The sequence below is a fragment of the Dasypus novemcinctus genome, chromosome 24 (assembly GCF_030445035.2).
Source record: "Dasypus novemcinctus isolate mDasNov1 chromosome 24, mDasNov1.1.hap2, whole genome shotgun sequence".
Lineage (NCBI taxonomy): Eukaryota > Metazoa > Chordata > Mammalia > Cingulata > Dasypodidae > Dasypus > Dasypus novemcinctus.
This window is the reverse complement of record NC_080696.1, coordinates 66,323,331-66,390,248: the sequence shown is the minus strand read 5'-3', so window position 1 is coordinate 66,390,248 and position 66,918 is coordinate 66,323,331. Positions and strand designations below refer to the sequence as shown.

At 61.3% G+C, this 66,918-nt stretch overlaps 4 protein-coding genes across 5 annotated transcripts in view; 1 reads left to right on the top strand and 3 right to left on the bottom strand.

The window, feature by feature from the left end:
* TCFL5 (transcription factor like 5) overlaps positions 1-1,700 on the top strand; it is a 14,334-nt gene extending 12,634 nt beyond the window's left edge. The window contains exon 6 of the mRNA XM_004483988.2: positions 946-1,700. Coding sequence (XP_004484045.2) covers positions 946-1,068 — 123 coding nt within the window. The 3' untranslated portion in view covers positions 1,069-1,700. The remainder of the gene's footprint in view (positions 1-945) is intronic.
* COL9A3 (collagen type IX alpha 3 chain) lies at positions 1,698-22,187 on the bottom strand. The gene is made up of 33 exons (XM_058287387.1): positions 22,114-22,187; positions 20,414-20,683; positions 20,061-20,129; positions 19,228-19,263; positions 18,614-18,686; positions 18,007-18,060; positions 17,659-17,694; positions 17,374-17,397; positions 17,139-17,192; positions 16,601-16,654; positions 15,939-15,980; positions 15,099-15,155; positions 14,599-14,652; positions 14,214-14,267; positions 14,029-14,082; positions 13,561-13,614; positions 13,078-13,131; positions 12,417-12,470; positions 12,100-12,153; positions 11,929-11,982; positions 11,494-11,538; positions 11,338-11,391; positions 11,178-11,231; positions 10,919-10,972; positions 10,752-10,823; positions 9,033-9,068; positions 8,478-8,522; positions 7,358-7,390; positions 7,041-7,187; positions 6,854-6,908; positions 6,262-6,444; positions 3,339-3,416; positions 1,698-2,467 (listed from the first exon to the last, which is right to left on the bottom strand). Exons 1-33 carry the CDS (start codon positions 22,185-22,187, stop codon positions 2,277-2,279), a joined length of 2,322 nt encoding a protein of 773 aa, XP_058143370.1. The 3' UTR covers positions 1,698-2,276.
* Positions 22,188-28,732: 6,545 nt separating this feature from the next.
* OGFR (opioid growth factor receptor) lies at positions 28,733-35,896 on the bottom strand. Of its 2 annotated transcripts, none has more exons than XM_058287297.2 (7): positions 35,808-35,896; positions 33,406-33,474; positions 32,730-32,808; positions 31,784-31,862; positions 31,056-31,122; positions 30,296-30,444; positions 28,733-29,842 (listed from the first exon to the last, which is right to left on the bottom strand). In XM_058287297.2, exons 2-7 carry the CDS (start codon positions 33,430-33,432, stop codon positions 28,984-28,986), a joined length of 1,260 nt encoding a protein of 419 aa, XP_058143280.1. In that variant the 5' UTR covers positions 33,433-33,474; positions 35,808-35,896; the 3' UTR covers positions 28,733-28,983. The 2 variants fall into 2 exon arrangements, with proteins under 2 accessions (XP_058143280.1, XP_058143279.1); XM_058287296.2 differs by lacking the exon at positions 35,808-35,896 and adding an exon at positions 35,234-35,472.
* Positions 35,897-40,828: 4,932 nt separating this feature from the next.
* Positions 40,829-45,756, bottom strand: MRGBP (MRG domain binding protein). The gene is made up of 5 exons (XM_058287298.2): positions 45,577-45,756; positions 45,269-45,390; positions 43,131-43,212; positions 42,770-42,844; positions 40,829-41,819 (listed from the first exon to the last, which is right to left on the bottom strand). The coding sequence occupies exons 1-5, from the start codon at positions 45,719-45,721 to the stop codon at positions 41,632-41,634; spliced, it is 612 nt and encodes a 203-aa protein (XP_058143281.1). The 5' UTR covers positions 45,722-45,756; the 3' UTR covers positions 40,829-41,631.
* Between the last annotated feature and the right edge of the window lie 21,162 nt (positions 45,757-66,918).

The following is a 66,918-nucleotide window of genomic DNA, read 5'->3' as shown; positions in this document are numbered from 1 at the left end:
TGACTGTACTTTAAAAGAAACTCATGGGCATTTTCAAATATGCACAGAAACGGTCTCTGAAGCTGAGCCCCGAGTCCCTGCCGTCAGCTTCAGCCGTGATTGTGACTTGTCTGTCCCACCTCCTAAAGGCGTGAATTTAAAGCAGCTCCATTGATTCGTGAATGCATCTCCACGGAGAAGAAGGGCTGTCCCACAGCATAACCGTACCACGTTCATTCCCAGTTAAAAGTGGAACTCCCCCTCGATACCCGCCTTACACTTAGGTTTCTCCATTTGGCTCACAAATGTCTTTTTACAGGGATCCAAAACTTGCACTTGTTTGGTAGCTCTAAATATCTTCTAATGTATAATAGTTCTCCCTTTTGTCCCATTTATTTATTGAAGAAACTACATTGTTTGTCCCGTAGGATTTCCCACATTCCACACTCTAGGTTTGCATTTCCATGGTAGTGTTCGGCTTGATCTTGTTTTCTAGAAGCTGGTGACCTGGAGCCTTGGCGAGATTCAGATTCGCTTTTTGGCAAGACTGTGCGTCGAGTGGGGCTCAGGGCATCACGGGGCTCCCTTTTTGAAAGGTTAACACCGACCTCTGGGCTGGGGGGTTTCCCCAACCCAGCTGTTAAAACTGAGGCCTTTTTAAAACCACATAAACATGGTTGCTTTTTTTTTTTTTAATGTTTTCAGCAATTTGAGAATTTACTGGAAAAACTAAAACATTTGAAAACATGTAATGTGTATTTGCTGTTTGAGAAAGCATTGGGATCTTTGTTTTTGTCACCTCTGCCCCCGTTTCCGGGTGTGCCATCGTTTTGCCAGTGAGGGGCACTGTGGCATTCTGAGGTATTTTACAGGCTTTTAATTTCGGCTTTTGTTACGTTGAAGGGAGCAGCTTCTTAGACTGGAATGTCTGAATTCAGTATGTTAATGATCATTTTTTGGCTTTAGGAATTTGAGAGTGTATTCTGTGGTAAAACTGGCCGAAGGCTAAAGCTGACCAGACCAGACTCTTTGGTGGCGTGTCCTGCACAGGAGAGTCTACAGAGCAGCCCAGCCATGGACATCAAGTGACTTGACTGGACGGTGCTGAGGCCGCAGCGGCGCCGTCGCGACCCACAGCCCCCAGTGCGTCCCGGCCGCTCTGCAGGCTCACCCAGGGTGACATTGCTTCAGCGGACGGGGCTCCAGGAGGGACTCTGGCAGCACATTTTGTAAAGTATTTATCTAGAGCAAAGTATGTGTCCATTAGTGTCCCCTCAGACCATTTGGGGATGCAGCCATCTTGACAACAATTAGTAAGTAATTTTCCAATTATCTGTCTGATTCCATCATGTTTTCTTAACATGATAACTTAAAAAATTAACATCCTTTGTAATTTGTTTACTTTTTACTTATTTTATTTACATTTTAAACATGCCCTCTTAGCAATTGGACCAAGTTAAATTGTTCTTAACTAAAAGTAGTTTGGAAATTTTATTTAATTGCAGTTTTATCACTCCCCCGTGTAACCATTTGCAGTCCTGTGGTACTGTGTTGCAAAATGCAGTACTATTTTAAACTTTTTTTGCTAGAAATTTCGAGAGACTTCCTTTAAAGCTACTTTGTCCATAAATGAAATATTGTCACAATAGATTACTTAAATGCCCACATTTTCATATTGAGTCATTGCTTTATGTGTAATAAACAGTAGTGTTTGGAACTGAGGTTTTCAAATGAGTGGCTTTATTTATAACAACAGATAATACCAGTAAACTTTAGTGCAACACAAAGTCACCTTCAATAAATACTGCTCCCCAGCCGTAGCTGTGAGTGTGGACGCAGAAAGGGCAGGCCCGCCTGAGCTCAGAGCAGAGGGCCCTGGGCGGTCAGCGCGTCCTCACCCGCGCCAGGCGCTCACCTGGGGGATGCTCTTTCATGGGGTTGCTCTGCAGGCTACACGGGGCTGTGCGAGCAGCTGCTCCACACTTGATCGCGCGCAGGTGCCCACGCTGACCACGCCCACACCGCCGCCTCGAGGCTGGGCATGCCCCACAGGGGACCTGCGCGCGAGGGGCGGTATTTCAGGTGAGCGGCCGCAGCAGTGCGTGGAGACACAGGACGCGTGTGGCTGACAGCTGGTGACGGACCCACTCGACACAAGTCCAGTCGCTGCCGTGGAAGATAGGGACAGGCCGGGAGGCGCTGCCCCTGGAGAGCAGGCGGCGTCCGCGCCCTCGTGGAGCCTTGCCTGCCCCAGGGCTGCGCACCAGGGGCCCCCGCGTTGGCTTCCTGGGCTGCGGTCACGAGCGCCGGGCACCGGATTTCTCCCCGGCCCCTCCTAGCACGGCACCCTGGCAGGCCGCTGTGTCGCAGATCCCGGGCGTCCCCTGGGCACCGGGCGCACCGGGAATGCCGGGGTCGCCGGGGAGCCCGGGGTCACCGTGGGCACCGTCCCGGCCGTCCTTGCTGGTGCCTGGCACGCCCTGGGGGCCTGGAAGCAGAGGCAGAGGCGCAGGTGAGTCGGTGCGCGGTGTGGCCCCGCGTGCTCCACTCAGAAGGGACCCAGGGCAGGCCGAGCCTGAGTGGGCAAGAGTGCCGGCTGCAGAGGGGCGCACGGCCGCGGGCAGGGGTCGGGGGCTCGTCCTCAGGACCCCTGAGGTCGGCGGAGGTGGCCTTGGCAGCCGCTGGGCTGAGGGTGGGCCGGGGGCCGGGCAGGGGCACTGGGGCGGCTTTGGCGCGCGAGGTGGGCCCGCAGTGGCCGGCAGGGCTTGGCGGGGGCTGAGCAGCAGCGAGAGGAGGGGCAGGGGCTGCGGGGGCTGGGTGGACGGGGTCCCGAAGGCCTTGGTGGCGTCGTGGCAGGAGGCCGTTACCAACAGGAGCCTCACGGCGGCCCTGGACCAACCCGGGCGCTCGTCACTAGCGCCCTTGGAGGTCAGCTAGGGGCCACCAGGCCGAGGGGTGCTGCGGGCGGGCAGCTGGGGGACGCAGAGGCCTCGGGGAAGGGGCGTGGGAAGGGCCAGCCTCCGTGACAGGCCTTTACAGCAGGCAGCAGAGCCTCTAAACGCCCACTGCCCGTGCGGGGCGTCACGCGAGAATTCAGATTTTAGCTGAAACAGATCCTAAATCCTGGTTTTTAGTTAAACAGAATTGAAAAGACTGGAGGATTTGCTTATTGATGCAGCTTTTTACCTTCCACAGTGTTTCTAGAAACAGCTCCTCATCTTGCCTCTAAGAATGGTCTGCCCGGAGGAAAAAGCACTTCCTTTTTAGAAAATGAGACTTACCTGGAGCCCTGTATAAAGTTACAAAATCTTGGAAAAGGTGCCAAGAAAACAAGAGCGTGTTGAGACGGAGCCTCGTACCTTGGAGCCCTTGATCGCCGTCAGGTCCGTCCAGACCCTCGCCGGCCGCGCCTTTGTCCCCTCGGTCACCCTGGCTTCCTGTCACAGTGATGAACATGAACGTGATGCGCTCGCACGGCCCCGCCCTGCGTGAAGGCCGCCGGCGGCAGCGCGCGCCACGGGCAGCAGGCTCCACGCCCACAGCGAGCGCGTCCCCCCTGCTTGCTTTTTAGGGGGTGTCGGGATTGAGCCCCGGCCTCATACGCGGGCAGCAGGCGCTCCGCACAGAGCCACACCCGCTCCCTCGGTGTAAAAGCTTTTCCTCGATGCAAAGCACGTTTAGGAAAGTCCACGTATCCTCGGTGCGGGCGACTCGGGGCTTTAACCAGCAGAACCGCCCACGCAGCCGCAGCCAGTCGCCACTTCCCTGACTTCGGATGTAGTGTGTCCATTTTGATGGTATTTTAGTTTTGTTCAAAATATTTATACTTATTTAACAGTTGAATATTTACCTATTTTTCATATTTTCAGTATGGTTTTTGACCCAGGAATTATCAAAGACTGTTTTAAAATGTCCCTCTAATTGTGATTTTCAAATCTTCTGTTACCTTGTTTTTACCTGCGTGTCCCTAAAGCCTGAGTGGCGCGTTAAAGCCATCCGCTGTGACGGCGACTTCTCTGTATGCACCAAAGCTGTGGTGTAGACGCATGCAAGTGGCTCTGGAATCGGGTTCCTAGTAATTGAACCTTCAAGCAATGCAGTGACACCATGAGGCAAAGAACAGCCTGTCTTGCCTGATGTTTGCCTAGTGAAGCAAGGCCAGCTTCCCCTTCAGTCCATTTCCTGACCGCGGGTCATTCAGGGGTTAAACACGGACTGCGTGTGGGCAGTGGCGCCGTGCGGCCTCCAGTGGCACCGGCCTTGACCGTGGAGGCGCGGTTCTTCCCCGCGTGGCCGGCCGCAGCATGGGGCTTCTGCTCGGGTGCCACAGCTGGCTCGGCTGTGCCAGCGCGGGGCCTGTCCCGCTGCCGAGGCGCTCGCCGGAGTCGGCCTTGCGCAGCCCCGGGGCAGCCTTTGCTCGCTTTAATCAATGTTGTCAGAGCTTGGGCTGAGGCCCCGTCAGGGTGGTTAGTGCTGCTTCTGAACTGGAGTTCCAGAGTGTTGAAGGAATCAGGTCCCTACTTGAAGGACATCGCCTTTGGCCTTTTGTTGGAAGATAGCTGTCCCTCAGGTGACGTCATCACATAGTGGGCCTGGGGAAGGCTAGAACCTGAGGAAATCTTGACAAAATGTCAAGCTATTAACTGGGGACTGTAGCAGTTTGATATGATTATGAATTCCAAAAATAGATACTGGATTATGTTTGTAAACTGGTCTATACCTCTGCATGATTAAATTATGATGAGGGTTTTGATTAGGCCACATCATTAGGGCGTTGAGTCCCCACCTCTTGGTGGGTGGGACTCACAGATAAAGGGCAAAGGACAGAGCTGAAGGTTTTTTGAGGTTGGAGTTTGATGCTGAAGCCTTAAGCTGGAGTCCCGGGAAGTAAGTTCACAGAGGAAAGAGAAGCCAGCGCCAGGAAGAGAGGAACACTGAACCCAGGAAGAAGCAAGACCCTGGAAGAGAGGAACCCAGGAAGCCTGAACCCTCGCAGACGTCGGCAGCCATCTTGCTCCAACACGTGCAAATAGACTTTGGGGAAGGAAGTAACTTCTGCTTTATGACCTGGGCTCTGTAAGCTCCTACCCCAAATAAATATCCTTTTTAAAGACCAACAGATTTCTGGTATTTTGCATCAGCATCCCTCTGGCTGACTACTACAAGGACAGATACTGTGTATGGAAAAACAGGATGAATTTTACGTTTTCCTTCTAGTGTTAAGATTCTTCAATCTCCAAATACCTTTAAAAAAAAAAGTGTGCTGCTAATTTGAAATACTTTTTACCTGTAAAGTCTTTAAATGAAGAAAGGAATTCATGGAATTATGCTTCCCTTAGAAACTTTTTCTTGATTTTTCAAGAGCAGGAAACTATTTGGTCATAACATTGCGTCGTGTTTTCTGGAGCCAAGCCTTAAACGGCTGTTTCGGGCCATGAGGCCGGCTGGCGGTGCAGGCAGGCTTTGTGGCGGTGGATGGAGAAGCTGGGGTTTAGCGGCCATTTGGAAAATGGTGGTGGCCACCAGGTCACACATGTAACCTGTGCGTCCCGATGCCCTGCCCCCGTTTATCTGGGGCCCTTATAATTCCATTTTGGAATCAATAAATCAATGGCTAGCATTAGTGACTTTCAGTTCTTCTAAGTTGAAGCTTTTGTAGTTCTTAAAATACAAAGTCCTTGAAAGAGAAAGATTTTTGAATGTTGTATTTTTGTCCTTTACAAAAGAAATGATCATATACTGCCAGTTCTCCTTCAAGGTCTGACCTAATAATAGTTACAAACGAGCTCCTGTTTAGTCATTCTTCACATTTTTTTCCACCATCCCCTCTTCCCCCAAATGTTCTGATAATATTTGAGAAAAACATTGTATTATCTGCAAACTTCCTAGTATCTGCCAGATTGACACGGAACGTGGCAGGACCCAGCCTTGAAGGAGCTCGTGGCGGGAAACCCGACTGTTCCTGCGGTTCCAGGAGTAGCTGAGCTTTTTTGAGCATTTCTCATGAATGTGCTAGATGAGCCGAGTGGACGATAGGACCGGGGCCCAGGCTGGCATCGAGGCCAGCTGCTTGGACCCCGGGGACAGCTGTGCCTGGTCAAGGCCAGAAAACCGATTTGTGTTTCGGGGACTTAGCCTGATTTCCCTGGAATTATCTTTCCTCCCGTAATCTCCAGAGGAAACCAGGTGTGCGGGGTCCCACCACGTGGGGGACCCCAGGGGCCCTGCTGCGGTTGGCGACGGCTGCCCGCAGCAGCACTCATGGGAGGTCCCTGCACTCACCTCTGGGTCCAGGGTCTCCCAGCTCTCCAGTGGGGCCGCGATATCCAGGAGGCCCCCGGGCACCAGGGTGGCCGATGGAACCCGGGAGGCCAGGGGGCCCCGGGGGCCCGGCTGGACCAGGCCGGCCGATGGAGCTGGGCGCTAGAGGCTTCCGCAGGTGAGCCGCCAGCTGGGCAATTTGTTCTTTTGGAAAACAAAGACGTGAACATTTACCTCCAAGGGGATGAGCAGAAGGCCCAAACACGTCTGTCCCCTTGGTTGAAAACGCTTTGACTGCTTTGGAGGAGTAGCACGTGGGTTTGGGTTTCCTCAGGGCACCATCGAACAAACCACGCGGCAAACTGGCGGGGCTCGCGCCCTGGCGCCACGCAGAGCGGCCCGAGCACCGGGGTCCTCACTATTTCATTCAGCAAGTGTTTGGGACATCGATTGTGGCGGGCCCGGGACGGACCCTGGGAGCTGAGCTGCGCCAGGGGGACGGGGGCACCGGGCCCGCTCGGGAGGGGCGGGGGTGAGGCGTGTCCCACTGTGTCCCTCTGCCGAGGGCGGCCAGAGCGGGTGGGCTTCGGGCTTCGCGCCCGCAGTCACTCACCGCTGACCAGTCCCCCACACAGCTCCCTGATGCGCTGCTCGCTGGCTTCTGCGCCCTGCAATCCACCAAGCAGAGGCCATCAGCGCCTGGGGCTGCCAGCACCCCTCAAAGCCCACTGGGTCTAAACCAAGTAACGGACGGTTTAGCCACCGAATGACCCAACCCCGTGGAAAGCAGCAGCACTGACCGGAACTCCTGGTTTTCCGGTGATGCCGGGGACACCTTGCGCTCCTTGGAGGCCCACGGGGCCCGGGGGGCCGGGGACGCCCTCCACGCCGCTGGTGCCGTTGGGGCCGGGGACGCCTTTGGGGCCGAGCTCACCTCTGCTGCCGGACTAGAGGGGAGCGGGGTGGGTCGGCGCAGGCCACCTCCCGCCCCCGCCCCGGCCCCGCCCCGGCCTCAGCCCCTCTCCTGCCTGGCTGCACAGGCTGGCGTGCCCCCCCCGGGTGGACAGGGCCACCGGGGGCTGCTGCAGCCTTGTCCGGTGACACCGCGGACACTCACCTCTCCTTTCGGCCCGACAGGCCCGCGGGGACCCTGCAGAAGGAAGCGGAGCTCGTCACGTGGTTGCTGTGGGGGTGGCCTCAGCCGGCAGGGACCACCAGCCCGCTGCCCGCTGCCCCGAGTCCTGAGCTACCTGCTGGTTCCTGCCTCACTGGGGCTCCCCCGAGTGCAGCGGGAGCTTCCTGACACACGCCTCCGGCTTCCAGTCCTTCCCCACCGGCAGGCCAGGCCTGCCAATCCCGCTGTCTGTTCCCCCTCCGTCCTCAGGTGAGGCCCGGGGCACCCTCCTCCCTGCCCTGCGTGGCTCTGCCCCCCCGCCGGCCGCGGCCCCAGCCCCCGGCGCCAGGCTGAGCCCCCCCGAGCCGAAGGCAGGAGCGGAGCTGCGGAAGTCGCTGGAGCAGAGCAACGGTTCTCCGCTCGGGGCTGACACATCCGAGTAACTTGGGGGTGCAGGCGGGGCCTCGAATTTCCAGGGTCCCCTTTGTCGAGGTTGTCTAAGAATCCACTCATCTTTTTTTTAAAAGTACCCTGAGATTATCTGGGCTTGCGAGAGGCTGAGATACCTGGGGCTGCACTGCGCTATCTCACCCCGACACCGAGGAGAGTGTCCACTGCAGCATTAAAAACCCCGGCCCCTCAACGGCCAGAAAGACCTTTTTCCACCAAACCCTGGGCCTCCATTTCAGCGAAGAGCCTGTCAAGCCAGCCGACTGTTTTACTTACCCCGGGCCTCAACTCTCAGAAGCCTGGTTTCCTTTAGTGAAAACTCAACTGTGCGTAATTCATGCCGAGGGGCCCCTGGCCGTGCCTTTTAGCAGCAGCATCCCCCCGAGAGGAAGTGAGGGGCTGCCAGCGGGCAGAGCCTCGCCTCCTGCCAGGCCTGGCCATTGGCCTCAGGACAGGGGCCGAGGCCACTGCACAGGCCCAGCGTGGTGTTTGTTTCTAGGAGGTACCAGGGATTGAACCCGGGACCTTGTTCGTGGGAAGCAGGCGCTCAACCACCGAGCTCCGCCTCTGCGGCCGACCCGCAACGCCCTGCGGTCTGTGTCTTGCCTGGCGCTGCGGCCGCCCCACCCGAGCGCAGATGCCGCCGCTCGCGGGCTCGCCCCGTCGCACTCACCGGTTCTCCTTTATCCCCAGGAAGACCGTCGGCGCCCGCAAGGCCCTGCAACGACACCCAAGGTGAAGAGCGTGGCGTGAGCGCCACTGGGGAGCTGGTGGCAGCCCGTCCCCGCACTGCCCGGCCTGGGCCTGGACTCGCCCTTCGGCCGCTCCTGAGGCTGTGCAGCGCCACGCGGCAGCGCGGGCCGCGAGCCGTGGAGGCACGGCAGAAGGCCGCTGGGTGGCACCAGGAGGCTTTCTTAGATTGTTCCAGCTCCTTCCCCGAGACCACAAGGCCCTGGTGCTACCCGGAGGTCAGAAGGACTAAGGGGACAGCCACTGCAGGCCCCGCGCCGGCCTGCCCAGGGCAAGTGCTGTCGGGAAAGCGGCGCCTTTGTAAAGGCGCTTCTGCAGAACCAGCCTCGGCCCTCGAGCCTTACAAAGCCGGTTCCCCCCGGCCGCTCGGCGGCTTCTGGAAACACCCAGAGCAGAGCTGGGCAGAGGGGCGGGCAGAGGCCCGGCCAGGCTGAACCGCCCCCACGCTCGGCCTTGACGGGCCCCTCGGCGCGCTCACCTGGTCTCCCTTGGGGCCTGCGGCGCCTCCCGGGCCCTGTGGGCAGAGGGGAGCGGTGAGGAGAGGCCACGCGCCCCGCAGCCCCGGCCCTGCGAGGCGGCCCCTGCGCCGGGCGCACCCCGCCCCGCCCCACGCCTCGGCTTCCCCTGGGCGGCCTCGGCCCTGCCTGTGGCCCTCTGGTGCCCCCAGCTGTGTGCCCCGAGGTGGACGCTTAGTTTTTGAGGCTGCTCCTGCGGGAGGAGACTGGGGCAGGCTGCGGCACGCTGGGCCCCCCCTGAGCTCCCCCGAGTGGAGGAGCACTCAGTAAACAGCACGAGGAGAACCCCAAAGGGAGCGAGGCGGTAGCCTGCCTGTGAGGAGGAAGCCAGGCCGCGGTGGCGGGCAGGGAGCGGGCCAGAGGCAGGGAGCGGGCCAGGGCCAGGGAGAGGGCCAAAGGCAGGGAGCGGGCCCGGGGCAGGGAGCGGGCCCGGGGCAGGGAGCGGGCCAGGGCCAGGGAGAGGGCCCGGGGCAGGGAGCGGGCCAGGGCCAGGGAGAGGGCAGGGCCAGGGAGAGGGCCAGGGGCAGGGAGAGGGCCAGAGGCAGGGAGAGGGCCAGGGGCAGGGAGAGGGCCCGGGGCAGGGAGAGGGCCAGGGCCAGGGAGAGGGCCCGGGGCAGGGAGAGGGCCCGGGCCAGGGAGAGGGCCCGGGGCAGGGAGAGGGCCCGGGGCAGGGAGAGGGCCCGGGGCAGGGAGAGGGACCGGGGCAGGGAGAGGGCCCGGGCCAGGGAGAGGGCCCGGGGCAGGGAGAGGGACCGGGGCAGGGAGAGGGCCCGGGCCAGGGAGAGGGCCCGGGCCAGGGAGAGGGCCCGGGGCAGGGAGAGGGCCAGGGCCAGGGAGAGGGCCCGGGGCAGGGAGAGGGCCCGGGGCAGGGAGAGGGCCCGGGACAGGGAGAGGGCCCGGGGCAGGGAGAGGGTCCGGGGCAGGGAGAGGGCCAGGGCCAGGGAGAGGGCCCGGGGCAGGGAGAGGGCCCGGGGCAGGGAGCGGGCCCGGGGCAGGGAGAGGGCCCGGGGCAGGGAGAGGGCCCGGGGCAGGGAGAGGGCCAGGGCCAGGGAGAGGGCCCGGGGCAGGGAGAGGGACCGGGGCAGGGAGAGGGCCCGGGGCAGGGAGAGGGACCGGGGCAGGGAGAGGGCAGGGGCAGGGAGAGGGCCAGGGCCAGGGAGAGGGCCCGGGGCAGGGAGAGGGCCCGGGGCAGGGAGCGGGCCAGGGCCAGGGAGAGGGCAGGGGCAGGGCTGCCCACTGGCCTTTGTCTCCAGAGCTCCCCACTGCCTCGGACGCCAGTCCCGACCCCTGGGTTTCCAGGCTGGAGGCTAAGAAGGGCCACTGTCCTCCCCAGCAGCCGTTTCCAACCCCCCCACACACACCCACGGTGGCTCCTGGAAGGCAGGGAGGGGTCCGCGGCCAAGGCAGGGGCAGGGCCGGGCCCCTCGTCCCGGCTGCCCACCCCACTGGCTGGCCCTGGCTTCCCTGCCTCGATGGCATCGCAGGTGTGAAGGGAGACCCCTGCCCGCCCCACCGGCTCTTCCGAGACAGGCGGGAAGTTGCCTCCAGATGAAGAGTTGGGACGGCTGCGGTGCTCGAGGACCAGGGTTTCCCAAGTCGGGTTAAAGTGACGGGAGCCTCCCCAGACCCTCCCCAGACCCCGCCGGGCTGGGCCCCGAGCCCCCTCCCGGGACGCCACTCACCCGGTCGCCCGAGTCGCCCCGCAGGCCCTGGGGTCCCGGCAGGCCGGGGTCCCCCGCGCTGCCCTTCCGGCCCTGCAGACAGAGGCCCAGGCCTGAGCACCCCGTGGGGACCCCCAGGGCAGGCCCCCCGGACCGCCCAGGCCTCAGCCCTCGCCCCCACGACCCACCTGGAAGCCGCGGATCCCGGGGGCCCCGGGAGGGCCTTGTGGGCCAAGCGCCCCCTGAAAGACCAAGGGGAGGTGAGCGGGGGGGCTGGGGCCGCCGCGCCGCTGTCAACAGGCGCAGCGCCCCCCTCGGGGCCACCGGCCTCAGAGCCGCCCCTCCTGGGCGCAGGCCGGCAGCCCGGCCGGGTGCCCGCACCTCCTCGCCCCTCCCTGCCCGGGCAGAACGCCAGCCGCACCCCGCGCCAGGGAGCACCCCACTCACCGCCGAGCCCCTGTGGCCGGCCTCGCCGCGCTCCCCGGGCACGCCGGCGTCTCCCTGCACGTGGGGGAAGGGGGGGTGAGGGACGGCCTGGGGGTGGGAGGGTGGGGCTCCCGCGTGATGCACAGCAGGGGCCAGGGGCCAGTCGGGCTGGGGTACTTACAGGGACACCGGGTTCTCCCGAGGGGCCGGCCTCACCCAGCTCTCCGACTCTGCCCTGTGGAGGGAGGGAGGGAGGGCTGTGTCCACTGCGTCCCCTCTGCCACCAGGTCCCCTCTGCGTCCCGGGTCCTCCCACCCCAGGGAAAGAAGCCACAAACCGGTTCTCCTTTCTCGCCTTTGGATCCTGCTCGTCCGGGCAGCCCCTGCAGGGTCAGAGGTCGCAGCTGCCCGATGTGTGGGCGCGGGGAAGGGGGGGCATGCAGGGAAGGGGGGTGCAGAGTGGGGGAGCCCGCAGGGAAGGGGGGTGCAGAGTGGGGGGGCACGTGGGCACAGGGCCGGGGACAGCATGTGTCTCAGCGCATGGGCCCTGCCCCTCCAGCTGCTGGTGTGGAGCCCCTCAGGGACCCCCAGGAGAGGGCCCAGAGCAGCCAGGTGGCGTGTGACACGGCACGTCCGTACGCAACAGGCTCCCAGCAGCACCCCTGGGCGCCAGGCCTGACGAGCTCCAGCCCTGGCAGGGCCGCAGGAGCCAGGCCATGTTGGTCCACCTGCTCATCGTGCAGCCGGACCCCGGCTCCCTCCATGGCACTCACCGGCAGCCCGTTGGGGCCCTTCTCTCCAGGGGCGCCGTGGTGACCAGCGTCTCCCTGCAGGGACAAGCAATGGCCGGGGGCCGGGGGTTAGGGGCCGGGGGCCGGGGGCAGGGGGCCGGGCCTCCAGCAGGACTCCTCCCTAGCCCCCAGGACCCCCCTGCCGGTACTGACCTTCTGGCCGTCGAGTCCCGGCACTCCGTCCCGGCCGTCCTTGCCTGGCATGCCCTGGGGGCGAGGGGGCGTGAGGCTCCAAGCAGGGGGCCCGCCCGCCCCTTCCCCTGCAGCCCTGTCCTCACCGGCGCCCTCCAGGACCCCCCCCCCCAGCCGCCAGACCCTGACGGCCTGGGGGCTTGCCTGGGGTCTCACGGGACGAGGTGGCACCCGTAGAGGCCAGCAGGCATGGGTGCACCCCGGGGGGCGAGGGCTGACCCTCCCTAGGCGCCTGCCGTGTGGCTGAGCTGGGCGCACGCGTGCCGGGCTGCGCTTACCGGCTCCCCACCCTGCCCGGCTCCTCCAGGGACTCCTTTGGGACCAGACCTGCCCTGAAAGACACAAGCGACGAAAGGAGCCCAAGCTGGGGCGTGGGCGGCCGGGCGCCTCCGCCGTGGGCCACAGGGTTGTGCTGCTGAGAGCGCGCCGGAGGGACTGCGCCCTGTGGACGGCGCAGCGCTCTGCAACGGCTCTGCGGACGCGCCTCTCAGCCAAGAGGGCTTGGGAGAGAAAAGGGGGCCCCCAGGGAGGTGTCCACGGCAGGGGCGTCCACAGTGGAAGCGTCCACGCGGAGGTGCCCATGCGCAGGTAGCCACGGCAGGGGCGTCCACGTGGAGGCAGCCATACGGAGGCAGCCACAGCGGGGCAGTCTGTCTCGTGGGACGCTGGACCGTCTCGGGGCTGCACGCGTGTGCGCTGCTCGACCCAGGGCCGTTCCTCCGACGCCCTTGCCAGGCGCCCCGGGCCGATGGCCAGGCGCACAGACGGGGGCAGGGGCTCCTTGGGCAAGGAGGGTGCGGGGGCCTCGGGGCCAGGCCCTCACTAGGGCTCGCCCCACCCCCACTCCCAGGACAGGGCCGGGTGACCCCCCAACACCTTTCAGGAACGAGGCCAAGCTCCTCTGCCAAGGGGTCCCGAGAACTGAGCCCCTCCACTTACGAGGTCTCCCTTGGGGCCGCGGACCCCCTCCAGGCCCCTCTCGCCTCGGTCGCCCTGGAGGAAGCAAGGGCACAGGAGGCGTCAGCAGCACCAGGAGCTGGGACAGCAGAACTGGGGGCGGGGGGGGGCAGGGCCAGCTGGGGGGGCAGGGCCAGCCTGGGGGGTGGGGGCAGGGCCAGCTGGGGGGGCAGGGCCAGCCTGGGGGGTGGGGGCAGGGCCAGCTGGGGGGGCAGGACTAGCTGGGGGGGCAGGGCCAGCCTGGGGGGTGGGGGCAGAGCCAGCTGGGGGGGGCAGGGCCAGCTGGGGGGGCAGGGCCAGCCTGGGGGGGCAGGGCCAGCCTGGGGGTCAGGGGCAGGGCCGGCTGGGGGGTGCTCACTGGGTGGAGTCAGCCCAGGGGGGTGCATCCTCTGGGGAGAATGAGGGAAAGGGGCAGAGAACTGGGCATGCCCGGGGCCGCCGCCCCCCTACGTGGGGGACACATACCGCTTTCCCGGGTGCCCCTGGGATGCCAGGGGGTCCTCGGAACCCGATGGGACCCTGTGGAGAGGAGGGGGCGCCTGGGCCTCTTGTCGGCAGCCGGCATCTCCCCGGGGCCCCACCCCCCAGCAGGCCCGCCCCCCACGAACAGCTGCTTCCCTCTGACCCCCGCCCGGTGGGCCCCAACCCCTTCCCCCCGCCCCGGCAGTCATCAAGGCCTCCATCGAGCCCACCCCTCAGCCCCACTTCCCTTTGGCCTAAGCCACAAAAGCTGCCACAGAGTCCCGGGGGGACGTCCATGTCCAGCCCTCCCCCCTCGACACATGGACAGGGGCCCAGAGGGGCAGGCACAGCCCGGGCCACCAGTCACCCGTGTCCTCACGCTCGGGCCAGCACCAGCGGTGGGGGGGGCGCCCGGGCTGAAGGCTGGGGGTGGGCAGGCTCTGGGCGCCCCCGGGGTGGGGGCAGACTTACCCGGTCTCCAGGGGGCCCGAGCGGCCCCGGCAGTCCTCGCAACCCCCGAGGGCCCTGTAGGAGACAGCGGGAGATGCCGCCGGGGTGCCATGGCCCCGATCTGGGAGCCCCGGGGGCCTGGCTCTGGGGCCCCCTCGGGACAGGCACCCACCCCTCCTTGCTGCCCGGCCCCTGCCTGGTCTCACCTGCAGCCCCACGGAGCCTGGGATGCCGGCAGGCCCGGGGGGGCCGGGGTTGCCCTGCAGGGAGGAGAGAGAGGGGGACAAGGTTGAGGGCCAGGCGCCTCCCCCCCCCCGCCCTGCCCGTGGCCTCCCTGGCCAGTGCATGGACGCAGCCGGGCCCGAAGCCCACCCCCCACAGGTGCTGGGCGGACCCGTCCACGCGGTGCGGTCGCAGGAGGCTGGAGGCCCGGGGGTGGGGGTCCGTCCAGAGGTCTGGAGACCCTGTGCAATCCCCCAGCCCTGACTGGCCGAGCCCGTCCAGGGGACGCGCAGCAGGCGTCCCAGTGGCCGAGCCCCTTGGCTGCGCCGGCCAGGCCACTGCCCCAGTTCCTGGGCAGCGCCGCCTTACCTTCTCCCCGTCCTTGCCAGGCTCTCCCTGCTCCCCTCTGTAGCCGCTGGGTCCCTGAAAGCCACAGGCCGCCTCGCGTCACCCCAGGCCCCTGGGCCTGCCCCCCCACCTCGGCCGTGCCTGCTTCAACCCCACACAGGTCAGGACAGCAGGCCTGGCCCGGGGGAAACTGAGGCCAAGAGACGGTGGGACCTGCCTGAGGGCCCCCCACAGTCCAGGAGTGGGCAGGGGGGCAGTGCAGGAGGAAGAAAGATAGGGTGGGGAGGGGGAGGCAGGGTAGGGCAGGGGAACGCATGGTGGGGGAGGGGCTGGGCTGGGACACTAGCCAACCCCCCCCCCCCCACCTTTCAGACCCTCACGGCCGGGTTCTGGCCCAGCCACACCTGTCCCCAGTGTGTCACCAAGGAGGGGACAGAACCAGGGCCCTGAAAGGAGGGGGTAGCCCCTTTTCCTGTGGATCCATCGGTCCCCCAGCCCCTCTGGGGCCGCCGCCCCCTCACCTTGAACCCTGGCATTCCTGGGGGGCCCGGGGGGCCCGGGGGGCAAATGGCTGGACACTGTTGGGAAACAGAGGGTGGTCAGACCCCCAACCAGACCCCCCAAGCTGAGGTCAGTGCCCAGAGCTCCCGCGGGCGGCTCTGTCCACGTGCCCGGCCTCTGGCGAGCCCCGACGACCCCGATCTCGCCGGCCGCGGGCCCTGAGCAGCCCCTTGGCCATGGAGGCTGTGCTCTGCAAGGCGCCTCGACCCGTGAAGCAGCCCCTGGGTTCTCGGGGGGCTCCACTCAGCCCAGAGGGGCCTGCTGCTCCCAGAGGGGCCGCCCGGGCTGGAGGCAAGGAGCTCTCTAGACCATTCCGCAGTACACTCTCAGGCACAGTGCGGGCACTCAGGGCCCCTTCGACAGGCGCCAAGCCCCCGCGTGGCCCGTGAGCAGGAGGAGGAGAGCGGGCGCCTGCCCAGCGCTGCTTTCCTCTTCTCCACGGCGACAGGGAGCCCGGCTGCAGGCTGGGTGTCCTGTTGTGCTGGAATGTGCTGCCAGCGCCAGCCATACATGGCCACCAAGCATGCGACATGCTCACGCAGTGGAGACGCTGGGCCTGGGCTGGGTGCTAATGTCACTGTGTCACCGCAGCGGCTCTGTGTGGCAGGTGGCCTCGTGGGGGACAGCGCAGCTCAGGCTGAGAGCCCCCCACCCGCTCCTCCAGGCACTGGGTGACCACCTGCTCCGAGCCCGCCCTCCTGGGGGTCCAGAGCACACCCCCTCCAGACGGGGCCCCTGAGGCGCTGGAATCAGGCTTGACTCTCCCGCCCCAGCCCTTCCATGGACGGCGCGGTGCCCACCTGAACGTCAGCAGCACCGTCTGGAAGGACCCCCGGGTGTCCCTGGAACGCAGAGAACGTCGATGGACGCCTCCCTCCCCTCAGACCACAACCCTTGCCCCCCACGGGGACAGGCTCTGGGCCTCCTCCCCAAGTGGCAGTGCTGTCCTGGGGGCAGGAGGACCGCCGTGGCCTGAGCCCTGACCGTCCCCCAGTCACTGACCCGGCTGTGCTGCCCCTGCCTCGTGTGGCTGGGAACATCCACACAGGGCTCGGAGCCGGGTCGGGGGGCCCGGGAGCCAGGGCTGGGGGCCGGGGCTGGGGGGCCGGGGGGGCAGGGGACAGGGCCAGGGAGCCAGGGCTGGGGGCTGGGGCTGGGGGGCCAGGGGCCAGGGGCCAGGGGCCAGGGCCGGGGAGCCGGGTCGGGGAGCCCGGAGCCAGGGCTGGGGGCCGGGGCTGGGGGCCGGGGCTGGGGGACTGGGAGCCAGGGCTGGGGGCCGGAGCTGGGAGGCTGGGGGGGCAGGGGACAGGGCCGGGGGGCCAGGTCAGGGGGCCGGAGAGCTGGGGCTGAGGGGCCAGGAGACAGGGCCGGGGGGCCAGGAGCCCCGCCCAGCACCACGGTCCGGGTAGGGCCTGCCCTGGCAGCCCTGAGAAACCCTGGCGTTCCTCCGTCCAGTACTTACAGGGGGTCCGGGGGGTCCTGGGGGGCCTGGGAGGCCTGGAAGTCCAGAGGGGCCCTGGAAGGGGGTTATGGCTCAGGTGGAGCAGGACCAGCCCCCCTCCCCAGGTGACCCCCTCGCCCAGGCTGGGCCCCTTAGGGGGGGATGCACCCAGCCCCCTCAGCCTCCCAGCCCCCCCCCCCCCCGGGCCAGGTCTCCCTGCGCCAGCCAGGGCTTTGGCCAAAGAGGAGGGGGAGGGGAAAAGGGAGGTGAGGAAGGGGGAGAAAGAAGGGGGGAGAGGGGAGAGGGAAGTAAGAGAAAGGGGAAGGGGAGGGAAGAAGGGGACAGGGGGAGGGGGGAGAGAGAGAGGGGAGGGGAGAGAGAGGGAGGGGAAGGGGTAGAGAGGAGGGGGAGGGGGAGAGAGGGAGGGGGGAGAGGAAAAAGGGGAGGGGAGGGAAGAAGGGGGGAGAAGGGGGAGGAGGCAGCTCCTGCCGTGCCCTGGGGGCAGGTAGTCTAAGCCCAGCCTTGCCCTGGTGGGGGCTCGTGGGGGGCAGCCACTCACCGGGGGGCCCCGGAGGCCGAGTCCACCTGGGAGCCCGCTCACTCCTGCCTCTCCCTGGCGGGGGGTAAAGACGAGGGATTGGGGGGTGCGGCATCTGCACCCGAAGACCTGCCGAGGCTCCCAGGGGTTCTGTCCCCCAGGACCACTGCCCACAGGAGCCCACCCCCCGTGGGTGTGGGGGCAGCTCTGGGTCACCAGGCTGCTTGTCGAGGGGCCCCGGGGTCGCTGTACTCACGGGGGGTCCGGGCAGCCCCTTGCCCTGCGGAGCCAAGCAGAGGACGTCACCTCTCCGGAACTCGAGGCGTCGCCCCCCCGCCCCCCCCCAAGAAGGTGGTATGGGTGGGTCCCGGGGGAAAGCGCCTCAGGGGGTGTCTGGCCCAGGGGACCCCCTACCCGGGAAGAGAAGACACCGCCCGGAGCGGGGACCGCGCCAGGACATGCACGAGGGTGAGGGGCCCCAGGTCCTGGGGCGCACCCTGCCCTGGAGGGACCCCGCAGCCCCCCAAAGCCCCATACTCACCCCAAGCCCGGGAGGCCCTGGGGGTCCCAGACTTCCCTGCAGGCGGAAACGGGGCATCAGGTGGGGGCTGCGTGCGAAGCCCCTCCCGGCCTCTTGAGGTCCCCAGATCCCAGGCTCCCCTGTGAGGCGCGGGGGCTCCATCCCAGGCTCGGACCGAGCAGAGGGAGGGTACCCTCCTGGAACGGGGCCGGGGGGCCCCGCCTCCAGCCAGCCCGACCAGGTGGGCGGCCTCGAGCCCGCCCTGAGCCCCCCTGCCCGCCTTCTCCTCACGCCAGCCCAGTCTTCCGGGCTGCTCTCGGGGTGCCAGCACTGCGGCTCGTGGCCGGAGGGTCCTGGGCGGGCACTCACCCGTTCTCCAGGTGCGCCCTTGGGTCCAGGGGGTCCGTCGGGCCCAGTCAGACCCTGTGAAGGGGGCGGGGGGGGCGTTGGGTCGTCCACTGCGGGGAGGAGGCAGGCGGGGGCTCCCCCTTAGCTGCTGTGAGTCCAGAGGGGCGGTGGCCACTCTCTGGCTCCCCCCCGCTCCCCCCTCGGCCCCTGCAGTTGTTGGCCTGAGGCGCCCAGAGGCTGGGGGTGCAAGGGGCAGGCGGTGGGGAGCCGGCCACGGCCATGACCCCACTCTCGGGCTCAAGACCAAGGCCACGCATGGCCCCGGGGCACAGAAGGCGGCCAGCAGGCGGGAGGCAGGGGGGCTGGGGTAGGGGGTAGGGGACTGGGGCAGGGAGCTGGGGTGCAGGGGGCTGGGGTGGGGTGCAGGGGGCTGGAGTGGGGGCCTGGGGAGGGGGGCAGGGGCCGGGGCCAGGGCCGGGGGCGGGCTAGGGGGCCCCAGCCTCGCTGGGGGGTGGCGCCAACCCCCGCAGGCCTGGCTGGCGGCCCAGGGCCCCGTGCCCGGCGCGTCCCGCTCGAGCAGGCCCGGCTGGGGGCGGCTGGGAGGCGCCGCGCAGGGGCGGGTACTCACGTCCACTCCGGGCAGCCCCGGCGGCCCCGGCCTCCCCCGGCTTTCCCGGCTTCCCTGGGGCCCCTTTTTGTCCCTGGGCAGGAGGAAAGGGCAGGGGCGTGAGGGCATGAGGGCCAGGTCCGGCCTTTGCCCTCACCAGGGCGGGCGGTGTTCTCCAGTCCCGGCGCCCGGCACCCTGAGGCGGGCCCCACCCCAGGAACCCCACTCCTGCCCCCAACCCCGCCCCACACCCCAGCTGGCTCGCCCCGTCTTTGGTAAGGGCCGTGGATGTCCCCCTGGCCACTTCCACCTCCCAGCTGAGGGCCAGCAGGTCCCTCCGAGGGACCCCCGGGGGTCCAGACAGGACCCTCTGACCCTGGGGCCAAAGGGGGCGCGGGGTGCAGGGGCCGGTGGGGTCCCTGCCCTAGCTCTGACCCCTGGGCTGGGCTGCACCGTCCCCTCCCACTGGGGCACAGGTCCAAGGCCAGCGTCCAAGCCCGAGCGCTGCCCCCAGCCCCAGGCCTGTCCCCCGCCCTTGGGGCCGCCCCAGGGCCCAGCGTGCAGGACGGGCGTCAGTGACCCGCTGTCCCCTGGCGCCCCCTCCTCCGCAGACTGGAGCGGGCGGGGCCACTCACCGGGGCTCCGGGCAGGCCTGGAGGACCAGCTTCTCCCTGTAGAGGGAGACACCCCAGGGGCTCAGTGCACCCCCAAAACCCACCCCGGGGGGCGGGGCTGGGCCTGGCCAGGGAGCGTTCTGGGCTGGGGGCCGAGGCAGGGGCGAGGGGCCGTGAACTGGGCAGGGGCTCCCAGTTCTGCTCGGGGCCTCCGGCTACGTCGGGTCGGGGCAGTAGCCCCCGAAGACCCCAGGAGGGCCGGGAAGGACCCCCAGGGCCCCGACCCATCCCAGCTGAAGAGGAAGCTCGGAGGCCAGGCCTGGAAGGGACGCCTGCCCGGAGGGCGAGCGCAGGGGCTGGGCAGGCTGGCGGGAGGTGCCCACAGGGCAGGTCCAACGTGGCAGCCGGGGGGGGGGGGTGGCGCAGAGCAGGGCATGGGGCCTCGGGGGGCTCTCCACATTCCTCCGTTGAGGCCCCCAGAGAAGCAAGACCAGTGAGGGAGGCCTTGCAGGGAGCCCTGCCTCTCATGGGGAGGGGTTGGGGGGTCTTGCTCCCCAGAAGGTGCCTTTCTGGAGGCCACGTGCCCCAAGCCCCTCCAAGGTGGACTCTAGGACCAGTGAGACCCGCAGCCTCCACCCGGCCAGGGGGGCGCACCCCCCAAGCCCAGGGCCCAGGCCCCCCGAAGGCGGGGCCTCCGCAGCCATGGCCTGGCTGCCCGCGGGGGAACAAGGGATGCTTTGTCCTCCCCGCCCCGCCTGCCTCAAGGTGGGCTTCGGTTTCCTCTCCAGCGGGCTGGGGCTCAGGACAGCGGGGGCGAAGCTAGACCCCTGGAGCCCGTGCCCCCCCAAACTCACGTCGATGCCGTCCTTGCCCGGCGTGCCGGGTGGCCCCTGGGGGCCAGGGGGCCCCCGCGGTCCCATTTTCTAAAAGGAGAAGCGCGTCGTTAGGCGCCTCCACCGCCCCGCGCAGGTCCCCGACGGAGCAGAAGCTTCCCCTTCCTGGGCCCGCCCCCCTGCACCCCGGAGCCCCAGCCGCACTTTGTCGCTCAAGGGGCCGGGGGGTGTACCCGGCCGGCTGGGTCCCCATGATCAAAGGTGCCCCCATGCGTCCCCGCCAGGCCCAGCCCCGAGGTCCGCCCGGGAGGCGGGCGGGGGTCGCCCCGGGCTGCGCCCGCCGCCGGCCGACCCCGAGCCCCCGCCGGCCTCACCTGCGCCTCGGGCCCGGCCAGGAGCTGCCCGAGCAGCAGCAGGGCCAGCGCGGGCACGGCCATGGCTGCTCCTGCTGGCGCGCTCTGCGCGGGGCCCGCGGTGCGGCGGGGCTCCAGGCGCGGGGGGCGGGCCGAGGGCCGCGGGCCCCCGCCCCCGCCGCCGCACAAGCCCCCCATTCAGCTGCGGCCCCCCGGGGCCCGCCGGGCGGCGGGGGCAGGTGAGGGCCCGGCGGCCAGTCCTTGGCAGTCTCCGCGCTGAAGCTGTCGCGGCTGGCGGCCACACAGAGGCACCTTTCAGCGGCGAAGAAAGCCGCTCTTTGCTCCCCGCTCCTCGCCAGGAGGGGCTGGGGGAGGGGGCGGCCCCCACACCAACGGCCACGGGGCCGCCCTCGTCAGGGCTGTGGGTGTCTCCAGCACCTCCCCAGGGAGAGGGGGCCTCACCACCCCTCCCCCGACAGGTCTCCGGGCAGCACGCGGGCCCTGCCCCAGCCAGGATGTGCCCCCGGCCTGGCTACACCAGGTGAGGGGACACCCGGGCCTGCCTGTCCCCGCCAGCCACTGCGGCAGTGAAGCAGTGACCCGGGGGGACGGGCTGCCCCTCTCCTCCGGCCTTGGGCACTTCGGGAGCCGCCAGCTCTGCGCTACCTGCACCTCCCCTTAGGGTGGGGGGCACGAGGGCAGGGCAGGTGCAGCGCCTGGGGGGCACCCTGGGGCCTCGGGGGTATCCAGGCATCGGAGGGGCTGACCGGGCGGCCTGACACCTGGCGAAATGCGCCCGGGGGGCTGATGGGGCGCTGGCCAGCCCCGCTCCTGCAGGCGGGGGCTGTGGCTTTTGTGAATTAACAGGGCAGGGAAAGAAGAGGCGCCGGGAGCACAGCTCAGCTACCAGCCTGCGGCCCGGCTGCCGCAGGAAGCTGCAAGCTCCCGTTCCCTCAAGAAGCACCGAGGAACCAGCTGAAAGGGCCAGAACCAAGGCTCTCAGAACCCTGGAAACAGTCAAGGATCTTCAGCAACCGAGCGAACGCTGAATCCAGGAAAAGGCGTCTTAAAAGCAGTGGTGCCTCTTACCAGGGCCTTAGAACTCTGATTTGCTGTGGAGCTGACCACAAAAAAGCCCCCACCAGGCTTGCTTTTTGCTGCTTGCCAGCGCTCAGCCCACTGGGAACATTCTACCTCCATAGAAATAATGCAAACAACATCAATGAGAATTCACATTTTTTTCATGCTATGTATCTTTGAAATCTGGACAGTACAGGCCTGGGCTGTTTGCCAATGTGCTTCACCTCAAGGCGTCATGTCCTGGAGCTACGGAAGGAAGCTGGCTCCAGAACTCTTGGAAATAACCTAACACTCCTGCTATCGTGTAGGGCTGACTGGAAACAGATATGGATTCTTTTTAAAAGATTAATCTTGTTTCAAGCATCGGAGGAATTAAGTTGACTTCAGTGGAATGATCATAGGTTGAATTCCGCAAATAAAAGTCTATTAACTTGTAACACGCTACACCTAATAAAAATACTCTTCACGCTGTAAAAAGACAAACCAGCAGGCCTGCTGCTGGTGCTGACGAGCAACCCCTCCCCTTTCCAGTGAGCGGCACCCAGGCTCCCCCGTGTGACACGGGAGGAGGCAGAGCACACCTTACTTGCCAACTGGCGTGTTTGTCTGTCTGTCCCAACATGGCTGTGGCTCGGCGCTACCTGAAGGACGGACCCAAGGCGCTTGCGTCTGATTCATTGACTCCAGAGCTCGTTCGGGGAAAAGCGTCCGGCATCGCAGCAAAGCGCCGCAGTAAACGAGCAAACCGCAGCCACCTGGGGCGAAAGAGGTGGTGGGGACAGCCCCCTGCGCCCCGGGGCCAGAGGCGTGCTTCCTTGAGGCGCCAGGGCGGGGGAGTGCCGTGTACGTGGGGCACTTAGAAAGCCACACACAGGCCAGGCTCAGAAAAGGGCCGGACGGCCCGGGCGTTCACGGCGGGCTGAGCGCGGGGCCGCGAGGCCCGGCCAAGCGCTGAAGGCCCCCGGCACGAGCCGGCCACAGAGGTTGAGGGCATGTGTGGGTGGGTTTTCAGGCCCCTGCCTTCCAGGAACTCTGCCGCAGCACTAGCTGGCGGCGAGCCGGAGGGACAGACCTCAGGCACCACACTCGGCAAGGAAGTGCTCACAAAGAAGTTTGGAAAAAATCACTACACAAATAAGACTACTGTAGCCCTCAACAATAAACAAACAAAAAACGGCAGATCCTGGGGAAGAGGGGGAATCTGATTTCCAGGGTGAACACATTATAATATTCAAATGCCCAGATGTCAACACAGGATGGCAAGGCAGGGATGGATGGTTCATTCAAAGGAACAAAAGAAAGGGACCGTCCAGGGCAAGTCCATGTGTTGGAATTACAGTCACCGACGTTAAGTCAGCTCTCCTAAATACGCGCAATGAGCTAAGGCAAACATGGACAAAGAATTAAGAAATCAAGGAAACGATATACGAAGAAGAAAAGATTTTTAGCAAAGGGACAGATAAGATATAAAAAGGAAGCAAAGAGAAATTCTGGTGTTGACAGTGCCTTAGTTTGCTAAAGCTGCCGGAGCAAAACACCAGAGCTGGGCTGGCTTTTATAATGGGAGTTTACTGGGGTCAAAGCTTACAGTTCTGAGGCTGTGAAATGCCCAGATCAGGGCACCGGCAGAGCAGCTTTCCCACCAGGGTGGGCTGCTGTAGACCTGGAGACCGGCCACGTGGCAAGGCACAACGGAAGCCGTCTCTGCTGGGGCCCCTGCCTCCCCTCCAGCCTCACTTTCCCCGAAGCTCAGCTGAGGGATGGGCTCATGGCGCGTCCCCCCACCCCCCTCGCTTCAGGCTGCTCCATGGATCCTCAGCCTCTCTCGGCCTCTAGGGTCTCTCTCTTTCTGCGGCTGCAGGTGATCCTGGAGTCCTCCCACACGGCAGCCGTCCTCTGTGTGCCCCTCTGCTTGCAGCCCTCAGGTTATAGAGGATGAGGTTATAGAGCAAGAGGATTCGACTTACCCTGGGCCCCACAGTCTACGCAAAGGCCCTTACCTGAATCTAACCAAAGGCCCCACGTAAACAGGTTCGCACGCGCAGGAGTGGGTTACCTCAGAGACATAATTTTCTAGAGTCCAAAAAAGATTCAAATTAGGACAAGTATAATAAATGAAATTTTTAAAAAATCACAAAAGGGGTCCAACAGCAGATTTGAGTTAGCAGAAGACAGGACATTTGAAATCACGCAGTTGAAGGGGCAGAGAGAAGAACCGAGACCACAGAACAGTCTGGAGGCACCTGCAGGGCACCGTCGGATGTGCTGCAAATCATTGTGGGAGTCCCAGAAGGAGCGGGGAGAGAAAGGCCAGAAAGAAGAAATAATGGATTTAAAACAAATTTGATCAGACACAAATGAACTCCAAATACTGTAAACTCAAAGAAACCTACATCAAGACACATTATAATCAAAGTGCCAAATGCTAAAGTTGAAGAGGGAATCCTGAAGGCAGCGACAGAGAAGTAACTCCCCATGTACAGTGGTTTCTCAAGGTGATTAACAGCCAATTTCCCATCAGAAGACACAGATGCCAGAAGGCGGGGGATGACATATTTCAGTGCTGAAAGAAAAATGCTGTCAACCAAGGATTCTATATCCAGCAAAATGAAGGAGACATTGCCATCCCCAGATGAGATCCCTGAGGGAGCTTGAAATCACCAGACTTGTCTTTCAGGACATGCTAGAAGGGGTCCCTCTGCTTGAAAGGAAAGGACGCTGGGCAGCGACTTGACTTCATATGAAGAACATCAGATGTCAGTTAAGGCAAGTATGTGAGTAAATACCAACCTAGTATCGTTGCAGTGTTGCCATAACTACGCTTTATAGCTCCTACATGCTTTAAAATACAAATTTATGAAAGATAAATATAAATCTAGGTTTATGAGGCACACAACATATAAAGGTGTAAATTCATGGAGAACTAAGTCCTGCTTTACCAGTAACTACTTTCTAACCAAAAGGTAGAGATGGGCAAAATGGATTAAAAAGCACAAACTATATGCTGTTTACAAAATACTCACCTTAAATCCAAAGACACTGTGGCAGTTTTATATCATTTATGAATTCCAAAAAGAAATATTGTGTTTGTAAGCTGGTCTGTTCCTCTCGGTGTGATACCTTTTGATTGTATTAGATTCAGCTGAGATGCCTTTGATTAATTATGTTAAGGTTAGGGCTTTGATTCGAGCACGTCATCAGGGCGTGCAGGGTTGAGTTCCCGCCCCCCTGGTGGGCTGTATAAACCGACACTCAGTTGAGAGCACGGAAGAAGATAAACAGAAGATACACAGAGGCATAGAGAGGGCTCCACAGACACGGAAGAGAGAACTTGTCAGCTTTGATCCTGTGGCCCCAGGGAGAGGAGCCACGTGTTTGACAGTTACAGCTGACCTTGTGAAGAAGCTAGAGTAGCTGAGCCCAGAAAGAAACAAGCCCTCTAGCCCACAGCTGAGATGGGAAGAGGCTGGGCCCAGGAGCTGCAAGAGGAAGAGGAGGGCTGGGCCTCGCAGACGTCGCCGCCATCTTGCTTCAACATGTGGCAATAGATGCAGGTGAGGAAGTACCTCTTAAGGTACCTTGAGTTGAGCTCTTTAGGGCCTTGTAACTGTAAGGTTATACCCCAAATAAATACCCTTTATAAAAGTCAACAGAGTTCTGGTACTTTGCATCAGCACCCCTTTGGCTGACTAATACAGATATCAATAAGGTGAAAGTGAAAGAATGGAAAAAATATTCCGTGCAAATAGTAACCCAAAGAAAGCTGGGGTGGCTACACCAGTATCAGACAGAACAGACGTTACAAGAGACAAGGAAGGACATTATGCACCGATAAAAGTCAATTGATCAAAAGTGATAATTTAAACATATGTGTGTGTGTATACACCTAACAGCAGAGCCCCAAATGGGGCAAACCTTGAAAGATTTAATGGAGAAACCCAGCTCTACAATAATAGCTGGAGACTTCAGTAGACCACTTTCAAAAATGACTAGAACCTCTAGAAAGAAGGTCAATAAGAAAATAAAGGGCTTGAACAATACTAAAAACCATACAGCGCAGGCCAACACAGCAGAGAGCCCTCCACCCACAGCTGCAGAACGCACATCCTTCTCCAGTGCATGTGGGTCATTCTCCAGGATAAGCCATATGAGGTCAGTAAGCAAGCATTGATAAATTTTTAAAAAGTGCAACTATACACAGCATCTTCTCTGATCACAAACGAATGAAGCTGGAAAACAGTAATAGAACTATGGTGCTGGGAAAACTGGATTTTCACGTGTATAAGAATGAAGTTTGTATATCACTTCATATACAAAATTTAACTCAACTTTGATCAACTACCTAAATACAAGAGCTAAAACCATAAAAGTCTTAGAAGATCACATAGGGACAAATCTTCATGACCTTGGATTTGGCAATCTATTCTTAGATACAACACAATTCATCTATATTAGGAATTTTTGTGCATCAAAGGACATTATCAAGAAAGGGAAAACATCATCTACAGAGTGGTAGAAAATAATTGCAGATCATACATCCGATAAGGGTTTAATATCAGGAATATATAAAGAATTTCTACAACTCAACAATAAAAACAAAACCAAAAAATCTTAATTTATGGGCAAAGGACTTGAATAGGTATTTTCCAAAGACATACAAATGGCCAAAAGGCACAGGAAAAGATGCTCAATAGCATTAGTTATTAGAAAGATGGAAACCAAAACTACCACGAGGTCCCATTCACTTACCCTCTGCCCAGGAGAGGAAAATAACAAGTGCTGGCAAGGATGTGGGGAAACAGAATCGCTCATACATTGTTACTAAGAATATAATGGGGCAGCCACTATGGAAAACAGTTTGGCAGTTCCTCTGAGCCAGCATTCCCACTTCTAAATACCCCCAAAGAATTGAAAACAGGGACTCCAACGGATATTTGCATGTAAGTGTTCACAGCATCATTATTTGCAGTTGCCAAAAGGTTAGAATCAATCCAAATGCTTATCAACAGGTGAATAGATAAACAAAACGTGGCACCTCCACAGAGTGGACTATTAGTCAGCCTTCAAAAGGAATCAAGTTCCGATACATGCTCTGATGTGGGCGAACCCTGAAAACGTGCTGAGTAAGCCAGAACAACTTGCGTGGTTCCACTTAACAAGCTATTTGGAATAAGCACCTTCCCAGAGACAGGAAACAGGTTAGAAGCTGCCAGGGGCCAGGGGAGGGCCGACGAGGAGCTCCCGCCTAATGGGGACGCGCCTCCGTGGGGGAGGTGTAGTGAAGGATGGCGGTGAGCGAGCAGAGCGGAGAATGCAGCGACCGCACCGGATCGCACACCTCTCTAATGGTCAAAATGGCTCATCTCATATGTTCCCGCAATAACATTTTTCCCCCCACTTTATATTTTAATTTGCGTTTAAAAATTAAGTAACAGTAAACAAATTTTCATATATGAATATGACCATTATAATTTTTTCAGAAAGTCTATTTGTATCCTTTCCTATTTTTTAATGAGATATTTCTATTTCTTTTTCATTATAATTCTTATTTTTTTCTTCTTCATTTTCTTTTAAACGTTAATTAAAAAAATATGAGGTCCCCATATACCTCCACCCCACCATGCCACCCCTCCCACATCAACAAACTCTTGCATCGTTGTGGCACGTCCACTGTACCTGGCGAACACATTCTGGAGAACCGCTGTAGCACATAGGAAACCTCAGCAAGATGTGCAGCTCTGATCTCTCAAGACGTGGCAGCTGGAGAGCGCGTCACCTCACCCTGGGTAACGAGGGAGCCGCTGCCGTGGACAGCCTGTGTGGATTTTGTTAGGAAGGGGCGAAGCGAGAGGCTCACAAGCGCCCACGCCGCCCTGGCCTGAGCCATCCCGGGGCGTGTGCAATGGTGGGGGAGGGCAGGTCCGCCTCCTTGGCTGGGCAGGGGCAGTGGGGGTGGACGGGGCTCTGATGCCATCCCTTCGGAGGTGGCCCCTGGCCCAGCTCTGTCCCCCCAGCGCCCAGCATGCACACCCGGGGTCAAGGGGACACCTGGCGTCCAGCATCCAGCTCCGGGCAGCCCCCCCCCCAAGGTGGGCTTGCTGTGACCCCTGGGAAAGACCCTCCCCTTGAAGAGCTGCCCCTTCCAGGAGGAACAGTGGTGCCGTGCTGGGGGCGCAGAACGAGGGGGGCTGCCGCACACCCCCCCGTCAGTCAGCTTCGCTGGCGTTGCTCTTTGCGCAGGAGAGACTGAAGCGCTATCCGCCTGCTAGGGGACCCTCTCCCTGCTGCTCAGGGGCTGCCGCGTGCTGCCCGCCGCACTTCGGGGCCCTGCATCCACAGCGGCCTTTTTTGTTTTCTTTTAGAGGAGGGACCGGGGATTGAACCCCAGACCTCGTACATGGGAAGCAGGCGCTTCACCGCTGAGCCACGCCCACTCCCTTGCTGCCCTGCGGAGGACCCCGGCCACGAGGGGTCAGTGGGAGCCTGGTGAAACCGTGGCCCCCGGGCCACTCAGCGCCCTCCTCCCCTCCCCGGCTTCCAGGGCGTGGGGTAGGAGCCGGGGAGCCAGCCATTCAGGGGTGGACTCCCCAGCACTGGGGACCCGACTTGGGGCTGCCCAGATGACCATTCCACACCCTCCCAGAGCAGGATGGCTGGAGCCACACTTCTAACGGGGCTGTGATCTCTAGGGACGTCACCTGTCCAAGCACGGTGCGTGGCCCCTTAGAGGGTCATGAGGTGGGAGACCCTCCCCAAGGCCTCGGCGAGCCCCTCGTTCTGGTGACAGAGGGACGAGGGCAAAGTGGCAGTGGGGCCTGAAGGGGCACCCCCACCCAGGCTGGTGCCGGCAGCCCGCAGCGCCGAAAGGGGGCACCCTGTGGGCAGGGGACCCCGGCGGGGGTGGCTGGGCGACAGGCAGCCACCCTGGGCTGGTGGGGGCCAAGTGCAGAGCCCAGCAGAGCTCACGGTCTCAGCTCTCTATGCCAGGCTGGGCCGGGGACACCCCCAAGACCCTCCCCAACACTGAGCCCGCCCAAGGGGGCTGCGATGACCACAAAGGCAGCGGGAGCCACGTGCTGAGTGGGGGCGGGTGCTGGGGGCCGTAGCCAGTATGGTGGGCCTGTGGGCCGAGGGAGCCGAGCGCCCCAAATGCAAGCTCTGGGCGGGGGTGCGCGTGCCCTGTGGCTCGTGTGCTTCATGCTGCCCCCACAGGCGACTTCCAGGGCAAGGCCACCGAACAAGGTCCTCCTTCACGCCCGACAAAGTCAAAGAGTTTATTCAGAAAAGGCCTTGGCACCGGATTAGGAAAACGGGCCCCTTCCCCAGACCCGCCACCCTCCTGCGTCAGTTTACAAAGAGCAGGGGGCGCGGGGCCCCAGCAGACGAGGAGGGAGGTCGAAGTCAGGGCTCCGGGATCCGCCCTCGCGCGCCGAGGGGACGGGGCCTCGCAGCGCGGCGGGCCCGCCAGACGCCCCTCTCGCCGGCGCCCGCGTCGCCCCGCGCCCCTGCCTTTAAGGCTCCCCGGGGCCCGAGGGCGGCGCCTCGCTCCCCCCCGGCCCGGGTCCTGCGGCCGCCGCGCCCTCCGAGGGGCTCCCCGGGGCGCCCTCCGCCGCCGCCTCGCGGGCCCCGCTCTCGCCCGCCCTGGGCTGGGGTTCGGGGCGCTGGGCGGGGGCGGCTCCCGGGGCGCCCGGCTCCACCTTCCTGCGCTTCCTCACGTCGTCGGCCGCCGTGGCCCCCGCGGGCTGGGGGCCGGGTTGCGCGGCCTCCCCGGGGGCCTGCTCCCCCGCGCCCCGGGGATCCGGGCCGAGGCCGCCCTGGCTGAGCGCGCAGCCCTCCAGGTTCAGCGCGATGCGCTCCACGTCCGCCGCGCCCTGCTCGCCCGCGCCAGGCGCGCGCCGGTACCCCTCGAGTTTCCGCTTCTTGCTCTCCTTGGGGCTCTCGGGCCCCTGCTCCTCGGACCCCGCCTCCTGGGGCCCCCCACTCGGCGGCCCGGGGTCCCCGCCCTCGGCCCTCCCCGGCCCGCAGGTCCGACCCTGGGCGCCCGCCTCCTCCGGGGCGTCCTCCTCGCGCTCGGCCGTGGCCGCGGGCGCGCGAGGCCGGAACGCCCGCAGCTTGTCGTGGGGTCCCCAGACGAACTTGCAGCGCGGCCGGAAGTGCTCCCAGGCGAAGTGCACGAGCTCGCGGCGCTGGCGGCGGCAGCGCACGGCGAACATGAAGTAGTCCAGCGCGCTCTGGCGCACGCCCGGCAGCTGCCGCCGCACCAGCGCCTCCTCCAGGAAGAAGCGCGCCAGCGGCGCCTGGAAGCGCTCGAGGCCCAGCTCGCCCAGCGACTTGAGGATGCGCGTGATGCGCAGGTTGTTGTGGCTGTGCCTGCGGGGCGGGGGGCGCCGGGTCAGGGGGCCGCGCTGCCCCGGGGAAGGCCATCCCGGCCCCTGGCCGCCAGGTGGGGACGTGGGGATCTGGGGAGCTGGATACCCCCAAGGTGGGGAGGCGCATGGCTGCAGGGCAGGGGGTCCCAGCTCCTGCACCCCAAAGCGCTCAGCCCAGCCAGGGACCCCGGGACGCTGCAGGTGGAGGCCCTGGAAAGGCCACCAAACGGGACACGTCCCCGAGGCGGGAAGGACCACAGCCCAAAGGCAAAACTGACTGCAGGGGCTTCCTAGAAGTCCCCCCCCACCAGGTGGGCAGCCCCCACAGACCAGGGAGCAGCCGGCTCGGCCTTCACTCCTTGCCCGGGGCACCCGGAGCCCCCTTCCTGGAGTGCCCCCCCCCCCCCCGCTGAGCCGCACGGGGGCGGGGGGGGGGTCCCCAGGGGCGGCTCACCAGTTCAGGTTCTGGAAGCGCTTCTGGTAGTTCTGGGCTCTGCGCACCGTGCCGCTGTCCCTGTCCTCGAGCTCGATCCCGTAGAAGCCCAGCATCAGCTCGTAGGCCTGCACGAAGCGCGCCATGGCCTCCCGGCAGCCTTTGAACGCCTGGAAAACGCCCCACGGGGCGCTCAGGCGGCCTCGCCGGAAGCTCCCGATCCCGGGCGATCCTGGGCGGCAGCAGCGCGGCGCCGACGCCACCCCTAGCTTCCTGACTTAACCCGAGAAGCCAGCTCTGGGAAGAGCCAGCCCCGGCCTCACTGACTGGAGGGCAGAGGGCAGAGGGCAGGGGGAGGCACCCTGAGCTCAAGGTCTCGCAGCCCAGGGGGCCTCAGGCTTGTGCTTTACCCACCCTGGTCCCCGAGGGAACCACTCACGCCATCTAGAACAAGGGCTGAGAGCGCCTGGGCTGGACCGATGCTCTCCGGCCCCTCCCCTCAAGGGGCAGCTTCTAAACCCGGCACCCCCACTCTGGCTGAACCAGGGGGTGAAGGGAGAGTCCCCATTATTCTGATCCTGCTCACAGCCTTGGGCCGGACTCCCCGACCTGAGGCAGATGGCCAGGGTGTTTCTCCAGAAGCCCCTGGGGCAGAGGCGAGGACCACTTTGGCGGGGGGGGGGGGGGGGGGGGGGGAGGATTCGGCTGAGGCTCCTTGTGCTCCTTCTAGAAGACTCCCAAAGGTGCAGGAAGCTTGCAGACCCCCCCCCCCCACGCTCACCTCGACCTCCCTGAGCGTGAGGGGCTTGGCGTGCCAGTTCACCCCCGGCTCCCGCAGAGGAAACAGCCTGTGGAGGAGAGGCGGCCGTGAGTCCAGTGCCCGCCCACTGCGCGGCCTTCGTGGGCTGCTGACCTCCCTGGCTCAGGCCCTCAGCCCTAGAGGAGGGGGCTGCCTAAAGCCTCCTTCCTGCGGCCTCCTCCACGTGCCCTGCTCGTAGGGTGAGGGTGGGGAGGGCAGCGGGCAGTGGGCGGGCTGGGTGCGGCCCACGGGACCCCGCCTGCCCACGGCAGGGCAGCGGGATGGCTGCAGCGCTGGCCCCGGCAGCCTGCGCGACCGGTCCTCTCTCCCCCCTCCTACCGGGCATGCTGCAGGCCCGCAAATGCCCCGGGCACAGGAGTTCTGCCCTCGCAACAAGGGACGTGACCTTCTGGGCACGTGTGGACGGTCTGGGAGAGAGTCCGGCCAGCGACCCCCGCCGCCTGTCTGTGGCGCTGAGGCCGTGCTCCCGGAGCCTGGCCCTCCACCAGCGAGCCTGCGCACGGCGCCGGCTGCCCCTCCAAGGCGATGTCGGGCCCACCTGCAGGGGACTGCAGGATGTGCCCGAGCCGCCCCTCAGTACCCAGCGACGCGCGTACGTGGCGCCACGCGTAGCTTGGACGCTGGCTTCAGGGAGGTCAGAGCACCCGGCCGGCGCCCCAGCCCCTGCGCTCGCCCCTGCCGCTGCTCACCACTGGATGTAGGAGTGGTTGTCCTCCAGGAGGTCGTACTTGTCCTTCCAGTTCTGGAGAATGTCCTCGATGAAATAGCCTGGGAGCCCCCACACAAGTCAGGCGAGACAGTCCCGCCGTGATCTCCAGAAAGCCCTCCCCCCCATGCTCCCTGGGGACCTTCAGGGTGCCTGGTGCCCAGCAGCGCCCACAGGACTGAAGATCTGCGTCTAACCCACCGGCGCTGGCTGCGGGGCCCTCGGCTCCTTTATACTCTGGAAGCCGGGCCCTCGCTGCCGGCCGAGGGCAGCCTTGGGCGAGACGGCGCCGCTGGGCAGAGGGTCTTAGCCGGCCTGTCTCTGCGGGAGGGCCTCCTGCACCCCCACCCACAGCCCGTTAGCCGTGGAGCTCCACGCGCAAACACGGGGCTTAAGGAACCTTCCGGCTTTTCGGCCGCAGGCTGTGGCAGTGACGCAGCTCTGCCCTGGCAGCGCAAAAGCAGCCGTGGACGGTACATCAAGTGGGCGTGGCTCAGCGCCAATGAAAGGTTACCTGTGGACGCTGAGATCTGAAGTCCACGTAATTTTCACACGTCATAAAATGGCATTCTGCTTTTAATTTTTTTTAGCCATTTAAAAACGCGAAAGCCCTTCTCGGCCTGGCTGTTTTCACAGTAAGGTGGTGAGGTCGAGTGGTGGCAGCGGAAGGCTGGTGCCTGACCAGCCTAAGCACTGACTTTGGTCCTTTGCTCGAAGTTTGCCAAGCCCTGGGCTTGGGGGCCTGGGGTCCCCTGGGTGGCCTCAAGGGGGCTCCCCAGAGCTATCTGAAGGTCACTGCCCCACCATAGAGCACCTCCCAAACAGGGGTCCCCAGTGCACCCAGCCAGGCACGGGATGGGGGGCACGCAGCGTTCAAGCTGAGACAGCCCCTGCCAGGAGAGGGTGGTGGTGGCGAGGCGGGCACCCACCGTTAGGCAAGAAACGGATCTCGTTCTTGTAGAAGCTCAGGTTTGGCATGTCCCCATTGCAGTCTCGCTCCACCAAATCCTGCAAAGAAATGCCACGAGACGCCTGTTCCCGGGCCACGCCGACCTCGCGCCATCCTGGAGGCCGGCCCAAGGTCCCTCTTCCCACGGGCAAGGACGGGCCTCCGCTGGGAGGATAGCAGCCCTTCTTGACAACCAGAGGGCTGGGGAGCCCCCCCGCCCCCCACTGCACTCGAGGCAGCCCAGCTCGCCTGAGGGGCGTCGAGTGCAGAGAACAGGGGTGGGGGGGAGGCCCCTGCACTGGAGGACACGACAGCCACCTCCAGGCGCCGCTGGGGTGGGGGGTGGTCGACACAGGCATGACGTTGTGGGATCTGCACCCCTGCAGCTGGTGCCGGTGTGCCCTGGGCCCTGGGCCCCTGGCGGTGCTGGGAGAGCCCTGGGCCCGTGCCCTGCGGCCCGGGCTGCCTCCTGCAAGGCGCCATGGCCAACGTGCCATGCTGGGTTCCGGCAGGACCCGGGACCTGCCGGCCTGAGACCTGGGGCTGGTGGACGTGTCCTCCAGCTGACATTCCCTGGAGGAGGAGAGTGCTGAGAACGGTGCCAAGGGAGGGGCACCGACGGGAGGCGTGCGGCTGTGCGGGCGCGGGGCACGTACCGGGTAGTGGCGCCGGTAGCGGCTCATGTCCCGCACGGCCCTCCAGTTCCGGGAGCAAGTCGTCCTGGCCTGGGAGGAGTTGAGAGTTGGACTGTGACCCCACGGGAAGCCCTCCCCAGTCCCCTCCGTGAGCCCCCCGGGCGAGGGCAAGGACCGGCTGTCCCCAGCCCCACTAGGGGCAGGCACGGCTCAGGGAGCCCCCGGCTGTCTCCCCCAGGCAGTGTTTTGGAGGGTCCCCAGTAGGCAGATTCAGAGCCTGGGAACGTCCCCGTCACCCGCGCGCAGTCGAGGCTGCCAGCCCCGGCGCCCCCCGGGGCCTGCCCCTTCCGCCCAGCCCCACCGGGGCCCTAGCACCCCTCACGCAGCCAGACCCTCTGGGAATCGGGCTTAGCATGTTGGGGTGGCGCACCCGCCGTGCAAACCCCCACGGGGTCCCCAACCCACCCGAAGTCCCCTCTCCCAGGCCCCGCCCCCAAGCTGTGACCCTGGTGGGATGGGGAGAGGCCCAGTCCACCCCTGCGTCCACCACTTCCGTGTCCCCTCCGGGGTCCCCCGTGGTCCTAGCGCGTCCCAGGGGCAGTGACCTCACTGTCTACACGCCCCGGAGGGACCCAGATCGCTCCCAGCAGATGAGCAAATGAAAACCCCAACGAATGAGACCCGGGCCGGCTCTGGGAACCTTCCGGCCCCCCCTCTCCTGGAGGACGGTGGCACCGGGGCCTGAGGACGGCGACTGGCCGGGTTGAGGCACTTCACTACCCCCCTCGGCCCCCAGGGAAAGATGGGCGGTAGCTGGAGGAGGGGCGCTGGGTCAACCAACGCAGCTACCAGGGTGAGGGGCACCGGCCCTGCCAAGGCTGCAGAAGGGGCAAGGGGCCCGAGAGGGTGTGCAGCAGCTGGGCGAGGGGGCAAGGGGCCCGAGAGGGTGTGCAGCAGCTGGGCGAGGGGGCAAGGGGCCCGAGAGGGTGTGCAGCAGCTGGGCGAGGGGGCAAGGGGCCCGAGAGGGTGTGCAGCAGCTGGGCGAGGGGGCAAGGGGCCCGAGAGGGTGTGCAGCAGCTGGGCGAGGGGGCAAGGGGCCCGAGAGGGTGTGCAGCAGCTGGGCGAGGGGGCAAGGGGCCCGAGAGGGTGTGCAGCAGCTGGGCGAGGGGGCAAGGGGCCCGAGCGGGTGTGCAGCAGCTGGGCGAGGGGGCAAGGGGCCCGAGAGGGTGTGCAGCAGCTGGGCGAGGGGGCAAGGGGCCCGAGCGGGTGTGCAGCAGCTGGGCGAGGGGGCAAGGGGCCCGAGAGGGTGTGCAGCAGCTGGGCGAGGGGGGTGGCAGCAGCTTGTGCTGGTGGAGGACCCTGGAAGGAGCACTGGTGGAGGGGGCAGGAGGCCAGGCCCATCCCAGCCTTCCCTGGCCCTGGCGCTGCCTGTCAGGTGGATTTCTAGACTTCTGGGCCAAGGGCCCAGGGACAAGACGGACCCTGGGGAGGCGCCCCCCCCCCCCCCCCGGCACAGCGTCAGCTTCCGCTTCTCCTCCAACTGCTCCGAGCTGCCAACAGCACAGCCCCGAGCAGGGACAGCCCACAGGCACTCTGCCGTGAGCTCAGGCTGGGGGCGCAGCAGGGGGGGCGGCCAGGCACCCTTGGGTTCTGGGGTCACTCGCTCCACCTGCTCCAAGACTGAGTTAAACCTGAGAGCTGGCGGCAGGGCCACGCGCGACCTGGGGCCGGCGGAGCGCGGCAGCGCGGAGGGGCAGGGGTGCCGGGCGCGGCGCGAGGGGCGGCGGGGGCAGGGGGGAGCCGGGGGAGGGGCGCCCGCACCCCCGGCCCGCAGCGCCGCGGGGCCCACCTGGAGGGCGCGGGGCCGCGCCGCCCGCGGCTGCTCCTCCGCGTCCTCGCCCTCCGCGCCCTCCTCCTCCTCGGCCTCCTCGCCGGCGTCCGCGTCCCCCGCGGCGGCGTCCCCGTCCCCGCCGCCCGCCGCCCCCAGGCCCTCCGCGTCCTCGTCCTCCCAGGTGGAGTCGCAGTCGGGGTCGTCCATGCTGGAGCGCGGGGCCGAGGCGGCGGCGGAAGCGAAAGCGAAAGAGGAGGAAGCGCGGGGGCGGGGCGGCGCGAGGGGAGGGGGAGGGGGAGGGGGAGGGGAGGGAGTGCAGGGGGAGGGGAGAAGAGGGGAGAAGGGGAGTGAGGAGGAGGGGGAGTGGAGGGGAGGGGCGGGGAGAGGTGGGGTGGAGAGAAGGGGAGAGGTGTGGCCCCTGGCTTTTGCACAGCGAGCTGCTAACGCCTCTGCCAGCGTGGTTTCCCCCAGGCTGTCCCCTCCATAGGCACCTCCCAGGATGACCCCAGAGGACTGTCCCCATGGTGGCCAGGCTGGCCCCGGCCCTGTGTGGTTACTTCTGACGGTAGGTGGAGGGTACCCCACAGCCCACCTTCCTGTCCTCCCGGCCCTGGGGCACGTTTGAAAATGTCCCCCCGCTGTCGTCTTAGGCGCCCTCTCCACCGCGCTGTCACGTGCTTCGTGAAGCCGCGAGTTCCTGTGCTTTGTAATCGCAGGCGAGGCGGCCCCCTGGCGGCGGCGGCATGGAGGAGGCCGGTGCAGCCGGTCCAGCACCCCGGCCTGGCCCAGAGTCGCTCCCCACTTCTGGAGCACCTCCTGGGGTGGCTCCCCGAGTGCCAGGGAGCGGGGTTCCTTCTGGGCCGGTCTTGCCTCCCCCCCAGGCTGGCCGAGACCACAGCCCCTTCTGCAGAGGCGGGGATCCGGAAGCGCCTTCCTGACTGACTGGACCTGGGGATGACCCCGGGGGCCTTGGGTCACGCCCTGAGTCACAGGGGGCAGCCCCCTCCCAGGCATCCAGCGGGCCGAGGTCTTGGGGGAGCTGCTGGTCCCCAGGGCAGGCTCCTCGGCCCCTGGTTCCCCATCCAGACTTCCGCACGGCTGGGGTCGGCGTGGCCTCAACGGCCCGTGTTGGGCATCCTGCGCTCCAGCGCCCAGCACCATTCTGAGGACCGAGGCGCCGTCAGCCACATCACAGGTGCTGCCTTTGCTGGGCACAGTCCTGGGCGGCTGTAGAACCAACTTAGTGGCCTGCAGGAATGCCCCTTCAGGCTCAGCTTTGCGGGCAGGAGCGCGGGCGCAGGCCGCGGGGCCACCTGCTGTCTCGGCTGCAGCTGCGGCTCATCAGAGGCTCGTGCAGAGAGCGGTTGGCTTCCAGGCTCCCTCAGCTTGCTGGTAAAATTTACCCCCATGTGGGTGTGGGTCTGAGGTCCCTGTCCTCCTTGGGTGGGCAGGACTCCGGACCCACATCCCCATTTCCATTGGTGGTAGGCCGGGGCCCGCTCCCAGGGCCCGGGCAGCTCACGACAGGGCACTTCCTCTCCCAAGGCCAGCGGGCAGCCTCGCTCCTCCGCTAAGAGTCTTACGCAATCTGTCAGTCTGTCATAACCTGAAGTGCTGTGGCGTTCCCCTTGCTTTGGAGCAGCAGGCTCGGGAGGGAGCGCTGCTGTCCCAGGCACCGGGCAGGAGTGGCTGGGGTCATGCCGGGGCTGTGGGCCTCTAGCTGGCTTGAGGGGCCTCCCAGGAGCCTCTTCTGGGGCTGGGAGGTGGCCGGACGTGCTTGTCCTCTCTGCCATGCCGGCAGCTTTCAGGCGGCTGGAAACCACTCTCGGTGTAATGCCCCTGGCTGTGGGCACCTGACTCAACGTCTGCCTTGGGCACCGCTGGGGGGACCGAGCCCTTGAAATGGGTAGTGGGAGTGGCTCCTCTAGGTAAGGTTCTCATGTAACTACTCCACTTTATTGTCTCAAACACTAGCTGGACTCACAGCCGGCTGTGGCCACAAGGCCAGGCTCTGGGGGCGTTAGTGCGGGCAGACAGCTGGCTCGGCGTCCCTTCCCCAGCCTGCAGGCCAGCTGACAGCGAGGACGCCCTCGGACCTCAGGCTGGCCTTTGCTTGGGGACCAGGATTGCTCCCCGCAGGCTAAGGGCCTTCTGGGTTCTTACAGGTTCTAAAATACAAATGCATAAAAAAGTAATGATAAGTCTACGATTTGGGGCATACAATATATAAAGATGTAATTTCTAAGAAGTACAACAAAAGGTGTGGGGACAGAGGAGTATAAGAACAGTGTAGTGTGAGCTACTGAAATTAAGTTTAGGATGTTAAATTTATGCCCCATGGTAACCACAAGACAATATATGAAAAATGTATACGGAAAGAAATAAGAAGGGACTCAAAATGGGACATTACCAAAAAAATCAAACCAATATGAAAACATTGAGGAAAAAAAATAGGCTTAAGACTTACAGGGAAACGGACTTTGGCCCAGTGGTTAGGGCGTCCGTCTACCATATGGGAGGTCCGCAGTTCAAACCCCGGGCCTCCTTGACCCGTGTGGAGCTGGCCATGCGCAGTGCTGATGCGCGCAAGGAGTGCCGTGCCACGCAAGGGTGTCCCCCGCGTGGGGGAGCCCCACGCGCAAGGAGTGCACCCGTAAGGAGAGCCGCCCAGCGTGAAAAGAAAGTGCAGCCTGCCCAGGAATGGCGCCGCCCACACTTCCCGTGCCGCTGACGACAACAGAAGCGGAAAAAGAAACAAGACGCAGCAAATAGACACCAAGAACAGACAACCAAGGGAGGGGGGGAAATTAAATAAATAAATAAATCTTTAAAAAAAAAAAAAGACTTACAAAGACCAAATAACAAAGCGAGAGAAGAAAGCAGGCATCATCCATAGTTCCTTGAAATGTAAATGCATTAAATTCTCCAGTCAAGGGAAGCGGACTTGGCTCAGTGGTTAGGGCCTACCACATGGGAGGTCCGCGGTTCAAACCCCGGGCCTCCTTGACCCGTGTGGAGCTGGCCCACGCACAGTGCTGATGCGTGCGAGGAGTACCCTGCCAAGAAGGGGTGTCCCCCTGTAGGGGAGCCCCACGTGCAAGGAGTGCACCCCGTAAGGAGAGCTGCCCAGCGCAAAAGAAAGTGCAGCCTGCCCAGGAATGGCGCTGCACACACGGAGAGCTGACACAGCAAGATGACGCAACAAAAAGAAACACAGATTCCCATGCCGCTGACAACAACAGAAGTGGACAAAGAACACACAGTAAATAGACACAGAGAACAGACAACTTGGGGGGCGGGGAAGGGGAGATAAAATAAATAAATCTATCTTTAAAAAAAAATTCTCCAGTCAAAATGCAGAGATTGGCAGAATAAACAAGCAGGGTCCAACTATATGCTATTTGCAAGAGACCCATCTTAAATTCAAAGGTAGAAGGAGCTAGAACAGCCAGAAATAGCTACGTACAGTAGGAGAAACAGATTGAGAGGTAAAGAATTGTCTATTTTTTGTTTATTATTATTACTGAAATAATGAAAATGCTGTAATAATGATGTGATAAATGCACAACTATGTGATTATACCAAATATCACTGTACACTTTGGGTGAATTGTATGCTTTCTTAATACGTATCAATAAAACTGATTTGTTAGAAAAAAACTCAACTTCATAAAATTAAAAAAACAACAAAGGTACAAGTAGGTTGAAAGTAAAACATGAACAAATAAACATACAAATAGTAATGAAGGGAGCTGTGGTAGCTACACTAATATCAGATGAAATAGACTTTAAATAAAAAACCTGTTATGAGGGACCAAGGGCACTAAAATCTGATAAAAGTGGTCAGTTTGACAAAACATAACAATTATAAATTCATAGGCACCTCAGAGCCCCAAAATATACAAAGCAAATATTGACAGATTTGAAGGGAGAAATAGATGGCTCCGTATTTTAACGTGGTGAAGAGAAGACATTTTAGGTTGTGTAAGTTTCTAGCATAAAGCCTGAAAACGCAGAGGTGACTCCTAAAGTAAACCCTGGGCTGCGTTTCTAGTACAATGGACGGGCGCTCTCCCACCTGTACCAGGCGCCACGCGGGTGGCAAGTCACTAGTAACAGAGCAGCGAGAGGCCGTGCTGGAGCTATTTTCTCCATGATTTTTCCTGTAAATCTGTAACTCCTGAAGAGCAAACGAAAAACCACCAAGTGAACGCACGCGGCCTGGGCACTGCCCCAGAGAAGCCTCAGGGGCTGGGACGCACGGGCCTGCGTGGGCCACGGTGCGCGGGCGGTGCCCGGGTTCAGGCCTCGGGAACCACGAACACTTCACACCTCTGTGGCGGCTTGGAGCTGCGCACCCCAGAAAACCGGGCGCTTGAGCCCCCACGCCTGGGCTGTGGCTGGGCCACTGGGTGGTGCGTCACTTCAGCCCCGGGGGGCCCGGCTGCAGCGGGAAGGGAGCGGCCAGGCCGGGCAGGCCCGGGCCTGGCTCCTCTGCTGAGGCCCCTCCTGACCGAGCCCCCCGCCCGTCCTGCCATCTCCTGGAGCCCGAGGAGGGCCGCGGCCCGGGGGCAGGCAGCCAGGGCCGCAAGGCAGCTGGCCCGAGGGCCACTCGCAGCGTTTCGAGTGGTAAGGTTCACTTCGCAGGCTTTCCCGGCCACCGTCCGCCGCTCCTGGCTGGACTCCCAGCTTGGGCCGTGCCACCTGCAGCCACCTGCTCCCCGTTGCCGGTAGTCCCCAACTTTTCCGGGGCCAGGATCCCCGCCGCGGGTCATGGCTCCAGCAACAGGACCGTGGAAAAGGGTTGCCACGTGCCGCTGGCTCGACGGGGGGACCCCGGGAGCGCCTCCGTCCCCCCTCGGCCGCGTCCTCCTCCAGGAGGCGGGGTTCCGGAGGCCCTGGCCACGTGCCAGCCGAGCAAGCCACCCTCTCGAGAACCCCTCCCCGGCCCTGCCCCTCCCCAGGAGGACGCTGACGCGGAAACGACCGAGAGGACGTGTCCCACCCCCACAGAAGAGGTCAGTCCTCGGCTGGAGGCCGTGGCGCCTCCCAGGCAGCGGGCCGCCCCCCAGGTACAAACTCCTGCCCGGGCCCAGCACACGGGGTGGGCAGAGGACAGGCTGGGGGCCGGCCGCTTCCCGGGTGGGCTGGTGGCTGTTAATGTGGACAAGGCCGTGGGGGCAGGCTTGGTGCAAGCAGCTCCCGACCCCGTGCCGGGCGAGTCCCGTGGCACGGGCCCCTGGCTCTGCCTCAGCTGCAACAGGCGAGTTGGCGCCCCTGGGGTGGACTCAACAGACGGCTGGAGGCCCACTCCCGGCGGGGGTCAGGGGCTCCCTGGGGCGACAAACTGCAGATCCACTGCCTTTTGTCAAGGGAGACGGGGGCCGAGTGGCAGGCCGGGGGAGAGTGTCCTTCTCTCCTGGGCACGTGGGAGGACAACAGAGCCTGACACAGCCGAGCCTGCGGGGCGGGTGTGCGCTCGGCTCCTCCTCGGTAGACACTGTGTATCGAAGTGACCGTGGGAAAGCACCTAGGCACGCTCCTCAGGTACGTGTAGGAGACACATACAAATAAAACCAACTGAGTTTGGCATCAAACTCAGCCGATGCCAGGCTCGTTTTCCGTGCTTTAATGTTTCCAGCAAGCACACAAGTCCCTCTCCACAAACACCGTGGCCGCCCTCCTCAGCTGGCGGGCGTGCTGCCTGCTCACTCACTCACTCACTCTTTGAAAGCTATGCAGTAATACAAAAATAACTGCTACAAATTCTCAGTATCTGGCATACAAAAACTGAGCAAAAAATTTCTCAGTGTTCATTACCTTAAAACAAAACGTCTCAGAAAAAACACAGGTTTAACTTCTGCATCATGTTTTCATATAAAATGCTAACAAAATAGGCTTCTTAAAAATTAAATAGTGAAGTATGAACCAAATTATATACATCTTTACAGTACAAACCAACGAGGCGAAGTGTCCCGTTCTCGGGCTGCGGGGCGAGCGGCTGCAGGGGCGTGGTGGGGCTGGCGTGGCTCCCGAGGCCACGTTCTCCTCATAGTGCTTTTTGTTTAGAAAGAGGCTGATGGTGGCCAGAGACCAGACAGTCGCTTCTGCGGACAGTGCGAAGCAGGGCCTTTGTTGCTGGCCCCAGGCCCCGCGCTTGGCCTGCTCAGCAGGGCGCCTGGCAGGTGCTCGACGGGGCACAAGGGAAGCCACGTGTCCTTGCGGGAAGAGGGAGCTCAGACCGCTACACGCTGGACCCCACGGCTGGCAGCACCCCCACCGGAGCTCAACGGTCACGCTCGGCGGCAGCCTGGCTGGGTGGGCAGCCCTGGGCGTCACTGCCAGGCCGCGTGGCTCTGCGGCCTGCACCCGGCCCAGCCCGTCCTGGCGCTCTGCCCACCGCCCAGGGACCAGGGTCTAGGTGCGGCGCCGCTTGGCAGCGCTGGGGCTGGACGGGTTGCTGTTGGCCGTCAGGACCTTGTCAGTGACGCGGCTGCGCTTGCGCTTGTCGGCCCCGTCTTTGGCCCCCGGGTCGGAGGAGCTCTTGTCCTTCTCTCTGCTGGACTTTTCCGTGGCCTTCCCCAAACTCCCTGAAGATGAGAACACTGAGAGAGAGAAGCATCTGGCTGCGACTCAAACTGCCCCGGACGACGCGGACCTCGCTCCGTCCTGCTTGGCTTAGGGGACTCGGTCCACTGACGTGTCCCCTGGAGCCTGGAAGGCTGCTGCTGCTTTTCTTTTTTTTAAGTATAAAAAGCTTGATTTGGCTCAACTGGGAGCCACTAAACACAGCTCAGATCACAAACAAATGGATCACATGAAACATTCAGAGGATCGCAAGGTCACACACAAAATTAGCACCTCTGAAGGCCAAGTGAGGACAGGAAAACGACCTGTCTCCCGCACCAAACCCACAAGCCACCAGGATTCTATGGGTATCAGAGTCGCGAGAAGCACCCTAGAGGCACCCACGCGTCTGCCTTTCAGGCCCCTTCCAGTAGAGGCAGGGAGGGAGGGTGAGCAGTCAGAGCTCCGGTGTCGGGTGCGCCTTCCTAGTCACTCCCAGAGCATCCGAGAAGGGGCGAGCTGCAACCCCAAAGCCAGAGGCTCCTTCCTGAGCCGCAGGCCCCTGCATACGGCCCCCGGCCTGGCCTGGCCCTCCCGCCGTGGATGTTCCACCACAAGCACCTCAGGGTCCCCTCAGGCTGCGAGGACATCATGCGGCACACTGTCCAGGCCGCACCACCATGTGCGCCTCACCGCACAGAGCCGACCCTTCCCTGGGCCTGCGCTGTCCTTTGCTGGGCAGGGCCGCCCTGGGGAAGGTTCTCCGGCAGCCAGGTGACCTCTGACCCGCTCTACTCCAAGTGAACCCCCAGGCACGGCGGCGGCGCGTGTCCTGGCGGGGTCCTCAGCCCCGGGGCTGCCCCTCTGCTCGTGGAGGCCGCGGCGGGCGTGCTTATCCCCCGCCAGGCTGAACCACGTCGCCTGCTGCTCTGCCAGCCCGCGGGGGGCCGAGCCTGCCCACCTGGGGCGAGGGCCCACGCCCACTTACTGTCGTCAGCCCCGCTGTGGGGGTCCACGTCCTCCTTCATCTCCTCCTTCATCTCCTCTTCGATGGTCACTTTTCCTGCGGGGGAGACGCTGATGTTTACAGGGAAGCGGCGGGGGGAGATGCAGCCTCCCTGGAGGGGGTGCCCGTCAAGGTGGCAGAGGCACAGAGCAGCCCCAGCCGGAGGGGCCTCAGGCGTGGCCCTCGGGGCCTGCTCCTTGGCAGGAGCCCCAGAACCCGAGAGCCCTCCCCGCCCAGGCCGCGCGGAGCGACGCCCCCACCCTGGAGCCCCCCACACTTGCCTCCCACCCTCCGCTCCCCAGCGCCTGCCTCTCCTGACCCCAGGCCTGAGCCCAGGTCTCACCTTCCCGGACCTCCTGAATGATCTCTTCAGGAAGCACGAAGTTCCTCTCCGGATTCGGGAATGGGAGAATCTCAGACTCATGCTAATACCAAATACAACGTTTTAATTTATTAAGAAACCAAGAAAAGAAATGTGACTTTAACCACTGATTAAAAACGCACAGAAGCCCACCCGGGAGCACCTACAAGCACATGACCACCTGGAGGAAACGGGGTGCACGCGGGGAGGGGGCGCAGGGTCGCCTGCTCTATCCCTCGTCACAGCTGCACCGTGGGCTCTGCAGGGAGGCCCCAGAAGGCAGGGACGGCGTGAAAGCCACCTAGAAGGGTGCTGAGAGGGCGCCTGGGGTCTGAGGCACCCAACAGGCCGGATGCCAGAGCGGTCCCCACGCCAGGGACGCACGCACGCCAGGGCGGCCCCCACGCCAGGGACGCACGCACGCCAGGGCAGTGGCAGCGGCAGGCACTGGCCCAGCCCACACGCGGCAACTCTTAGCATGCGAGCGTGTCCCCCGAGGGAGTGGGCAAGCCCACACACCACCCAGAGGGAGAGCGAGGGCCCAGCTCCCATCTACAAGGGCAGGCCGTGGATGCTGATGGTGCCATGGGCGGGGAAGCCACACGGCCAGGGCCAGCTGGGAAGCCGGGCAAGGGGCAGAGCTGGCAGGAGATGGGGTCTCCAGCAGCCCCCCTACAGGCGCCCTCAAATCAGTCTCTTGGGGTGGGGTGTCCAGGACCTTGAGTGCTTCTGGAATCAGCCACAAAGGGACCCCATGGTCTAAAAGAGTGACACCCCCAAATTCTCGACCAGCTGTGATGAGGCCAGGTGCCACCCAGGGGTGGGGTGGAGCCCGGGGCGGCCCCCTGGCACCTGCGAGCACCCCTGGGCTGGACTGCTCAGCCCCAGGTCCCCCGCCATCCCCCGAGCCGGGCGTCTGCACCTCACGGGGGAGATCACACCCCAGACCCACCTGTCTGCGTGCACTGCGGCAGGAGCTCCCCCAGCACGGGGACAGCCCCATCGCCCCAGCCTCTGGCCTGCTGCAGGTCTAGAGCCGGGGCTCAGAAGCGCCTGGAGCCACGTCCCCAGGCCCTCTCACGAGTGACCCCTCAGCATTACAGGGGCTGGTTCAGAGGGCGACCTTGGGGACCCCACAGCCTGGCTTTGAATCCAACTCTGCCGAGCTGCTAGCTGGCCCTCGGCGCCTTGGTCCCCGCGCCCCTGTGGAGTGGGCGTGCTTCTCCCAGCGGGCAGGGCCGGGCGCCGCCCAGAGGCAAAGGGCACCGGTTGCTGCAGGGGGCTGGGCAGGCCGGGCCCCTCCAGCTCACGGCACATCTGGTGACCAGGCCCGAGCCACTCGGGGGGGCAGCAAGCCCTGCCCCCGGTGGCCTCAACCCCAGCTGCTCGCCTAGGAGCAGCTCGGGTTCCGGGGTGCTTGCCACTGGCCGGGCCTGCCTCCGCGGCTCCCGGCCCCCACCTCCCTGGGCGACTGCAGTTAGCTCCCACACCCAGCCAGGAAAGGGGGCACAAAGGACGACAGAGAGCAGCGGCAGGGCGTCGGGGGCCGGCGTGGCCCGAGTCCAGCCTGGCAGGCGCAGGCTGGTCCCCTGAGTCCAGCCGGGCAGGCGCAGGCTGGTCCCCCGACACTGCCACCTGTCCCCTGGCTGCGCGCTGTCTTTAGGGCCCTGGCCCGTCAATGCCCTGCAGCTTCCTCTGCTGGGCCGTCCCCATCTCTCTGGCTGTCCAGGCTCGCTGGCTCTCCTCCCACCCGGCGCCTCTGAGGACAGGCACCCTGCCGGCCTGGTTCCTGCAGGAGCCACCGTGGCTACCCTGTGACTTCCCGTGACTGACAAGGACCTGGAGACCCTGGGGACGTGGCCACGGCCCCCCTCCCAGGCCTGCCAAGGCCTCTCCCTTCCCTTCAGGTCTCAGCTCCAGGCCGGCCTGGGGAGGCCTTTACTGACCCCCACCACGGCAGCGCCCCCACTTCGCCGGGGCTCGTGCACGGCGCTACTTGGGGCTGTCCTCCGCAGTGACAGAAGCTCCCTGACCACAGTCCCTGGAGCAGGGCGAGGGGTGGGAGCAGGGGTGGGAGCTGCCCCGCCCCTTCCCCTCGGGGCGGGCCCCTGGGGCCTCACCAGTGCCTGCATGTCGTACATGGTGCTCAGGTGGTCCCAGATGACCTTGGAGGGGACCTGCCGCCCGATGTTCTGGCTGAACTTGTCCCGGATGCAGATCATGTGGAAGTGCCGGTTCACACCTGCGGAGGGGGCAGGGGTCGGCCCGGGGCGAGGGCGAGGGCAGAGGGCAGAGGGCAGAGGGCAGAGGGCAGAGGTGGAGCGGCCGGGGGGAGGGCGGGCCTCGGCGCCCCCGCCCCGCCCCCACCCCGACAGTTGCCGCGGCCGCCCCGCCCCCACGCGAGCCCGCGGCCTCCGCGCGCGCTCACCGACGGGCTTGTGGCCCAGCATGGCGTGGAAGAGGCACACCTCCACCTCGGGGCTCCACACCACCGTCTCCTCCGCGGGGCTCGTCGCCGCCTCCCCCGGGCCCTTGTCGCCCGCGGCGCCGCCACCCACCTCCGCTTCCCCCATGGCCGCGGCCGGCCACCAGCCCGGCGCGAGGAGGCGCGGCCACCGGCCCGCGCAGGCGCAGACGCCGGCGCGCGCTCGGGCCGGGCCCACGCGCGGGCTCGCGCGCCGGCGCAGGCGCAGTTAACGGCGTTGCCAGGGGCCCGGGCGCTGGCGTGCGCCCGCGGCGCCCCCTGGCGGCCAGGCTGGGCAGCCCTTCCCCGCAGCCTGCGCCCGCTGCTTGGCGCAGGTGCCGGGTATTTAAAACCTGAGCGTTTGAGAAAGTACGTTAAGGAGAAACGCTCCATCAAAATGAAAACTTTTATGCTACGAGGAACACCATCCAAAAAGGTGAAAAGACAACCCGCAGAATGAGTGAAGATATTTATTTGCAAGTCATGTATCTCATTGGGAACTCATATACAAACTATGTAAAGGACACTTGCAGCACAATAATAAAATGACAAACAACCCAGTTAAAAAATGGGCTGAGTACGCGAAGAGACCTTCCCCCAAAGAACGTAAGCAAATGTCGGATAAGCACAGGAAAAGATGCTCAACATCATTAGTCATTAGGGAAACGCAAAGCAAAACCACCATGAGATACCCACTAGGATGGCTGTGATTAAAAAAATGGATGGTGACAAGTGTTGGTGAGGATGTGGAGAAATTGGAACCTTCCTGGATAGCTGGTTGGAATGTAAAATGGTGCAGCTGCTGAGCAAAATATAGTTGGGCACTTTCTCAAAATGTTAGACATAGTTTTACCACATGATCCAGAAATTCCACTCTTAAGTGGAATTCACCCAGGAGAATTGAAAAGAAATGTCCACTCAAAAGATTGTACATGCTTCATGTCAGCACGATTCATAACAGACAAGAAGTGCAAATCTGTGCCCGTCGACAGACAAATGGATAAACAAAATGCCATCTAGGCATACAATGGAATATTATTTACCCATAAAAAGGAAGTGAGTTTTTTTCAACTTTATTCTTAAAGAAGTTTTAGATTTCAGGAAAAATTACATAAAAAATATAGGGGATTCCCATGTCCCCCATCCCTCCCCCTCTCACATTTTCCCCTATTAATGACATTTTTAATTAATGTGGTACATTTTGTTACAATTGATGAACAAATATCCAATCATTGCTACTAACCATGGTCTATAGTTTACATTGTGGTTTACACTTTCCACCATGCAATTTTATAGGCTTTGACAAAATGTATATTGACCTGTATCTGTTATTGCAGTGTCACGCATAATAAGTCCAGTGTTGCAAAAATGGCCCCATGTTCCACCTATTCTTCCCTCTCCCTCCCCTTAAAACCTCTGGTGACCACTGCCTTTATTATTATTATATTTTTTAAAGATTTATTTATTTATTTAATTCCCCCCCTCCCCCGGTTGTCTGTTCTCTGTGTCTATTTGCTGCGTCTTGTTTCTTTGTCCACTTCTGTTGTCAGCGTCAGGGGAAGTGTGGGCGGCACCATTCCTGGGCAGGCTGCACTTTCTTTCGCGCTGGGCAGCTCTCCTTAAGGGTGCACTCCTTGCGCATGGGGCTCCCCTATGCGGGGGACACCCCTGCGTGGGGTGGCACTCCTTGCGCGCATCAGCACTGCGCATGGGCCAGCTCCACATGGGTCAAGGAGGCCTGGGGTTTGAACTGCGGACCTCCCATGTGGTAGACGGATGCCCTAACCACTGGGCCAAGTCCGTTTCCCACCACTGCCTTTATATCAGTGTTACAATTCTGTTCCTACAATAATAATAATTTTACATTGGTCCATGGGTGCATTCTCCCTTTTTTCTGATCATTCCTCAATCTTGAGGATTTGGGGATGGTGATGCTCACTCTGTTTCTGATGGAGAGGGGTCTTAGATCCCACGGGGCAGATGGAAGGAATTGTTTTGCTTGCTTGTAGTTGTAGATACTGTCCTTTTTTTTTTTTTTTTATGGGTATTGTACATCATCATCCTTTTGTTAGTTGTCTTGGTGTTGTGCTGATGAGTCCGATGAACTGGAGAATAGGTGTTGGCTGCAACTCTGCTGAGATTCAGGGCTCACCCAGCAGATGAACAGCTGGAAGATTAAGTCTCTGGTATATTTATTTTAAAGATTTATTTTATTTCTCCCCCCCCCCCCCCCCCCGTTGTCTGCTCTCTGTGTCCATTCGCTGTGTGTTCTTCTGTGTCTGCTTGTATTCTCATTAGGTGTCTCTGGAAACTGATCCTGGGGCCTTCCAGAGTGGGAGAGAGGTGGTTACTCTCTTGTGCCACCTCAACTCCCTGTTCTGCTGTGTCTTCTTATTTTCCCTCCTCTGTGTCTCTTATTGCATCATCTAGCTGCACCAGCTCTCCATGCTGGCCAGCACTCCTGTGTGGGGTGGCTTTCCTGTGCTGGGTGGCATTCCCACGTGGGCCAGCACTCTGAGTGGGCCAACTCACCATGTGGGCCAGCTTGCCCTCACCAGGAGGCCCTGGGCATCGAGCCCTGGACCTCCTATACGGTGGATGGGAGCCCAATTGGTTGAGTCACGTCCATTTCCCTGGTACATATTTTTAATGGGTATAGTGTTAATTATTGCTTCAAATGAAAGGGACAGAACTATATGTAAGGAAATTATAAATGAGTGTAATTCTGATACATTGGGGAGGTGGGTTAACATAGGTTCCAAGGTAAGGTTCACTGACAGGGTGCCGGTTTCTTGGGGTTGTCTACCCAGCCTATGGTGTCCAGATGTCTCTAGAGCCCTGGGGAGCACCCCTGCTTGAGGCACTGTTTACTGCTGCAGTCGGTGAGATCCTCCTGAGACGTGCATAAACATAACCTCTGAAATGACCTCCTGACTCACTCTGAAATCTCTTAGCCATAAAAACTCTTTTGTGTTTATTATTTTCCCCTTTTGGTCAAGGTCTTTTTCCAAATGCATCACTAGTTGGTGCTTGGTAATAATTCATTGGTGCCAGGGAGGCCTGTCCCTGGGAGTCATGTCCCATACAGTTAGTGGGGCATAGGCAGTGAGTTTATATGCTGAGTTGGCTTAGAGAAAGGCCACATTTAAGTAACAAGGAGCTTTTCAGGAGGTAACTCTTAGGCAATAGGTATTACTAGGCTAAGTTTCAATTTTATAAGAACAAGGGTCCTAAGTACAAGCATCACTATCTAGGGCCTGGCCTATTGGTCTGTCCCCCCTTCGCTAGGCACTGCCATGTGCCCTGGGGATTCTTGCCTCCTATTAGAGAATGCCGCAGGACTCCCCAGAAGGGAGTTTAATATTTTGTAGTTGGGTGGGTCTCCACCCACTGAGATAAGGGATGAAGTCCTGATACATGTGCTGCCTGGATGGACCTGCAGAAGCTATACTGAAAAGAAAGAAGTGGACGCCACCAATCACAAAAGGCTGCATGTGGTCCAGTGCTGCTTATATCAAAGGGACACAACTGGTGAATCCATGGAGGCAGAGAGCAGGTCAGTGGCTGCCTCTGCAGCAGGGGAGGGGAGTGACAGCCAACGAGCACAGAATGGCATGGAATTTCTTTTTCTGGGTGATGAAAATGTTCTAAACTTGTGTTGAGAGAAGGCACATATCTGTTTATATATCACAGAGTTTTGAGTGGGTCAGTCCTAGGGTACGTGAATGACACCTTAATAAAGCTGCGGAGGAAAGGACAGGCCAGTGCCGCGGGCGGGGGGCTCCAGCAGCTTCGGGGTCGCTGGGTCAGCGCCGTCCACCCCGCGCCGGGGGAGCCGGACCGAGGGGCTCACGCCCGACCCTTGGGCGCCGGGGGAAGGGGCGCCGGGCCCTGCGGGTCTTGACCGCGTGCCCCCAGGCGGTGGTGATGGGTCCACCCAGGGCCGTGCAGGCTGCAGCTCTGGGCGGGAGTTCACCGCGAGTTTCTGAAAAAGAAGCAACTGCGGCGCGAATCTGACCCGGCCGGAGTCCAGTCGGGCGGGGGTGGGGCCCGCGCGGGCCAGAGGCGGGGCCTGTGGGTGGGGCGGGGCCGAGGGCGGGGCCTGGTTGGACGGGGCGGGGCCAGGGTGGCCGGGGCGGGGCCGGCGGGGCGGGGCGAGCCCGGGCGGGCGGAACCTGGGCGGGGCCTGCAGGGCCCGAGGGCGGGGCCTTTTGCGAGCGGCCACTCTCGGCTGCCCCCTGGCCCGGCCCGCTCGCCCCGCCCTGGGCGTTTGCTGCCTCCTTTTCCCTTTGGTTTTGTGGGGAGGGGGAAGCGTCGCGGCCAGGTCAGCCGCTTGCGGGCCACAGGCCATGTTGGATCATGTGTCTGTTTTTTAAAACGACATGAAAGTCTACCTCTGCAAAGAGCCCCACCCCCGTCTCTCCAGGCCTCAGTTTCCCTTCTTGAAATGGGCCCAGCCACAGCATGTCCTTCCTCGGTGCGTTGGTGGTGGAGCCACCACGAGGCTGGAGGTGGCGGCTCGGGCGGGCCTGGGCTCCTCTGACCCTCGGAAGGGCCAGCGTGCTGCACAGCTGGCAGCCACTTAGCGCACGGTCTGCATACAGGAGGTGCCCAATGACCGGTGCTCTTCTGTTACCTAAGCTCCTCGGCCAGGCGCATGAGGCTCTCTGTCCCCCACCCCTGCCAGGTAAAATTCTCCTTCAACCTGGAAGGTCCCCAAAGCCTTCCCCGCCTGCCCCGCAGGGGAGCGCTGGTCCCTCCTGGTGCCGCTGCCGTGGCGCTGGCCATTCTGTCCTGGCCGGGCCCCTGGGCCTGCGCGTGCCCTTGCAGCCGCTCCAAGGACACGGGCTCCTCATCTAGGTGGGCCCTGGGTGTGCACCTGCCGAGCAGGTGCAGTGCAGGCAGGCACGTGCGACGACGTGGGCAAGAGGAAACCTGCTGCGTCTGTTCCTTCCCTGAAGCTGCAGACCCTGGCCCGTCTCTCTGGTTCACGAGGGCGGTGTGGACAGAAGCTCCACCTGTGCTGGCTCTGGGAGGTGTCGGCAGGGCTGGCGCTCTGGTCAGCCGTTAGGGCTTTGGCCAGTCTCCGGTGCTTCAGCTGGCTGCCCTGATTTTATGCAGACACGTGCTCGGCTCGAGTCCACTTCAGGCAGGATTAAAGACTCCAGACCCAAGAGGAGGCTGGGCCTGACGTGCCGGGTCCCGCTTCAAAAGGCACCGCAGCCGAGAGCGTCTCCCCGGCCCACGTGCACGGTGCGCCCCAAGGAGCCTCGGCCTGCCCTCCCTCACTTCCGTTCTGGGGTTCCTGGTGTGTGGAATTTAGGTGAATATTTGGTGTTGGTTTCTTTTCCTACAGAGCACCTCTTTGCTTCGCCTCGCTCCTCTGGCCAGGGCTGGCTTGGAGGCTCCCTCCTCAGCACAGCCCCTGCCTCACACCTGAGGCACGTCACCTGCGCAGGACGCGCGTCCTTACCCCACTGCCTGCTCTCACTCGGCCCCTGCACAGACCCCAAGGTTTAACCATCGTCGTCTCATAATTGAGGAGGAAGGCGAGGGGGGGCGTATTTTTCCAGCCCAAGACGGGGGCGTAGAGGGTCCTGGGGCACCTGACGTGCTGTGGGCATCAGGTCACAGCCCGCCCGTCCCTCATCTGGAGGTTGAAGGCAGCTCCCAGGCCCTTCCCGGGCTGAGCCCTGCGCCCACAGCGCGGCCTGGGGAGGGGTGCGTCCAGTGCCCCCACGCCTTCCCGCTCGGTTCCAATTGGAGAAACCAGAGACCCGGCCGCATGGGGACCCAGGGGCGGGGGGCTGAGACCACGGCCTGTGTTCGGGGCGCTAACCCCTCACAGAAGCCCTAAGGCAGTGCCGCTACCAGCCCCACCCGCGCGTGGGGAAACCGAGGCACAGGAGCGCTGGGTGCCCTGCCCGTGCGGCCCGGTGCTCTTTGTTGGAAGTGGTGAAGCCCGCCGCACGGCGCCCGTTTCTGATTTTCCACTGCCTGGGAGTGACCAGGTGTGACCCCTCTTCCCTCCTCGTGGCCCGCAGGGACCACGGCTGGTTCCTGGGATTACGGATGCAGGACTCCCCTTCTGCGGGGGCCGGGGCAGCCGAGAGCAGGGTCTCGTCTGAGAAGGAGCGCGAGAAGCTTCTCTGCGATGCTGTGTAATGTCCCACCACTTCATGGTGCAGTGCTCAACTCGATGATCTCTAAGAGCCCGGGGGCAGGTACAAATTCACACGCGCCGCAGTGTGGTGCTGTGACAGCCACAGACGCTGTGCCTGGTTTACTGATCATTTAGCTCTCGAGTCAGTTTTTTTTTTTTAAAGATTTATTTATTTTTAAAATTTATTTCTCTCCCCACCACCCCCTGTTGTCTGCTCTCTGTGTCCATTTGCTGTGTGTTCTTCTGTGTTCGCTTGCATTCTTGTCAGTGGCACTGGGAATCTGTGTTTCTTTTTGTTGCGTCATCTTGCTGTGTCAGCTCTCCGTGTGTGCAGCACCATTCCTGGGCAGGCTGCACTTTCTTTCGCGCTGGGCGGCTCTCCTTACGGGGCGCACTCCTTGCACGTGGGGCTCCCCTACGCGGGGGACACCCCTGCATGGCAGGGCACTCCTTGCGCGCATCAGCACTGCGCATGACCCAGCTCCTCCTGGGTCAAGGAGGCCCAGGGTTTGAACCACGGACCTCCCATGTGGTAGACGGCCCTAACCACTGGGCCAAGTCTGCTTCCCTCGAGTCAGTTATAAGGGAGCTTGTAAGGGGCTGAATTGTTTTTTTTAAGGAGATACTAGGGATTGAAACCTGGACCTTGTGTGTGTGAGTCAGGTGCTCAACCACAGAGCTGCGCATGCTCCACTGAATTTATTTTTTATTCTTAATTTTTTAAAAAAAGATTTTTTTATTTATCCCCTTCCCCCCTGCGTGTTGTCTGTCTGTGCTTGCTGTCTGCTCTCTGTCTGCTCGTCTTCTTTAGGAGGCACTGGGAACCAAACCCGGGACCTCCCGCGTGGGAGGTGGGTGCCCAACCTCTTGTGCCACATCCACTCCCCACTGAATTTATTTATTTATTTAATTTATTTTTTTATATTTAAAAAAATTTCCCATTGAATTTATTTTTTAAAAGTTGGAGACTTTCCCCGTCAATTCAGCCTTTAAAGGCCAGCTCTGCTTGTTTTGTGCACTTACCACAGAAGGGAATGCTTCTTCGTGTAAACATGGAGAATCACCAGTGTTCTCTCTGGGAAAGAGAGCGGTTCTTTTCATGGGTGAGAACAGTTGTTCTGAAGTAAAGTTCCCGAGCCCTTCCTTCTCCTGATGGAAACAGCGCGGCTGAGGCGGCCCCCTCTCCCTGACACGGTTATAAGTGGGTCTCCAGAGAAATTGCCACAGCGGGTCCCCACGGGCGCCCTGGAAGGGAATCGGCTTCCGTGCAGCTGCTTTCTGAGACAAACCAGGCTTCCAGACGATACCTGGGGTCCAGCCGACACCGGAAGTCCTGCTGCTGAGCTCCCCTGGGCCGGAAGCTCTGAGGACAAGGCTGAATGCGACGCGGTTTTTGGTGGTTTAAGCCCGGGACTGGCTTCCTACCTGGCGGGGAGGTGAAACCAGTGCTGCTCGGCTCTCGGTTCCCCGTGAACATCCTCGGAGGAGTTTGGGTGGCAAGTGACGTTGACCATGATGGATGCTTGGCTGAGACGTCGGCCAGTTGCCGTGCTTTTGGGGTGCTGTGCGCTGGAGAAGGGACCTGTGCCTGCGGCCTTGCCTCCAGCCTCGGTGCCACCTTCGAAGAGAAAACGTGGGTCGCATCCCCTGCAGGAAAAGGTAAGTATGATGAAATCTGCCTGGAAACTGATAAAGATGTCTGGATTGGGGGCCGTGAAATCTTTCTGAAGCCAGGCCTGCTGTCTGCTTTCCCAGCCCCTGTCGGGCCTTACGTGCTGCAGAGGGCTGTGGGACGCTTTCAGAGGCTCAGTTTGCCGTGGCCTTTCACTTCATCAGTCAAAGGGTAATCAAGGGAAGCGGCTGTGGCTCGATCCGCTGGGCTGCCCCGGGGTCACTTCCGGGGCCTCCTGAGAAGGCCGGCTCGCCCGCATGCCGTGGAGCACCGCCTGGGGAGCCCTGACTCAGCAAGGCGACGACAAAGAAGGGAGACAAGGAAGAACACAGAAGAGCGCGCAGTGGATGGACGTAGAGAGCAGACAGCAAGCAAGCTGCAAGGGGGGAGGGAAAATAAAATAAAATACAGACACAAGAACACACAGCGAATGGACACAGAGAGCAGACAGCATGCAAAGAAGCTGTGCGGGGCAGGGGGGATAAAATTAAAAAAAATACCTGTAGAAATAAATATTATTATATAAACATACATTATAAAAAAAAAGTTAATCAAGATCATTGCTCGTCCTCAGCCCCTGACTCTGAGATGACTCCCCTGTCAGGCAGGGCCCGTTTATTAAAGAACACCGTAGGGTCCAGTCCTGCTGCAGGTTTCTCTGCCATTAAGGAGTCAGATGTCCTTGACAATGAAACAGTCGACCGAGAGAGGGAAAAGCACAGTGTGGCCCTGGGCCTCAAGGAGAGAGAAGGTGATATCAGCCAGAGGACAGGTGAGCACGGGAGCTCGGAAGGAGACTGCTGCCGGCCCCGAGACAGGAAGCACAGGGGCTCCACGGCCGGGAGGGCAGGACGACCGGCCCCGGGGGCAGCTCGGGGAGGTGGGAAGGACGTGCCAAGGAGGCCGGCTGGTTCCCCTCCGAGGGCTGAGTCAACGGGACGATGGCGAAGATCCGTTTAGTTCCGGCACGTCGGGCTCGGTCAGCAGTGGGGTGGCTGCAAACTGTGCTCGGGGAAAAGTGAAAAGTGAAGACGTGCCCCCGGGTGCCCCCAAAGAAGGCACGCCGGCCAGGCCCTGCCACCAGCGCCCGATGCCCGAAGAAGACGCGGCCGAACGGGCCGGAGGGAAAGAGGAGAGGGCCGGCAGCGGCTGCCCAGCGGGCTCGGCATGGGCCGGGAGGCTTGGCACGTGCGCGCACAAGTGTGAGGACTCTCGTGTCTCTATTCCCGAGAACTGAGGCTATTTACACGTGCACCAAGACCACCTGTCAGCGGGGGGTGCAAAAGGTTCGAGATTCCTGTAAATGTGACAAGGTGTTTTTTTTTTAAAAAACTCCATTTCAGATTTGCCTCTTTCTTGCTGTGAAAGCGGTAACCAGACACCTGCCCCCGGCCCCCGTTCTGGCGTGCACCGACTCTGCGGTTTACCTGCCCGGGCTGTGCTCACGGGGAAGGCCGAGCACGTTTCCCCTCTGTACTGCCCTTGCCTCTGGTTATTCTGATAATGGCCAGTGGGGTTTATAAGGTTTGCAGAATTCTCCCTAGTTTGAGTGGCTGAAAGGAAAGAACGTTCTTCTTTTTTGATGATGCAAACTGGCTAGTTGAAAGTGCCTGTTCAAATTTCCTTTTGTGAAATGTGTTGTTTAACTTCTTTTATAGGGAAAGGAAGTTTTTTTGCATAGATTTCCTCAGCAATGAGGAAGGGATGCTTTTGGTTGAACCCCCTGTAGCATCAGATTCAATCTTTTCCTAAATAAAAACATTAAAGCTCGTGTGAAATATGTTAAAAAAATGGGTCTGGATTCAAAGAATTTAAAAATTTAAACAGATACTTCTCCACATATTTGCTAGTTAATAAAAACAGTCTCTTACACCTTGAATTTGTAAGAAAACATTCATTTTAAGTGGAGGAAATATATCACCTAAAATAGACCCACTGATCGAAGGTAAGCAAAAATCTCCATGTGGCAGCCTTTCTGCTTTTGCCATGGCACTGTCCTCTTTAGTTCATGATAGGGTTATTTTTGTACTTTTGTAGGAAAAAACTTTAGCAAGCTAGAGCTGGAGGGTCCTTTAATTTTTTCATTTTTTTTTTGTTTTCCTTACTGAAGCCTCAGTTACTTGATTTGAAACGTAAACACTTTCACTGAATACAAATGGAAATGGTGATATATATTAAATCTTATTATTTCTTAAAAAAACGAAGTTCCTTCTGCCTCAGCACTTCACCTGAGCCAGGCTCTGCAACGTCTCGGCTTTTGTTTGGGTCTCCACTTTTAGGAGGGCGGATACAGGAGTTTTTTTTAAACTAAAATAAGGGTATTTGGGTTACATCAGTGTTCCGCGAAGCGCACAGGGGTTCCCGCAGGCCTGCGCGCCTCGCCGCCCGGGTGCCTGTGACCGACGCCCCTCGCCGTGTGGCCCGTTCGTCGGATGCAGGCGCTCGGAAGCTCCTTTGGCTCAAGGCTCGCGCGGGTCCAGGCCGGCTGCACACAGCGTCGAAAAGGCGGCCGCGGAGGGGACAGAGGCGGTCGCGGGCTCGGGGCTGCCTCGAGGGACGGAGGAAAAGTCCGCCTCCGGTGGTCTCGGAACCTGAAGTGACAGCAACAAGCGGGGGCTTCCGAGTCGCTGGCGGGGGCAGCAGACGAGCGCCAGCCGGGCCGGTGCCCCAGGACGGGTCGCCAGGACAGCGGCCCTGAGCCGGGGGCGAGGTCGGCCTGGGTCGCTGGGAGGTCACTGGGAGGTCACTGGGAGGTCGCTGGGAGGTCGCCGGGAGGTTGCTGGGAAGTCACTGGGAGGTCACTGAAAAGTCACTGGGAGGTCACCGGAAAGTCACTAGGAGGTCACTGGGCGGTCGTTGCCCTTGGCCTGCAGGAGCGCTGGCCGAAGGGGCTGGGGAGAACAGGAGAGGCCTGGGGGGTAGCGGGGGGAGCGAGCCTCCAGCCCCCCAGCCGCACTGCCCGACTTCTGGGTGGGGTCATGCCCCCCGCGGACTCGGCTGGAGAGGGCTTCGTAGGCAGGTGGTCCCGCTGGATGAGGGTGGCCCTGGTCCAACGATGGGTCCTCGCCGGAGACCGGCTGCAGCCCCATGCCAGAGTGCCCCCAGCGGAAGGTGCCCAGAGGACCCGCCCCCCACAAGAGCCCCCGCAGGGCTCCCACACCTTTGCTTGCGCTTCTGGCCTTGGGCACCAGGAGCACGCACACTTTGTTTTTTTAAAGATTTATTTTTATTTATTTATCTTCCCCGCCACCCCGTTGTCTGCTCTCTGTGTCCATTCGCTGTGTGTTCTGTGTCCACTTGCATTCTCGGTGGCACTGGGAATCTGTCTCTTTTTGTTGCGTCGTCTTGCTGAGTCAGCTCTCCGTGTGTGCGGTGCCTCTCCTGGGTGGGCTGCGTTTTTTGTGCAGGGTGGCTCTCCTTACGGGTGCACTCCTTGCACGTGGGGCTCCCCTACATGGAGGACACCCCTGCGTGGCACGGCACTCCTTGCGCACATCAGCACTGCGCATGGGCCAGCTCCACACGGGTCAAGGAGGCCCGGGGTTTGAACCCTGGACCTCCCATGTGGTAGGTGGACACCCTATCCATTGAGCCAAATCTGTTTCCCAAGCACATGTTGTTTTAAGCCGCTCAGGGGTACACTGTGACAGCATTTCTAGGAAACTAGCACCATTTCTCAAAAAATGCGATTTGTGTCCTCATAATATCTAAGTGCAGTTTATTAGCACTACCTTTTTAGAATCATCCCGACGTCTTAAATCTAGTTATGGAACAGAAGACAAACACCCTGGACCTCAACAGCCTGAAGGTGACACCATGAGAAAAGCGGGGGTGTGCGGGAAGGAGAGTGGAGACTCTGAGTTGAAAGCCGAGACACACGTGAATACCCCAGTTCACCGCCTTCCAGAGCACGGGCTCGGCAAGCTGGTGTAGACACCGCAAAGCCGAGGCTCGGGGAGAGCGGACACGGTCCCCGGAAGAACCAGGAGGGGCGCTGGCTGCGGGGCGCCCTGGGCCAGTGAGCAGGGTCGGTTGGTGGGGGGGCCCTACCCCGCGGCCCAGCCCTGCAACCTTGGCCAGTGACCACCCCAAGCCTCAGGCCTCTCTTCTGAGAATCAGGGCTGGCGGGGGGCACCAGCGTCCCAGGGCTGCTGCGGGGACAGACGCATGGAACAGCGTGTGTCAGAGCGCCCATGGATACCCTTGTGCACTGTCTGAAATCCCCTGAAGCAGTTTGGGATGATTTATGAATTCCAGAAAGAAGGAGAACGTTTGTAAACTGGTCTGTCCCTCTGGGCGTGAGCCCCTTTGATTGTATTAGACTCAGCTGAGGAAACTTTGATTGACTTGTTAAGATCAGGGCTTCGATTAGACCGTCAGTGTGACTCGGGTGGAGTGCCCGCCCCCTTGGTGGGCTGACATAAACGGACACTCACTCAAGGAGACACACAGAAGAGGGCACAGAAGAGGAGTGAACGTGGTCATGTCGTCCTGCCACGTGGCAGAAAGGAGAAGGCTCAAACAGCTGAAGCCGCGGGAGGAGAGACGAGCCCCGTGCCAGCCTATGGGAGAGAAGGCTGCGCCCCAGGGTGGGCGGCCATCCTGCTTCAGCACGTGGCAACTGACTCGGGTGGGACAGGAACCTCGAGCTGGGCTCTCGAGGGCCTTGGGACTGTAAGCTTTTGCCCCAAATAACTACCCTTTATAAAAGCCAGCAGATTTCTGGTGCTCTGCATCAGCATCCCCTTGGCTGACTAACACATTCTGCCCAATCTGTTTTCGTGGTAGTTTAGAAGTTAAAATACACAAAAGAACTTACCTCAAATGGGCTAGAAAAGGGGTCAAAAAACAGATTTCTCCAAAGAGAAAGGGATTGAAAAATGAATATGGCAAGGTGTAAACATTTGGTGAATCTGGGGAGGGTATATGAAGCTCTTTGAGTTTTGCAACATTTCTGTAAGATAGAGATTTTTTAAAAGAAAGAACGGTATAAAGATTGGAAAGGAAAGAGGAATGCAAAAAGGAAAGCCACCCCAACAGAGATTTAAAAAATATTTGTATAATTTCACGAACTTTCTTAGCACAGCAGAGCAAGTTTTCTGATTGAACTAATTCCCAAAAAGTGCTTCTTCCACGGCAGCCACTTTGTTTTGCTCTGAGCCCTAAGAGGGGGTGGGTGAAGGTGGCGGTCCCCGTGGGAGGGGCGGGCGGAGGGGAAGGGCTGTCAACCTGCCCCACTGGTGGACCTCTGGGCCCCGGGCTCCCGCGAGAAGTTGGATGTTGTGGCCAGGAGCCAACCTGGAGACAGGTTGATGGTGCTTCCAGAAGGTTCCAGCAGGAAACGCAGCCACGAGAACACCCTGGCCCTGGAGTTCAGTCTTGAGGACCACTGTGCCAGGTCCTGGGGTGCCTCTCGGGACCTCTCGTGGTGTACCCCTCATGCTGGCCCTTGGTTGGCTCGAGCCACCACAGTCCTGGCCACTCTGTGTCCCGGCGTGGGGCAGCCACGGCCTTTCGATGTGGAGCCTTGTCCTACCTCTGGTTGTCCAGCTCCCGCTGGCGTCAGCCAGGGCAGCGCTGCCGAGAAGGGTTTGGGGTGGCCCGGAAGGCGCTCCGCCTGCCCCTGAGTGCTCCCCTGACCGGCCCAGGCAGGGTCTGGGGCTGCAGCCACAGTTGCCCATGGACTGGTGGACCCGAGAGGGGCTCAGGGGAGGGAAGACGGCTGGAGGGGCGCAGCCTGCAGAGCTGGGTTGCCCGGGCGGGGGGCCCGTGGCAGGAGCTGCGGGTGCACCTGTCCTTCCCGGGGGCTTTGTCCCTCCATGGACGCGCATGCAGGGAGGGGGAGCCCCTCGTTCCCGGGGAGGACCCCGCCCTGCGTGCCGTGGGCTCCGTCCGCTCGCTGGCTGTCTGCTCTGTGGCTGTGCTCCCCAAGCCGCTTGGGGCAGTCTGGCTGGGCAGCTGTGACTGTCCCCCTCCAAGGAAAGAGGCCTCTGGCCCACATGCCAAGGGTGAGTGTCCGGCGGGCACAGCCCCCACCCACCTCTGCCGTGGCCCCCACGCGGATCCAGGGCGCGGCCTGCTCTGCAGCTCCACGGGCACCTGTCTGGCCCTGACACCCTGCGCTGGCCGGGCCACCTTCCCACCTGTGTAGGGGATGATGGGGGGATGGTAGGGAGAGTGGGTGTTGAGGGGTCAGGGGGCATCGTGGGGAGATGATGGGTAGGGCAATGTTTGGAGGGGGTGGGAGAGGGTGGGAGGCAGGGGGCGGGGAAGTTGACTCTGTTGGTTTTTAACGTTGTGCCATGTGCATATATAACCTATTAAAATGATATATTTTTAAAACATTATATATTTTAGAAAACCAATAAATGGAAAGACGAGATTTAGAAGCAAGTCTGGGTCGGCGCACAGGGAGGCCCGAGGTTGGAAGGTAATCGGGGTTTCCTGGAAGCAGGTGGTGGAAAGTCATTGCACACACCCACGGGGCCTCGGGAGAGCGGAGCCTCCACCTGCCTCCCAGCCCCGTGGCGGGAGGGCCGCTAGCCCGCGCGGGCCGGGCGGGCGTGGGGGGGGGCTGCCTCTGCGCGCTCTGCCCCCGGAAGCCTTTTCCCGTGCCGGGGCGCGGCACGCCCCAGCCTTCCCAGGGACCCCGGTCTCTTCTCCGAGATGCCGGGTCTCTGGGAGTGTGAGAACGTTACGAATAAGCCATCTAGCAGCTCACGAGGGGAGCAGGCGAGACGGCGCGAGGGGGACACGCACCCGGCGCTCCGCAAGCGATGCCCGCTCTCCCCTTCAGGTCGCACGGGTCGCGGGCGACGCATGGGCCCCGCGAGGCGCCCGCCGGGCCCCGCAGCCTCCCTGCAGCTTCGCCCAGCTCCGGGGGTGCAGCCTGGAGGGGCATGGGGGGCAGGGCGTGGGGAGGGGCCGGGCGGGCAGTCCCACTCCAGGCCCCGCGGCTCCATCCAAACTGCAGACGCCCTCGGGCCTCAGTTTTCCCACCTGCGAAAAGACCTGTTGCGAAGACCAACGGCTAGAGGTTGCGAGCAGCAGAGGGCGCTCGTGAAGCGCGGCTGACCTTTGTCACGGGGTCCTGTCGGAGCCCAGGGCCGAGGGGCTGGGGCGAGGAGCTGCTGAGCCAGGAGCGGAGCAGCTGCAGCCGGGAGCGGCCGGTTTGGCGGCCGCAGCAGAGCCGTAGGCACGGCCCACCGAGGCAGGCCTGCGCCCGGGGCTGGGCCGGGACGAGCCGGGGAGGCGTCTTGGGGGCCGGGGTCCAGGCGGTTGGCAGGGAGGCCCAACAGGCGGCGCGGCCTCTGCAGCACCGGCGCCTCCTCCCTCTAATCTAGACTGATGGCCCGGCGGGGCCCAGGAGCCTGGCTGCCGGGAGAGGACGACGCCAGCGTGATGGATGTGATGCGGGGCCAGCCTCCCGGCCAGCCGGCCCCCACTGGACGCCAGGGTCCCCCGCGGGGTGGACGCTGCGATGGGGGGTCTAGGGGACCCCCTGCCTAGACCCCTCCCAGCCCCGGCGTCCCTGGAGCATGGAGTCCTCCTACCCCCGCCCACACTTGGCCAGCCTCTCTGTCCACGCCCCAGTAGCCCACCCCCCGCCACGGCCTGCGCCTCCTCTGTTTCCCTGCCCCCTGCTGCCTCCCTCGCCCGACGGGACCCCGAGGCCAGGCCCTGCCCCCTCACCGCGGGGGCCGCCGCCACAGACCAGCACCCTGGGGCTTGAAGCAGCGTTAGCCCTCGTGTAGCGGGGGACCAGAATCCCAGGGTCCGGGAGTGGGCGGGGCTGGTTCCCGGAGGCGCCGGGCACGGCCTCTGCCCGCCCCCTCCTGGCTCCCGGTGGCCCGGGCGCTCCTGGGCTGTGGCCGCTTCCCCCTGGCTCGGCCTGCGTCACCGTGTCCTCCCTGCATGTCCCTTCGCCCCCTTCTGTCTCCTGTAAGGACCCTCCGAAGGTTTAGGGCCCCCCACTGTGGGGTGGTCTCGACTTGACCCTCTCCTCAATTTCACCTGCAAAGACCCTGTTTCAGGCTAGGCCACGCTCATGGGTTCCGAGTGGATGTGGACTTTTGGGGGTACGCAGGGAAAACCTGGCCAGGGTCTCTCTCCTCCTTGCCTGGGGGTGTGGCTGCTCTCCCCTGCCTCCCCCGTGCAGCCTCCCCGGCTTGGAGCCCCCAGCCCTGAGCGTGGCAAGTCCAGCACTCTTGCCACGTGCACCTGTGGAAAGCGCAGCAGCGACGTCACTCGGGGATGGCCACATCGCTTGGGGACGGGCGCTTGCTGCTCTCTGAGGGCAGGATGAGTTTGAATGGGTGTTCTGTCTCCCTTTTGGGTGCCTGAGGCGCCTCCAGCAGGCAGGGAGAGGAGCTGTGATCTGTGGCTTCGGTCACCTGGGGCAGGTGGCAGGCTCTGCGCCGGGGGTGGGGGGGGCTGACGCCAGGCAACGTTGCCACCCACGGCACCCAGGGGCTCCGGGACCGCGGCGGGTGCAGGCGGGGGCAGGGGGAGAGGGGTCTGGTGCTCCAGATGGCAGGGCAGCTGGGAGCATACCCTCCTGGGCCTCTTATAGCTCCCAGCCTGGGCTTCAAACAGTCGGTGCTCCACGAATGCTGAATGTTGCACTCTCACAGGTGCTTGTGGAAAGAGCTTTGGACAGGGCTTTGAGGGCCCAGGGACTTTGCCCCCCCGTGATGCTAAGTGAGCATCTCCTCTCTGAGTCCCAGTTTCCTTGTCAGTCAAGTGGAACCATCCTCTTCCCTCTTTTCAGACGAGGAAACTGAGGCAAAGGGCGACAAAGCTACTTTGTGGGGTTACACAGCCGGTGAGAGGCAGCTGGGGTTTCAGGATTCCCTGTGCCCTGAAGCCTAGCTGTGCTCCTGGGCCCCCCCCCCTGGGTGCACGTGCTCCTGGGTTGTTCGGTCTGGGGTGGGGTGGGATGGGGGTACTGGCTTGGGCGAACTGTGGCTTCTTGTCTCCATCTGTGGCAGTTTGATATTATTTATGATTTCCAAAAACAGATCTTGGTTATGTTTGTTAACTGGTCTGTTCCTCTGGTGTGATAACCCTTTGATTGTATTAGATTCACCTGAGACATCAAATTACGTTAAGATTAGGGCTTTTGGGAAGCGGATGTGGCTCAACTGATAGGGCATCCCCCTACCATATGGAGGGTCCAGGGTTCGATACCCAGGGCCTCCTGCCCCACGTGGTAAGCTGGCCCACACGCAGTGCTGATGCGCGCAAGGAGTGCTGTGCCGCACAGGGGAGCCCCACGTGCAAGGAGCGTTCCCCACAAGGGGAGCCGCCCTGCGTGAAAAAAGTTCAGCCCGCCCAGGAGTGGCACTGCACACATGGAGAGCTGATACAGCAAGATGATGCAACAAAAAAGATGCAGTTTCCCAGTGCCTCCTGATAATGCAAGCAGACACAGAAGAACACACAGTGAATGGACACAGAACAGACAAGGGGGGATGGAGAAGTGGAGAGAAAAATAAAACTAGGGCTTTGATCCAACCAAAGCATCAGAGTGAGACTCATTAGTGCTGGGTCCCAGCCCCCTTGGGCTGATAAAACAGACTTTCACACGGAGCTAAACACACAGAGAAGAAAACACAGAGGAAGAGGGACGGCTCATTAGACATGGCAGAGGCCCTGGGAAGAGAGACGAGACTTACACCAGCCTACCGCTGAGATGGGAAGGAGCTGGGACCACGGAGCCTTAAGAGGAGGAGGCAGGCTGAACCCTCACGGATGCCATCTTTCTTCACACATGGCCAATGACTTGGAATGAGAAAGTTCTTATGGTACCTTGACTTGGACTCTTTAGGGTGTTGTGACTAAGCTTCTACACCAAATAAATCCCCTGTGTAAAAGCCCACAGAGTTCTGGTATCTGCATCAGCACCTTTTGGCTGACACCGTCTTAGACCCAGAGTTCTGATGGGCAGGGGCTCCAGGTGCCTGGCCCTGTGCACGCCTCTGTAGTTTGGGATATGGTGGTTCTTACCCCATCTGTGCTGGCTTGGAGCTCTGTGCCCCAGGAAAAGGTGTTCTTAAACCCAACCCATTCCTGTGGATGTGAACTCTTATAAATAAGACTTTAAAGGTAGGGCTGCAGTCAAGGGGTGGCCCAGCTGAATTGGGACGGGTGTTAACCCTATCCCTGGAGGCTCATTAGCCTTTCTCTTCTTGGGGTTCATAAATAATCTCAACCTGCCACACTCTACCCTCTGAATCCCCCAAAGACATTACAGTAATCAAAAAGCCTTAAATCCTTTCAGGAGCAATGCTAAGTACCAAATCACATCACCATCAGTTAGAGAAGTACAGTTTGTCTTGGGGCAAAGTCCCTTCTGGCTGTAGAACTGTGAAACTTACAAAACAGTTTATCTGCTTCCAATACATAGAGGGACAGACATAGGATAAACAGGCATTTATCCTGTGCAACATTTGCATTACCATAAGGAAAATTTGGGAGGGAAACATGAGTCATGGGTCCCCAACAGTTCCCAAAACCATTAGATTTCAACGTCTGAGAATCACTCTCAAGACGATCACTTCTCATTCTCCTTGGGGCCTCATGGGGGCCCACTCTTTCCGCAGGCTTGCCCAATGGTCATATTCTCAGTTCTAACCTCATCAAGCATCTGGATGGGGACTGAGCTCCACACCTCACCCTCTGAGAACCTTGGGGTAATGGCCACATTTTCCTTAATCTGTGGCGTAGAGTCTCAACCTCCTCAGAACAGTGAGGAGATGCCGTGCCTTCCCTAGCCTGTGGGGAACAGGCCCACCCCCTGAGAGGTCTGGGGCGGTGACTGCCTCTCCCCAACCCTCGGGGAATGTCTCCACCCTCTCTGTACACTGGGGTGGTCAAACTTTCCCTGAACAGTGGGCTGGAACATCCCTCCTCTTCAAATGCTGGGGCAAACTCACCCTCTCTGTACACGTGGGTGGGGTCCCTCTCTTGGCCCAAGGAAATGTCTTAATTCCAGACCTCAGCTTCCACGGTTTTCTTCTCAAAGCCTTTCCTCCTTCCATCCCCCCATTCCCTTAGTCCAGGATGACAGCAATTTTGTACATACAGATCTCACAAAAAAGCTTGTTGGCTTAGCATGCAGGAAGCCGGGGTCCAAGCCACCAGGCAGTAAGACTTTCCACAGACTTTCCTGGATAACTGCAATTGCAATCCTGACAAATTCCAAGTTTAATCAATTCCTGAAATGGGGCACTATCCTCTGGTGGCTTGATTTCCAGAGGCTTGGAGTCAGTCTCTGATTTCTTTGTGCCCAACAACTCAGTTCTCAGCTTATCTCTTTCCTTTTGTGTTTTGCTACAAACTGAAAGAAGAAGCCAGCTGCATGCTCTAAGTTTACTTTAGAAAGCTCTTCAGCCAAACGTCCAATCCCACCACCTTCTAATTCTGCCTTCCATATAATATCAGGAGTTAATCTTGCTAAGTTCTCTGCAACTTTAAAACACGAATTGCCTTTCCTCCGTTTCATTTCCTTTTAAGGCCTTATCAGAAATAACTTAAACTCCATATTCCTACCAATAGTTTCTTCAAAACATTCTAGGCCTTTTCCATCAAGCATCTCACAATTCCTCCAAAAAATACCCCTTACCCATCTATAAAACTGTTTCAGCATTTTTGGTAATTGAATCAGACTCTACCCCACTCCTGGTACCAAATTCTGTATTAGTGGGAAGTGGACTTGGCCCAGTGGTTAGGGCATCCGTCTATCACATGGAATGTCCGTGGTTCAAACCCCAGGCCTCCTTGACCTGTGTAGAGCTGGCCTATGCGCAGTGCTGATGCGCACAGAGAGCCGGGTCACGTAGGGGTGTCCCCCGCGTAGGGGAGCCTCACACACAAGGAGTGCACCCCATAAGGAGAGCCACCCAGGGCGAAAGAAAGTGCAGCCTGCCCAGGAATGGCGCCGCACACACGGAGAGCTGACACAGCAAGATGACGCAACAAAAAGAAACACAGATTCCCATGCCCCTGACAACAACAGAAGCGGACAAAGAAGACGCAGCAAATAGACACAGAGAACAGACAACTGGGGTGGGGGGTGGGGGGAATTAAATAAATAAATAAATCTTTTAAAAAATTTCTGTATTAGTTTTCAAAAGGGTGTTGATACAAAGTACCAGAAATCGGTTGGCTTTCATAATGGGTATTTATTTGGGGTAAAAGCTTATAGTTACAAGGCCCTAAAGAGTCCAACTCAAGGCTGCCACGTGTTGAAGCAAGATGGTTGCTGATCTCTGCCTGGTCTCTCGGGCCTTCTCAGCTGCTCAGCTGCTCTGTTCTCTCTGACTGCAAACTGTCAGGTGAATTGCTCATCTCTCTTCCCAGGGCTTTAGCTGTTTGAGCCTTCTCCTTTCTGTCATATGGCAGGACTGAAATGACCAAATTCTCTCCTCTTCCATGTGTCTTCTTGAGTGGGTGTCCATTTATATAGGCCAACCAAGGGAGCAGGGACTCAACTTGAGTCATGCCTTACTGATTTGACCAAATCAAAGCCCTAATCTTAACAGATAATTTAATCAAGGACCCTCAACTGAATCCAATACAATCAAAGAGTATCACACCCATTATAAACATAATTTTTGTCTTCTTGGGATTTATAAATAATATCAAACTGCCACAGGAGGACTTACAGGGAAGGTCACAGAGAAAAAAAGCCAGAAGCTGAAAGAGAAGGGAGAGACCAGGAGAGGCTGCCAGGTGCACTGCCCTGTGACAGAGGAGCCCAGGACAAAGGATTGCCGGCAGCCAGCCCCAGAACTCCAGACTTTGGGGAGAAAGCATCATCTTTTTTTTTTTTAAGATTTATTTTTATTTATTTCTCTCCCCTTCCCCTCCCTGCCCCCAGTCTGCTCGTGTCCATTTGCTGCATGTCCTTCTGTATCTGCTTGCATTCTCCGTGGCACTAGAAATCTATGTCTCTCTTTTGTTGCATCATCTTGCTGCATCAGCTCTCCATGTATATGGCATCACTTCTGGGCAGGTTGCATCTTTTTTGCACAGGGTGGCTCTCCTTGCAGGGCACACTCCTTGCACATGGGGCTCCCTTACATGGAGGACACCCCTGCGTGGCACAGCACTCCTTGCGCACATCAGCACTGTGTGTGGGCCAGCTCACCACACGGGTCAGGAGGCCCTGGGTTTGAACCTTGGACCTCCTATATGGTAGGTAGATGCTCTATCAATTGAGCCACATCTGCTTCCCATCAGCATCATCTTGATGACATTTTGATTTTGGACTTCTCCTCACTTCAAATCCATGAGCCAATAAATCCCCATTGTTTAAGCCAAGCCAGGGCATGGTATTTCAGCAGCCGGGAAACCAAAACATCATCTTAGTTCTTTGAGCAGCATCTTCTTCCCAGGTGTGCACACCTGGCAGAACAGGGGCCACCAAAGATGCCCACATCTTAGTCCCTGTGTTAGGGTCCATGGG

What these genes read in the sequence shown, in the direction of transcription:
- COL9A3 (XM_058287387.1), bottom strand. Translation starts at nt 22,187, where the DNA reads ATGCCGGACGCTTTTCCCCGAACGAGCTCTGGAGTCAATGAATCAGAC. An exon ending in AAGGCGAGAAAGGAGAACCG is followed by an intron (nt 11,392 to 11,493) that starts GTTTGTGGCTTC and finishes CTCCCTCCACAG; the next exon opens with GGCAGAGTCGGAGAGCTGGG. An exon ending in CTGGGGATAAAGGAGAACCG is followed by an intron (nt 7,391 to 8,477) that starts GTGAGTGCGACG and finishes TTCCTTCTGCAG; the next exon opens with GGTCCCCGCGGGCCTGTCGG.
- MRGBP (XM_058287298.2), bottom strand. Translation starts at nt 45,721, where the DNA reads ATGGGGGAAGCGGAGGTGGGTGGCGGCGCCGCGGGCGACAAGGGCCCG. An exon ending in GCTGGGCCACAAGCCCGTCG is followed by an intron (nt 45,391 to 45,576) that starts GTGAGCGCGCGC and finishes CCCCCTCCGCAG; the next exon opens with GTGTGAACCGGCACTTCCAC. An exon ending in CATTCAGGAGGTCCGGGAAG is followed by an intron (nt 42,845 to 43,130) that starts GTGAGACCTGGG and finishes TCTCCCCCGCAG; the next exon opens with GAAAAGTGACCATCGAAGAG.
- OGFR (XM_058287296.2), bottom strand. Translation starts at nt 35,422, where the DNA reads ATGGACGACCCCGACTGCGACTCCACCTGGGAGGACGAGGACGCGGAG. An exon ending in GCTACCGGCGCCACTACCCG is followed by an intron (nt 32,809 to 33,405) that starts GTACGTGCCCCG and finishes ATTTCTTTGCAG; the next exon opens with GATTTGGTGGAGCGAGACTG. An exon ending in AACCACTCCTACATCCAGTG is followed by an intron (nt 31,123 to 31,783) that starts GTGAGCAGCGGC and finishes TCTCCTCCACAG; the next exon opens with GCTGTTTCCTCTGCGGGAGC.